Below are 69,292 nucleotides of genomic sequence, written 5' to 3'. Positions count from 1 at the left end.
GTTTGTTCTCCAAAGACAGGTGAAAGGTATGAGCCACACTGAGAGATGGGCATGGGCTTTTGAAGTCAGATTGGTTATCGTGGTGATTTAATCTGCCCTTCCCAGAAGGAATGCTGCTCTTTTCCCTCATGCTGGTAGTGCTGTGGGGCAGGGGCTGTTTTCTGCACCCCCAAGGTCCCTTTGGACCAGTGGGGCTGCTGCAAGGGCTGCCTGAAGCAGCCCAGTGAAAAACATCGCCTTTTTCTTCACTCCCTTTCGAGACAAAGCTCCCGCTGTCTAACGGCAGCCGAGCTGGGAGCCAGGCCGCATCCTTGTCCCTGAATCTTGGGCCTATGAATTACAGCTCAGTAACACCCGGGTAGACCTTTCTGCCAGCAACCCTGACCGCCGCTTCCTGCAAGTAAGAGTTTTCCCCCTTGCCTTTCCCCTTGCCCATGGTTATCCTCTCTGCGCAGAAGCCCTGCCTCTCCACTTCCAGGCTAAAATCTTGAACATCCCTCCTTCAGACCCAGCCAGGCCATTATTTTTGACACTCTACCCGACTTGTTGCACAGCTGAAAAAGAGATAGCCGGCTCCGTGCTTGCTTGGCAACGGCTCTAGCAGAGCTGGCTTCTCCCCGGCACACGCCGCTCCCTGCCAGCCGCTGGCACCCGTTCAGGTGAGCTCGGGGCGGCGCGAGCGCCGTGACAGTGCAGTGGACAAGTGCCATTGGTGGGGAAAGCAGCCTGCCATCTGGGCTTGCTACTTGAAAGACTTAGTGAGCATATTTTACTTGATCTGAATCCTGCCTTAATTGTTTCCCAGAATATTTTGCTACACGAATGTCACGCTTCTGTCTGCTTGGCTTGCCCTGCCCTGAGTTGAGCAGAGGTATTTATGAGTGGTTTTTTGCACATATTTTTCACCTTTTTGAAATGTTTGGCACTGTTCTGGATACTGGAACAAATCCTTCCTGTTTAAAATACAGAACTAAGTCTAGTCAGGGTCAGAGGAAAAAGCTGTGGTTTACCTACTCAGCTCTATCTTAGCAATGCTAAGAGCTATGTAGAGCCCTGTGCTCCCGTAGAGGTGGAGGTGGCTGGTGCAGAGGTCAGGTCTCCTTGTCCATGCCAGTGTAATTCAGGAGTAACCACACAAAGTTAGAAAAAGCCACATCCTCCCCAAAAACAGCATCAGGGAAGCCTGGCCTCCCCTGGGCCAGCTGCAGAGTCAGGTCCCAGATGCCAGGGCTAGGTGGGAGCGCTGCGCTTGGGCTGCAGCAGGGCTGCTGGGCTCTTCCCCTTCCCAGCACACGCAGGCTTCCTCTGCTTTTCCCCAAGCATGAGACTTATTGCAGCATTTTAATTCTTGTATGACAGTCTCTGAACCAGGTTCAGACACACGATCAAGTTACCGGGGCTCAGCTGCTCTGCATTAACCGGCCACGGGGGTATTCCTGGCCTATGACAAATACAAGGTAAAACCTGTTAGTTCAAACATCTTTCATGGAAGTTTAAGCAAACCGTCATTTGCCTCATGTACGCATGCATGCAATTAGCGGGGCTCGGCAGAAGCTCGGTTTGAGCCCCTAGATGGCTTAACGAACCCCCGAGCTGTGTGAGCTCTGATGCTGCTGCTCACTTTGGTTTGGTCCAGGATGCTTTCAGAGAAGCATCCCAAATTTATTTGAAGCCAAGCAGAAATGTGCTAGCCTTGAACCTGAAGAAAGAGCTTGTGTTAAGAAGTTTGCTTAGTTCAACCAAATAGACTCAAACCCTGTTGCTGGTGGGACTTCCCGGCACAGACTGATCCTGAGCCCCGGCTAAAGGAACGGAGTGATCACACAGATTCTGTACTAGCACAGCTCAGCCCGTTTGAAGGCACGCCTCAGATAAACCTGGGTAGTCCTGAGCAGAAAAATCCCTGTGTATCCTGTTTCCCAAAGTAAGCAGTGAGGGTAGGAGGGAGAGGGGTGTTAATTTTATTGGGTTTGTACACCTCATCCACACACTGGCATCCCTCTTGGGGCTGGCAGGGAGCAGCCAGGCTGGTGGCTGTAATCAGAGCCACGGTACATGGCCCAGACCAGCATGTCCATACCAGCTTGTGTCCACTGGTGGCATCCCCACACCACAGCCCTGCATTCAGCACTGCCATGTGCTCGCTCTTACTGGGCCAGGAGTAGCTGGATGAAAGTTAGCTCTGATATATCTGTGGGAGAGGGAGAGGAAAATTGAGTGCAAAGGATTGCAGATGTGGCACATGGCCAACGGCAAGGGAGCAGGCAGCGTCCCCTTGCTGCGGCGTGGATGCCTTCCATTGTGAATCTCTGCAGAGAAGCTGCTGATGAGGATTAGCCGGAGCCAGCGTTGGCGGCAGCCTTTGCTGGGGGCTGGTCAGCTGGGGCGTGCGCTGGCCCCACGATCTGCCCGGGCAGTCCAGCTCTGCCCAAGGCGGTGATGGGATGTGCTGGGGGGATAGGCTGGCGACCATCCCTTTCAACACCCTGTTACCACCGTGAAGTGAGGTTGCTGGACTGTTGTGGTGCCTTTTGGGCAAGATGCGAGACCAAGGCCATCAGTGTTCCTGATCAGGAGGGATTCCATGGCATGCGTCCCAACGGAGTGATATCAGCCCTCACAGCTTGGCCAAACTCCGGTCACAATAATACACTTGGCTTCTTTAACCCTCCCCGCCTCCCTCGGACTCCTGTGCCATTTCCACCAGCCGTGTGAGCAGCAGCAGCTCTTTGCAGTGGTATTTATTCATCTGCGTGTCGTGGCACTGGCAGGCAGTTGCAATAAATAGATGAGTGAAAGCTTTTCACGTGGGAGTGCAGCTGGGTGCTGTCGTGGATGGCCCAGCTGAACGTGTAGACATCTTACAGCCGTTCCTCCCAGGGCAGCGGATTCGCACCCCCCCCTCGGAGTGGGTTTCAGACCTGAGCAATCTCTTCTCTTGGCTCCAGCAGAAATTAGGAGGTTGATGGTGAGGATGAGGCTGTAATTCTTACTGAGAATGTGAAGGAATCTCTGAGGATCCCATGGTTCCGCCAGAGAGGTGTCCCCTCTTTTGCACCTTGAAGTGGAAGGATGCTATGTCAGAGGTGGGAACATAGCATAGGGCACTGGCTGTAGGTGCAAGCTTTAAGGCTCAAAAATGAGTCAAGAAATAGGAAAAATAGAGACCTAAGAGGTGTTTGTAACTTAACAGCTCCTCTCTGGTAGAAAGTTTCCGAGTTGCTTGTCAATCACAGCCCCAAACCGCCCATATTCCCGGTGCATCGAGGGCCTGACTCTGCCCAGGTGGTGGGACAACTGCGTTCAAGCCCTGTTCCAGCTCTTCAGCTAAACAGGAGCTTAGCTGTGTCCTACTGCGGGCCAAGAGCTTTAGATCTGGCATAGCGAAACATGATTTGAAGATGATTAAGCATCTGCCTACGCTGTCTATTATTGGAACTGCATTGTAGCTGAGGCTGGGGAACCATTTTCTGAGCAGCCTTCCCAGCTTCCTGAAATCAATGATGAAAGTAAGCAAAGCAACGTGTTTACATTCCTCTGCGCGGAAAGCTGAGCAGGTTTTCAGGTGCCACCTCGTAATTTATCTTTTTCTTTCTTTTTCCGTATCCCCCAGAGTACTGACGAAACCCCGAGGCAATCATTTTCGCTCTAATTCAGGGGTATTTCCTTAGGTTTTGCAGAATTTTGTGGCTTGTTGCAAACAAAAAAAAAACCTTTCTTGCAAAAACATGTGTAATTTTTGACAGGAATACCTGCTTATTCCCATGACTTTAGGGAGTGATGGCTTTGTTTCTTCTAGCTTGGTTAATCTACTTTTTTATGTATTGTACAGAAAGATAAATACCAATTTATAGTAAAGAGAAAATTCTGGTTTGGTGTTTGGCAATGAAGTACCCTAGCTAAAATCCTTGATTTTCTGCCTATTCAGGCACTTCAGAATTGGCAGGCTTCAGCTATGAACCTTCAAACCAGAGACTGAACTCAGACCGGGAGCTATTTTCTACTTCAGGGAAAGCAAAGTTGAATCTAAGTATGGGGATAAAACTTTGCAGGCTGGAGACTTCCAGTTGCCGGGACTTCATTGCTTAGGAACATTTCTGCAGTGGGTTCATGAGTGTTTCTTGCTCTTATTCTTTTATTGTTTGTATTTGCATCATCATAGTATTTTTTTGAGCTCTGCTGCTGTAGCTGATTTCCTCCATCCGTATGAAACCACGGCTTCATCTGATAGAATAATCTGCAGCAAAGGTCTATTTAGACCTCTTGTTTTCCAGTAATTGCCCATAATATTAGCAAATGAAGAAGTACCGTACAGCATCTTGCAGACCAACCCTTGTCTCTCGCTAGCTGGCATAAATCAGAAATGAGAAGCTCACCTAGAGTCAGAAATAAAGCCGCAACAGGACATTTTTGTATATGGAAGCAGCTGCAAGTCCCATATGGGTGTCCTGGTAGAGGTCCCCTGCCCCGGGAGGAGGTACCCCCAGTCACCCCCACGCTGGGTTTTCCCCGTGGGGATGTGAATCTGTTATTTTGATTTTTCTGAGTCATAAGAGTATAATGCTCTGCAGAGCAGCTGAGCAGGGCTGCTACATTCAGCTGATAGAAATGCTGTGGCTTCCAAAGTAAACCAGAATTTCACCTTTCATTTTAAGAGGGGAAAAACAGCTGATTTGCACAAGCAAATCTGGGGGCGCTCTCGAAGCCACCCTCTGATGCCTGCGCCCCAGCATATTTAGTGATATTCCCCAGCAAGTGATACTAGAAATACAGGTGCTGGATTTGCCTTTCATGTTTTCTTGGTAAATATCTGAATAAACATTTATCAGTAAACAGAGCAGATTTATTTCTAAAATGGAGTCGGCTGCATCTGTGCATAGTTCTTGGAGAAGGGTCTTTAGGAGCGGTGGAGAGATGCTCAGTCCCAGAGACTGGTCTCTGCAGAGAGAGGAAATGCAACAGAATTAGTTTTTCAATAGAAAACACTATTTTGATTGAACCAGGTTTTTTCCTCACAAAATGTCACTGCTGATGGTAAAAATTTGTGTAACCAAAAAAAATAGATCCACCAACCCTGAAAAAACCTCAACGGGATGGGGAGTTTCTTTGAAAAGTACCATATTTGGATGTTTTCAGACTGATAAAGCTATTTTTAATTTCATTTTTAACTCATTTAGGGGGTAATCTGTGGAGAAATAATTGAACAAGAGGCTTCCAAACTGAATGAAAGAGTTTGCCCTTACTAAAATGAAACATTTGTTGAACTTGAAAGTATTTGTGTGCTTGGAAAGCAGCTGGTTGGGGGGGGGGGCGGGGGGTGTTTTGGTTCTCCATGAAATATTTTTAAGATTTATGAGACCTGATGGTGACTTGGAAGACAGAAAGCGCCTTCTTCAAAGCAGCTGCAGCCGTTCATGTCCGTGTATTGTGTGGGCACAGAAGAGTTATTAAAACAGTAAATAAATGGCAGGTTTTGGTGGGAGGGGAGCATGTGCCGGTGCATCCTGCACCCAGTGGAAGAGGGATTAAACACAGAGCAGCGAGCAGTGGGGAAGGTGATGGGGTTAGCTCATTTCCATCATCTGCATCACACTGTTTGACGGAAGATGCTCTGACTCCTTGATCCCATTTTAACCTCCCTGAGTTGGGTATCAACCTGACCAGCGCAGAGCCTGTTTCCTGCTGGTGGGCAGCAGGACTATTCAGCCCCGGCAAGCTGGGCTGCTGCTTGTTCCCCCTGGGTTTGGAGGCTTCCCCCAGTAGCCCTTATTGTCTTAAAATATCTGCGCTCCCCTGGGAATACAGAGCAAAGGAAGAAAACTTCAGGCCCCCCCCACCCTCGCATGTGTATCACGTGCCACCTGTGTTCTTACCCTTTGGGGAAAGCTCCCCTTCCCATGGGATGCCACCAGTGCCTGTATCAGTCAAGAGATGAGTATCCCTTGTCGCCCTTCCCGGGAGCAGGTATGAGGGCTGGGAGTGCCTCTGCTGGAGTCTGGCTGGAAAGCGATACACCCGCAACTCACATTTTGAGGGAGGAGAGGGCACCAGCGAAATGCAGAGCGCGGTATTTATAGTCTGGTGCATAATACTCCATCTGAGGAATGTGGTGGGATTAAGCCTGATTTAAATATTAAAGTGAGCGATGAATCTGGAAGAGGAGGGAGCTCCCGCTTTCCTAACTTTTAGGGCCATGTTGACCCTTCTGCAGGCAGAGCTGGAGACGCGTGGCAGGTAGATGTGTGAGCGAGGAGGATAGAGGAAATAGTTGCTTTTACGGGAGCATTTACCCTGGAGCGCTTGCGTGCACGGCTGCTGTTTAAAAGACATGTATCTCTGCACAGGTTTATGTGTTCAGACCACAGGGGCTGAATGGTTAGATACTGGGAGCTGGGCACTGGCTCACGGCTGTGTGTTTAAGGCAAAGAGTTTTCCACCTCCTTAAGGAAAGTGTTGGGCTGAAAATTTTGAAGAAAGCCAATATTTCTGCTTCTTTTAGCACTTCAGGAATGACAAAGAGAAAAACATCTGGGGGAGAGGCACAGCTCTGGGCTGAGCCTTGAAATTAGCACAAGAGTAGGAGGGGGCTTGCATCCAAATGGCTTTATGTGACAGAGACATGGTCCTGTCCCTTCCCTCTCTCCCTAAGGGAGTCCCTCAGGAGCGGTGGGTCCCCAGGGTGCGTGGCAGGGCTTCGGCGGGGTGAGTGAGCACCATTGCTGCTGTCTGGTAGATCTTGAGGACCAGTGGAAAATGTGTGACCTGGGGTTCACATCACTGCTGCTGCTGATCAGAAGGAACTCATCTGACCCTGGGAGACCAGCCTTTCGCACAGCGCCTATCCAACACAAACAGAAGAATTCAAAGCTACTGGATTAGGAGCTGGTGTGGCTTCCATTAACCCAAGGGTTTTGCTGAGTTGACTCCTGGAAGAGCCGTGCATCAAACGTAATGAATCAGAAGGGAAGCCCATACATCAGACGAGCCCGATGACCTCTGGAGTTAGATAGCATTACTGACAATCAGCGTGTTGAGGAAGGGGGGAACTGCAGAGAAAACCAGGTTGGCCTCATATTTATTAATTTCTTTAACGACTTGATGCACTTTCAGGTCCAAACTTGTTAATTTTCCCTAGTTCATCTCTCCCAATGTATAAATATGGTTTTGTCAGCGGTGATGGCTGGGGGCTGAGCGTCTGCAAGTATTAAAAGAAGAAAAGCAGCCAGGGAAGAAACGCCGCCTTGAAAGCAGCGCAGATTTTACTGCATTACAACCAAAAAAAATGCTGTGCCCTTCCTGGGGATTTGGCTGCTCTTTGTTTTCTCTTTGCATGCTGCAAATACATAAAAATATTGATGCATTCCTCGAGCATCCGTCTAAGCCTGGAAATGCATTAGGGAGCCCAAAAGCAATCCACGTATGTGTGCATGTGTGTAAATAGATATTGTTACGCTGAGACCGAGAGGCAGAATCTTTCCTCAGTGGAACCAGATTCGTTTCATACACTGATTGAGTTCATTCGCCGGCCAAGCGTCATATAAACTACTGGAGGCATTTCTTTTTTTAACCTTAAAAAAAAAAAAATGGAAAATCCCTAAACTAACTCCAGCAATAGCTAGGTAAGCCCCTTGCCAGCTAGGATGTGCGTGCACATACGGACACACAATAACTTTGTCCGTTGCTGTCATAAAACTAAAGGCACTTATATGAGGGTGAGAGGTCAGGGGAGGCCTTGATTTAATAACAGGGGAAACATTATTTTTCTGTTATTAATTACGCATTATCCATAGTACATTTGCTGCACTCACTTTAGATAAGGTTACATCTATATTTTTATTAGGGAAACTTCTCAGGTCACATAGGGGAAGTTGGCTGGAAGGCAGGGAAAAGAAATCTGTTTTAAAAATCTGGGGGGGAAATGCTGTGTTACTCTACGGCCTCTCCCTTCTCGACCTGCTCTTCTGCATCTTCTCGATCCTTGCACATTCCTGGAATAGTTCACTCAGTGAATGCTGAACGAATTGAGGCTCAGAAGAAACTTGGGGCAGCACCAGGTTGGAGTTCCCAGAAAGTCCGGAGGGATGGATACATCCCTACAGATGTGCTCTTTCTCCGTAGCTTACAGCTACTGGATCAGTCAAACTCAAAATGAAAAGTTATGCTCGGTGAGAGGGAGATTTAAAAGCTCAAATTCAGGTCTGGTTGAGTGCACTCGTGCTCTCATTTCCTTGCCTTCAGCTGCTTTGGAGGAGTACTTATCCCACTCCTGCCGAGGGGGAGACTCGCAGCCTGCAGAGGTGACGGACAGTGGGTGTCATTACAGGGGGCAGCGTGAGGATCGGCCCCAACTGAGAAGCGCAGGTGTCGCTGTGCTCCCCTCCCACCACAAATCGGGAGAAAACGGCCTGGCTCTCAGGGATGAATCCGTCTCGTTTCCCATCAGAATATTTGCATAAGAGCTGGGAGAAGGGACTGGGCAGCTCATGGTGGAAGAAGGAAAAAGGAGTGAGAGAAAATAAACAACCGTCAAAGAATCCATTCCATGCAGATGGGTGGTTTGTATTACAGGGAGATGAAGAACCTTTTCCCGTGCCATTAGCGCTTGGGAAATCTTTCCTCTATAAGTAGAGTTTGGGGGAAAAAAAAGAAGAAAAAAAGAAAAAAGGTTTGCTTTTTCAGCATGGCAAGCCTCGGTGTCGGAATTTGTCCGTGCGGCACCTGAGACCTCCTTCCCTGGGCGTGTCGAAGGCTTCGGGAGATTCTCGCCTTTTCTCCAGGAGAGCAGACCATTCTCTGAGCATTTTACCGCATAGGAAAGGGCTGCCGCCACTCTGCAACCCCGTAACAGATTTGTTAAGGCTGCCAGGTCAGGCAGTGCCAGTCCCGTGGTGTCAATACAATCCTGCGTGGGCCTTCTCGTGCTTGTGATGGACAATTCAGTCTCTAATGCTGTTCCCCCACTTCTGCCCCCAGTCCTGCCTCCTTGAGTGCACAAGGGAAATGTGAGTCAGCAGCTTTTTGCTATTTCATGGCCCTCGGCCTCCTCGCTCCCTGCCAGTCTGGATGCGAAGGCTGAAATGTGGATTTCCGCTTGGTTTTTCTCTTCTTTCCAAGTGCATCTCAAATTATGATGTTTCTTTTCTGAACTTCCTTAGCACATATGGGGATGCTACTCTCGGTCTGTCTAGTGAAAAAGAAAACATGAAAGTGTGGGATGGTTTGGGCTCTATGTATATGAAATGGCTGGGGGCTGTACATTTTTAACAGTAGTTCCTTTTTTATGCTATTTTACATATTCTAGCATTGCTCACATCAGTAGTAGCTGCTGACTGATGTCAGGGAGGGATCTCTGCGGGGTTTCCCTCTTGGGGTGCAATCATGGGATGGCCCACAGGTCTCACACAAATTCAGCTATGGAGACTGCAGCTGCTCTGGCTGAGCTGGAAGTCATCTGGTCTGAAAAATCAGTTGTCGTCCATCTTTCTGTTACAATCTATTTATACCACGGCTTTCAAAAGTGGCATCAGGTCTTCACGAATTGCGTTTGTCCCCCTGGCTCGGACGTGTGAAAGCAAGCAAGTGGAATTGTCATTTTTGGGTATGAAAGCCAGAGACAGCAAAACTCTGGAGGGTTTTTTGTGCGGAAATGCTTCTGCCTTAGTGACCAACGAGTAAAACACACGTGGACCTGATGAGAGTCCGGACAAGAACTTCTGGTGTTTGATCAAATCAATTGGGTATCCTGCCTGAAGTCAGCGCAGTGACTTGCTTAACTAATTTGCTTGATTAATTTATGTGCACACAGTAACCACTCCCTACTCCGCAGTCCTTGTCCCAAAGCTGATCATCACTTGGATGTCCCTTTGGAGTGTTTGCTGCCATCTCCCACCATCACTTATGCTTTTCAGTAGTGCGGTTAATGTTACCATTTCTTTGGGGTTGTTTTATTCCTCACTGCACTGTTTCTAGTGGTAAAATCAGTCAAAACCAGAAATCAGCCATACAGCTCAAGATGATGTACTTGGGTTAGCAGTGTGACTGCTTGGTGCTCTGAAGGGTGGTGTGATCCCCAGTGCTCTGCCTAGCAAGCCCTGCTGTGTTGCATGCGTTTTGCTCTAGGATATCCAGTTCTATCATGTGAAAATCATATACACAGTTCATCACTGGCATAATCATAGCAGGGCAGTTTGTGCAGATAAAACTTTAAAATAAATTTATCTTAAAACTCTCCTGAAAGTCTGGTTGTGGAATTTCTCTACTTGAAAATACTCATGCCTTAAAAGCAGGGAATTGATTTAAGCACCGTTCTTAGGCTGACTGTCCCCCACTATAAGGATAATTCATGCAACACACATTTCAATCTCTGCAACCAGATCCTCCAAGCTTTTCTTAAGAAGTAAATAGAAAAAAATCAAAGCAATCCCTGAACTGAATCACGATGGTATCTCTCCCACGTAAAGTGGATCGATTAAAAAAAAACTATGCTTTTGTTTTAAGTGTAGAACCAGTCATAATAGGCACAACAGGGAAGTACTTAATGGGGTTTCAGCTTGCAAAACAGTAATTAGAAATGATATTCCTCTGATTGCTCAAGGCTGCATTTGTGATAGGTCATTCCTCAATCGGGGCTGAATATATGTGATGTGGAGGCCCATACTTGCAACATTACAAGGCAGGCTTGCTTTTCTTTAATCATTATTATTTCAGTTACAACCCGGATGAGTGATCCCAGCTGGTAGATAAGAATCAAACACACACAAATATGGCTCATCTTTCTTAACATATGGAAACCTGAATTGCAGAAGTAGTCTCCATCTCAAACCCTGCTCACCCCCGTCCGCCCAGACAGTGTTTCTGTCCTGTTTTAGCTGTAGTTAATTGATGAGCAACTAACTCAAGTGCAACTTCTTACTGGGTGTAGGGGCAGGGATAACTTCATTGATAAGGGCCTGGAGTCCTGCCTGACTCTTCCTTTCTACCAAGCTTGAGGTACAATCCTCTCCTGGCCAGCTCCGAAACACACTGTTTTCTGTCTGCTCCTGCTTCTTCTTGATGACAGCTTCGTGCCCCAGGTATCCAGAGAGTTTTTCTTTAAATCCAAGGGAAAGTAGGTCATGCTTTTATGAGATATTTCCTCTACAAGTTTTAGAGGGGATTTGCCTTCGTTTAAGTGGGTTACCTGCACTGACGGAGCAGCACCAGGATGGGCTCAAGGCATGCATGCATCTTCCATATGTCAAAATACTTTGCCCTTTCTATTAAGAAGTAGAGGGGGTAGAAAAATCCTTGATGAAGGGGAAGGGGTAACAATGTCTAATCACTGCAGAACCATCTTGAGCTAATTGAGTTTGTCTAAAATTCATCCAGACTTTAAGGTTTAATAGAAAATGATGGTCTTAATGCATCACATGCCTTGGAGTAAATGGATACTCTGCTTTAAAGGCCCTGTTGATGTTATGTGAAGGGGAACAACAGTTGTTATGATTCTGAAACTCAGATTGAACCCAATTAATCAATGCTGAGATGATTTGAATCATGTGGCATGCATGGTCACCTCTCTGATATTCTATCCTTATCCCTCCCTCGACTGAGACATGATTGATGTCAACTGTACACTGAATTTTCAGGGAGAAGGCTGAGCCAAGTCATTTGGACAGAGAAACAAATTAGATCAAAAGTGTGATCCAGGGGAAAGGAGATCGGTTTCAGAGAAGAAGCTTAAATTTCTTTTTATACCTTGGGTGCTCTGTCCGGGTACGCATGCCTTGGGGAGTGCACCAAGCGCTGCGGGCGTGCATGCGTGTGTGTGAGCACCGTCCCCGGGGTAGGACGTTTAGCAGGAGATGACTACACATGCCTCAGTCAAAACCCAAAGTGCAAAACTCCTCAGAAGGCACGTTTGCATCTTCGGGCAGCTCTTAATGTAAAAATAATCTCCCAGCCATCCTCTGTTCTTAGGTTACAGCCAGCCGTGGTTACCTTGTGACTTTCCTCAGAGAACACGGGTCTGGAGCAGGGAAGGGGGGGAGAGCGCCAGGGTTAGGTGCCCAGCGCCGGGGGGGCAGCGCTCCCGGCCCCCCACACTGTGCTTCACACCCGCCGGCCGCCTTTCGCTCATGGCTTTTACACCTTCCCCAGCCTGCCAAGCCTTGGCCAGGGCATTTTTTGTTGTTGTTGTTGTTGGGTTTTTTTTTCTCTCTCGCCTTTTATTTCCTTGAGCTTCCCCTCCTGGATTACAGAGAGCGGTGGGAGGACTGGGCAGCTCGATCCTGGTGTTTCTAAGGACTGCGGGGGTTGGGTTTTGTTTCTTATTTTGTGTCTTCTTTGTTTTTTTTTCTTTTTGATTCTTTTATTCCTCCTGTCTTTCTTTTTCCTCCTGTCTTTCTTTTCCCTCTTGTCTTTTTTCCCCTCCTTTCTTTTTTCCTTTCTCCTTTTCCTTTGTCTCTCTCCTTTCTCTTTTTACTTTCTTTTCTTTTGTTTCTTTTGCCTTTTTTGTGTCTGTTGGTTCTGTTTATTTGTTTGTTTCTTTTTTTTGTTTCTTTTGGGTTTATTTCTTTGTTCCCCAGAAAAGGGTTTCCACTGTTTCTCCCCTCCCCAAATCTTACCCAGCCAGTTTGCAGGTGGGCAGGCTGTCCTTACCACGCGTGTGCCAGCGTGGGCAACCAGTCGTGCCCAAAATGAGGGTCTCCGCGGCCCCTCCCGGGGGAGCGGGGGGGTCCCGGTGGCTGCGGGAGCGCTGCCCCGCCGCAGCTGGTTCCAATGCTGCGCTCAGTAGTTTTATTCCTACTCGGCGGTGTAACATAAACTCTAGTGTTACACGACGCGCGGCGCAGCCCGGGTCCGTCCCGAGCTCCCCTGGCAGCTTCACAAAAACTCGGGGTTGGAAGAAAGCTTGCCCTAAACCCGCTGCGATCCGAGCAAAGGGGGGTTGTGCTCCAGTGCCCCCTCCCCAGCCTCCCTGCTCCCCTCGGCAGGGTGCAAGCTGTTGACATGGCTCTCCGGGATGCCGCGGTACGGGCTAGTCCCTTATCTTGTCCGAGTCCCATGACAGCGGCGGTATGTCACGTTTATTTCCTACAAGGAGCTAAAGTCACTTTCTCTTCACCCCGTGTCGCCTGCGGGGAGGGGGGGACCGGGCTGGGAAGGGGGTGCCGCCACCCCGCGGGGACTGGGACCGGGCAGCGGCTCCGGGGCCGGCCAAAGGTGGAAGCGAAGAACCGCCGAGATTCCCCGCGTGGGCTTATTGACGGGGTCTTAAAGCCCTTGCGTCCGCCACGTTCTCGGTGTCTGCCTCCAGCTCCTGGCGCTGGGAAGGCTGGAGGAAAGCGGGCTGGTGATGCTGAAGTTTGCTGCTGCTAGGAACGAATTAATTTTTTTTTAAAATGGGAGCTTTCCTTAATTATTACTTTAAGCGATTCCATCTAATTTTGATTAAAGCGAACGTTGTAACAGTTCAATACAACCTCGTCTCATCTCTTTAATAGCTTTCAGAGCATCTGCGGGGGAAAGATACCTTAAGGAAGTTAAAGGATGTCAAGATTATTTTTCATTACCGCAGTTTTCCATAGTTAGAAAAGCAACAAATACTGTTAATCTGGTTCAGTGAGGGGGCAAAGCCTTTAACTACAGATTATTTTTTTTTACTCATTAAGTTCATTTGTGTAAAAACTCTTGTAATGTAACTGCGTGTTTATACTACCTTTGCTCGTTTCCCTTTTTTTTTCTTTTTTTAACCCCCCATCGAAAAAAAAAAAATTACTGCTGCTGAAAATCGCTGATTATCCTGAAATTCCCGGGCCCCCCCGTGGAAACCGTGATGAGTTGAAGCGCAGGGAATAGGAAATTCTGACGGGAGGTCTATTGCTTTTAGGAAAGATCCGAACAATAAATGTCATGTAAGGCTCTGCGCCTGTCTATGTGTTAATTAGAGGCTGTATAAATAGATGCACATAGGTATATAAGTAGTTTCCGTATGTTTTCAGAGCTGGGCTGTAGATTACATTACGAACAAAAGAAAATTCAGGGGTTTGGGGTTTTTGTTTTGTTGCTTTGGGGTTGGTTTTTGGGGGGGTTTGGTTTGGGGTTTTTTATGACAGCGCATAAAACCTCACATTTCTCAGTACCGTCCATCCAGCCCTAACCCCCGCCCCGAAAAAAACAAGGAAAAGGGAGGGGTAAGCTTTGCCTGGAAAGTTTTGGGTGGTTGTAATTCCTCCCCGCTTCCTTTACCGCCGAAATTCCCGCTCTGGTGCGAGGAGCCCTTCGCGCCCCGGTGGGGAGGAGGGATTGGGGCAAAGCCCACGCTTTTCCTTAATACCTGCGAAAGGAGGAGGGGGAGTCCTGGCCAGAAGGGGTTTGGGGTGGAAACGCTGAATTTTGCGTTGTTGGGGGTGGCACTTTTCTCCCTTTACCTACCCCGGGGGGCTGCAGCGGGGTGCGGGGGCTCTGTCCCCCCCGTCCTCAGCAGTGTCCCGCTGCCCGGAGCTCCCACCCCACCGCCCGCATCACCCCTTCGCACCAAAAAAACCGCCTACTTTCGTCTTACAAGCCAAACCGGCTGCTTAAAAAAAAAAAAAAAAAAAAAATCCTTGGGGTGAGGGAACCGTGGCAGCCCGCATTTCCCACCTCCCGCAAGCCGCCCTGGGCTAATACCGGTTTTATTCCTTGCCTACAGCCTCCTAGAAAATGGCATTTGCTGGGGTGTTTTTCCCCCACGCAGCCTGTGTATCGTCACTCAGCGGCAGAGCCCCCTCCATCCTCCCTCCTTTTGTGTCCTTCCAGCCCTCTGCCTAATTGTATTCCCAATTGCATTTGCTTTGATGGATTTACTTCCTTTTATAATTTCCCAGTTATGGACCCTGGTTTTGCCTTCCCAACACTTAATGTGGAAAAAAAATGTCCTTTCTGTGCTCAACTTGAGGGGAAATGGTTTGTTTTGAAGGTCTTTGCTAGGATGTATTTGGGGGGGGGTTCCCCCTTTTTATCAGGCCTTGATATTTTTTCCCTCTTTTTTCGACGGTTCTGTCGTGTCTCCCGTTCCCTGGCTGATGTTTTTACATAGCTATAATCCCCAAAAAAAAGACAGAGAGCAGAAGCTGTGAAAGCCTTACGGATTAAAATGAAGGGAGCGTACGGGGGAGACTGAGGCAGGGGGCGATGCGCTGCCTGCACACAGGCAGGAGTTTTCGCAGGCAGAGCAATGGCAAAACCGGGGCGCCCTGCCACTGGGGTACCCGCTGCAGGTCTCTGCGTTGCTGCCTCTGCAGCTCTATAGCGCTTAATGTATAAAACTCATTGATATGCAGACTAATGGCGGGGGGGTTGCTCACCCTGGACGCTTAGAGGGCGCGAAATACTGATTTAGATCGAACGAATTTAAGAAGCAAACAGGCAGCTGGGACTCTCTAGGCCGAGAGCCCGGGAGTTTTGGGGGCTGGCAGCGGCCGGGTTTGGGGGGAGCTCCCGGGGCCGGCGGTACCCCGGAGCGCAGCTCCCTGGGCATATCTCTGGGAAGAGCCCCGGGAGCATCCCGAGCATCCCGGGCTGATCCCGGGAGGAAACGCCGCGCCGCTCCGCAGGGGCGGTATGGAGGTGGCTGCGGCGGCGGGGAGCGGGGCGGCGGGATCATCACCCTTTAGGAGGCGAAGAATAACCGTCCCCAACGCTGGTGCTTACGAGCAGCGCGGCGAGGCGCGCAGCCTCCGCGGGGCTGGCTTAGCGGCGGGAGCCGTGAGGGGAGAAGGGACCTGCCCACGCACGGACACCCGTGCCGAGCCCTTGACCGCTGCCAAGGCAAGAGTCGGGGCCCCACGACCCCCGCTCAGCCCGGCGCGGAGGTTACGCTCCGCTCCGCGGGCGAGAGGCGCAAGGGTGAGATGTTTTCAGGCTGCTGAAAGCACTGGAGGGGGTTTGCGGGGAAACCCCCGGCCCTGCAACGAGGAACGGGAGCGCTTTGCTCTCGGGCGCCTGTCTGTGGGGCAGCCCCACCGCTGCCTGTCCGCGGGTGGGTGGGTAGGACACGCGGTATGGGGGCGGCGGGGGGGGATGTCACCCCCTTGTAAAGGAGCTGAGAGGCACCAAACCCTTATTTATAAGGAAGGGCCGTACTCGAGGAGGAGAAAATCCCCAGGGAAGGAGCCCTGGTTATAGGGGAACAAGGGGCCAGGGGAGGCAGAGCCCCCACGGGTGACACGGTGCTCAGGCGGCCCCGGGCGGGCGGAGCGCCCCTCTCGCCGCCTCGGAGGGGGCGATTTCGTTTACGTCCCGAGGAAATAAAGGCATGATGCTCCCTAACGCGGAGATAGCGGTTCTTCTGTTGATCCGTGTCCCCCCGCCCCCCCCCCCCCCCATACCGGAGAGGGAGTTGAGGAGCGGTGTAGGAGGGGACGCCCTTCGCCGTGGTGAGGGAGGGGATGCTGTGCATGTGCCCCCTCGGAGCTGCTGCTTTTGGGAAGATGCTATTTCCCCCCTCCCAGGCCCGTCGCTGTCCTGGTATTAAGTATTCGCAACATTATAGGTCCGAGACCTTTTCTCTTTGGGGGCAGACGTGAGTTAAACCGGGATTAGCGGGCGGAGGCCGGGGGTGCCCGGCGGGCAGCGCCGCCCGGCCCGGGGTACCGGCGCCCATCACCCTCCACCCGAGCCCGGCACCGAGCCCGCTGCCAGCTCCTCCCCAGCCCACGGGGGAAGCCCCCTCACCGCCCCCGCACAACTGCGGCAGCGGCCCCTGCGTGTCCCGGGGCTGGAAGCAAAGGCTCGAAGGATGCTCGGGTTGAGGTGACGGGGTCGAGGGGTGGGTGGATGGGGATCTGGCCGGGGCTGGGACTCAAAAGCGGCAGAGAACAACAACCACAACAAAAGCGGAGCTGGAGGGTAAGGAGGGGAGATGCGGCTGCTCCGCGGGTGGCTGGGGAGGGGGGACCCCCGGCCGGCCGCGCTCACGGTGAGCTCCCCGCGGGGGGAGGACCAGCCGCCTCGCCTGCCTTCAGCAGCGGGAGCAGAAAAGAGGCAGAATGGTTCTTCCTCTGTGTTTCCACCCGTGTCCTCCGACGATGACCTGGGGCTCGGAGCGGGGTGCACCCTTGGGCGGGGTCTAAGCCCTTTACCCTCTGTGTGTGTGTGTCCCCTCCCGGTTTCATTAATTCATTCACAGGCGGAGGTAGATGCCCGATGTATTGGACTTGGAAAAAACGTAAAAAGAAACCCTCTCAGCACCTTTTCCCTCCTGGGTGTGCAGTGACCAACCCAACCCCGGGGAGCTCGGAAGGGAGAAAAGGGGCCGGGCGAAGTCGGGGGGTGGGGGGGGGCCCACAAGGTTATTGAGGCAGGAAATAAATCCCAACACCCTGTTTCCCCCCATGTCCTTTCTCCCGCCCCGTGTATCAACAACAACAAAAACAGCCGAGCTGACACTCCAGCCGTTTGGGGAACAATCCTTTTAATCGGGGAATAATCCACAGGACACTTTAAAGAAAAGCTGGAGCATTAACCCTGTGCCCCAGTATAATTCTTCCAAGAAGCATCTGGTACTTATATCACAACATGGGATTAGCTTTCTCCTTGCAAGTACACAAGATCAAAGGGGTTTTACCGTGCTCGACAGGGACCTTAGCGAGGTGTCCCTGCTCCTCCTCCGTGACCGTGGCAGGCGGTGTCACCGTGGGACACGCGTGGGTTCCTGCGAGGAACAAACTTTGATGGGCCCAACCGAGCTGCCTGCGGGGGCAAAAGGGAGGTTCAGGTCTTGTCCGGGTGGGGAAGGAGTGTGGAATATTTGGGGGTTTATTCTCTCCCTCTCTGCGCCGCCAAGAGTCTTTTCTGAGCATCACGGCCCCAGGCTTAGCAGCGCGGTGGGGGTCGGGGGAGACCAGAGCAAGAGCTGCTCATCCCCTGTCCTCGCTCCTTTGCTCATCCTGCTCCAGCTCCAGTTTAGGCCTCATTGGTGTTCCTGGGCTGGGTCATAAAAAGATTTACAAGACACTGTTAAACCAGCAATAAAAACAATTAACTTTAATGGCACCTTGGTTGAGTTTTTCTCTCTCCTTTTCCCCCAGAGCCTGCCAGCAGGCCGAGGGCCGTGCAGGACCTGCCCGCTTCCCGGGGCAGCAGCGCCTGCCCGGGGATGGACCCGGGGGAGGGAGGGGGCAGCCGGCTCCCAGCACCCTGCCTTGGGTGCCTGAGGGCTCGGAGGGCCTGGGTTTTCGGGAGGTCTGGGGCGCACCCCCTTCCCGGCAGCTTCCCGCAGCAGCGACGGGACCTTCCCCCTGCGCCCCGGGGCAGCCCCGCCGGGCTCTCCCGGCCCTTCCCGGGGCAGGGATGGAGGAGGAGGAGGAGGAGGAGAGGAGGTTTCCTTGGTCCCGGGGGCTGTGCCCTGCCCCGCCCGCCCGCCGCCGCTCCTGCCCCACATCCCCGCCGGGGAGCTGCGGGGTGCGGGGGCGGCCGCCAGCCCGAAACCTGCCCTTGGGGCCGGGAAGTGTGCGGGAGAGGCTTTACCGACCCTTCTTGGTCGAGCCCTATCGAATACACCACAGTCCTGGGCTCCCTTCGTGGCCAGTCAGGGTATTTTTCTTTCTTTTAAATAAGGGAATTAATTTCTAAGAAACTGGAAATGTCAATGGCGGATATAAATCAAAAGTGGCCAGAGGATGAACATTATCCAAAGTGAAGCAATTTAGTAAAATCATCTCTTTCCCTCCATCCTCCCCCCAGTGAAAATTAAATTATTAGCCCAACAGCATAAATGATAGTGCAGCACCAGTTGGAGATGCTGTTTGGGGGTGAGTTCATTACATAGATGGCACAGAGAAAGATTTACAAAAATCCAAATAAAAAATGATGTTTACTTCTGCGCTGATCACCAAAGGGGGTTATCTGTCAATAATATGATAACAAATATATTTCTTCTAATGACAGAAGAGAGGGCCTTCTTCTCTTAAAATACTTCTATATTGGTATTTGGATATCTGGGCAGACTGTACAAAATATTCTCTGAAAACAGCATTGCTTCGTTGATTTCAGAAGTTACTAAAAGCGCTGGCAACAGAAATGAATCATAAATGCCATTTGGATTTCATATGAAATTTCCACCCTGAAATAAAACTGTAATATTTTACAGAAGATGAGAGATCCCAATCAAGTTAGGCTACATTAAAAAAAAATCCAGCATCCCAAAGGTTTCAAGGATTCCTAAATAATCTACTTCTCCAAACACTTCGTTGATGGAGAAAAATTGTTTGTAAAAATAAACCCCTCCTGGACAGAAGCCTGGCGCAAGCAGCCCTGCTGTAGCCGCCATTCCCATGCCAAAGCCCTGGTCTTACATCTAAGACCCCTGTGAACTGCACATGGAGAGGCTTCAGCCCTCAGTTCACCTGCGGGAGATGGATAAGGAAGGCCTTGACAGAGGATGGGTTAACCTGGGTTGAAACCCTTCCTTAGCAGGGACACCCATAGCCCTAGGATGAACAGGGATGACATTTGTCATCTGTTCATACTCCTGCAGCTTATTTCTCACGCTCACAAACGCAGAAGCATCTTATTAGCACACAGATGCCACCATGCAATTTGCTTTAGGTTTGTGCCCCGAGCTTTGCCGCTGTGCAAATGTCCAGAGAGAAAGAGAAGTATAATTATTCGGCTACAGCTCTGCTGACGCAGGGGCAGGGCCACGCCAACAAGCCGCAGCCTGTCAGCTGCTCGGCACTAACTGTCCATGGGGCTGCTCTTACCCCATCCCAAATGGGAAGACACCCAGAGCAGAGCCTCCTCCTTCCCTTTTCACCCCACGTAACTCTTTCTGCCTTTCTGCTTTGAATGCATCAAGGTTTGAAGCACTCTGAAAGAGGTTAAAAAGAGCTGGAGCATAGTTTTTCTCTGGAGTCGGCAAACCCTCCATCTCTGGCAGTTCCAACAACGTAAAAACTTTCCTCTGAAGTGAGCATATTGATTGTTTACTTACTTATTTCTTTTCCCTTTGGGTGTCCTTGTGCCGTGCATAAAGCAGAGAGCAGCTGCTGCAATCGGCACCGTCTCGAGGTGCTCCTCACACCCGGGGAATAAAAGCACAGACAGGTACTTGCATGCAATTAAACATCAGGAGCTGCCACTTATCAGCGGGGCTGTGTTAACCAGCTGAGTGCGTGCTCTTGGCATGCTCTTGGCCCAGTGATTTCCATCTTTGCCAGCCCTCTAACGCTTTTTCCACTGGGTGTGGATCCCTGAGTTAGTGGTTTAACCCTGGTGACAAGTGGTTTGTTTTCCAGTTACCTTTGCAAACCTCTTAGAAACCAGTTTTAGACTCTGGGGCTGGAAAGTGCTGTCCTAGCCCATTCCCAATACAAATAAAATTACTTTACCCCAAGTATCCGTAGGGAGCACGCATGCAGGCAGTTAATGCAGTTCAGCTAACGAGCAGTAACTCGTTAAGTTTCAGTGACTTTGTCTATAAGGGAGACCACACAGAAGCAGAGAGAGCAGCCGGCTCTCTGTGGTCCTGCTAGCCAGAGTCAAGGGGGAGGTGATAATTATTTGTTTGAGCTCTTCTGTTTTAGGAGAGTTACCGTTTGTTTATTTTTAAGCTGATCAGGAGTTGAGCTGTGTTTGCCTTGTGGCTTTTAAGCCGGGCTGGCGAGAGAGCAGAACCATCGCTGGCTGTGGGCGGCCTTTGAGCAGCACTTCAGGGTGAGGAGCACGGAGGATGCGCTGGCTGCGGGGATGGGACTGCTCTGGGAGTCATTTGGGAATCTCAGTTAGTGATAATTGTGTCTTGGAGGTGTCACGCAGGGCTGTCGGCAGGCTCGGGAAGACAGGCACTTCTGACAACTGTCTCTCTAGTGGGAGGGGGATTAGGGGGATGGTTTTATGGCATTTAAGCCCCCTCCTCCCCTAACTCCATGACAGATAGTTAAAGGGTAAAAGAAGTATTCTGTTTGCTCGCACTGCTGTTGCTAGAGCTCTCAGCAAAAGGGAGACAAAGCCCGAGCTTATCTCCTAAGCGTTTCCCACCGCCTTGCTTAGCTCTTTGGCTCCTCTCATTGCAGCTGTAGGCCCCCTAATTGTCCTCCGGTGTTGTAGATGGGGCTGGAGACAAGGCTGGGCACTTTGCAGGACCCACACGCCGAGAGACCCCACAGCTTGACCCATGTCCCCATCTCCCACTCTGAGGCAGGGGTGTACGGAGTTGCACACAGCGGGCCAGGAGGCAGCTGGAGCTGTGGATCAGGCACACGGCTGCTCCGCGCTAGCAGGGCATGAAAGGTTCTCTGTCACCGGCCCAGTGTTTCTGCCCGTAACTTGAGCCCGAACTTTCTTATCATCTCCCAGGGGAAGGCAATAGCAGCGTCATACATAACTCCTTGGGGCAGGAGAATAACAACATTGAATTGCTACTTTAAAAAGCCAGTCACAGATATGCTTTTCTGCTTTTCCTTTGCTGTTATACAAGCACTACTCAAGGAAAAAAAAAAAAACCACAACATTGGAGACAGACTTGAAACAACAGCACTCTGCTGGAAGAGCGTGCGTGTGAGATATGGAGTAGATTACAGCTTGACATGGCACGTAAAAACACTCTTTCCTTTTAACACCTTTATTGCAAGTTTTAAAGGGTAATCAAAATATGTTCTTAGCTGTTTGCTTCTATGCTATAAAAGGACACTCATACCTGTGAAACCCTATGACCTACAAATAGTAAAAATTGTGTAATTTTTTGCTCCAGTGATCTTTTGAGTGAGGCTACAGAAATAAAACATAAGCAAAGTGTTGGAGATGTGTTGTATAACAGGAGGATGGTGGGGACAGTGCTGGTTTCCACCAAAGTGAGTGAAAAAAAGTGTTACAAACATTTGCTTAAGGAAAATAAAACCAGTCCTGAGGTAGCATAGTTTCTCTGAAGTCAATGGAATGATGCCAGTGAGCGTTGGGCCTCAGAGAAATGCACAACCCTGCTCGGAGGAAGGCACCTGTGCACGCTCTTAGATCCTTCCCTGCCTCTCAATTCTCTGTCCTGAGGTTTTCTTTACTGCTTTTTCTCTGGGAGGTCTGGACAGATGGATTCAGATCTGACGGGCTTAGAAAGGACCAAAAGAATGCATGGAAATTTAAAGAAAAATAATTAAAACCCAGTGGCTGTTACTAAGGGTCCTGCCACCACGGCCCCTCGGCTGCAGCCGAAGGGAGGACCCATCCAGCCGTGAGTTGCAGTCACCCCCTTCACCCATTCCTGCTTCCCCCCCAGTGCCCTGCAGAGCCCCTGCTGCCCAGCTTCCCGGGGTAGGCCTGATCCTGCCCGCAAGCCTTTCCATCGCTTGCAGTGACAGCGCACAGTGACTCTGCCACCAGGTCCCCGACAGCCGTAGCTCCAGGCAGGAGGGTAGGGCAGCAAGATTTCCCTCCCCACAAACTCCGTTCCCTTTGGTATTATTTTTATTTCTGATACTCTGTGGTTTTTGTTTTGTTTTTTTTCTCTGAGTCAAACTCAATGAAAGTCTGAGAATGAAGTCGAACAAGTGAATTTTGTGGCCTTGCCTACACAAGGTCATGAGATTTTGCAAGAGACCAGGGGCTGGAATGCCTTGAGCGCTCAACGGCAACGCCGCACTTTGATTCCTCAGACACGCTGAGGCTCAGGAGGGTGGTTTTTAGTAAACAGGGCTCATACAGGTACCTGGCCCTGCTTTGACGTGGTGTTTGGAGAAAGGTGCGGGAGCGGTGGTAGCACTGGTTCAGCCGGATGGCGTCTGACTCCATCCCTCTGTCTGGAAATGAAGCAAATGCCTCTGCCCCCACTATCAGCTCTGTGCATCATATGATTCATGCTCAAGGAGTCCCAGAATTACAGCTGTAAGGCACATTGTGTTTAGGCTCACTAAAATGATTCTGTCATAAAAGGGCTGGCGTTGTGGGCGCGCTGGGGAGGAAAAAAAATAAAAGAAAGTCTCAGGAAGACGAGTTCGGCGACCAGCCATCTTGTGCAATCAATATTCCTGCAACCGTTTCCTTACTTGGAGTCCGGTTCTTTTAAAATGCCAAGCACCTTCTTGCTGAGAGCAGCTGCCGCGCTCTTCCCCAGGGGCACGGGGAGAGCATGGACCCACCATGAACACCCGTGCTGCCTTTCATGCCCATGCAGCAGCCACGTCCAGCCCTTCCCTTTAGGCTGCCCTCAGCATGCCTAAAATGTATCAATTTTCATTTGTTTCCAAATTGTCCTGAGATCGCATGACTTGATTAAAGGCTGGTTGAAACGCACAGTGCAATCTGGTTCATCTCCACCCTGCTCTTTTTTTTTTTTTTCCTGAGGATAACAAGGGGCTGGACTTGGTGTGAAGGATCTTTTCCAAGCCTGCATCTCGGAGCGGAGCTGCCGAGGTGGGGGACAGCCAGCGAGGGGAAAGCATCCCAGGTAGTTGATGTTTTCCTGTGTTTGGGAGGTGGGAAAAGGAAAAGGGCATTTCACTGTCATCTTTTCTGCACCTATTTTGGTAAAAAATGAGTTTGTTCACCTGCCCTCTGCCACATGTGGCACCTGCGGAAGCTTAGCATCTCCTCACAACGTGCAGGGGAATTGCTTTGGTGCTGTGCTGCTGCCCAGAGAACCTCCATCCTCACTCCTTGCAAAGCACCTTTCAGCTTTGGAGGGCTCCTTGCCCAAGCTGCGGGCTGGCCCTGGCCGGCTGAGCAGGCGAGGCCTTGGGGGGGCTCCGCAGGGGCAGCGGGAGCAGGTCTTGAGAGGCAGCTGTTGGCAGGACCGCTTCTTCCTCAGCCCTTTCAAACTCAGGGGACTGACTTAGAGAAGTCCAGTTTACGCTGATATCTAGCTGCTGCTCCGCTTTGTTTGCTGGTATCCCACCCTTCTGTATAATCTTCGTGGATCACCCCGGTATTTGCAAGCGTCCTCACCTAAGCTTGACTTAGCTAAATTAGTTTTCAGTTGCCGGCAAAGCACAATGCTTGCTTTCTCCCATGGATATTTCTCAGCCAGTGTGTCGCAGCCCATACGAGCTCAGGAAAGGCAGCCGGCAAAGGGAGGGAGAAAGGAGGGGGAAGGAATCACTGAAAACTTTATTGCAGTCAAAAGCAAAAAATAAGTAAAAATCCCGCTCCTCCGCTCTCCCGGTGCCAGGTATCCTTTGTCATTGCGCTCTCGAAATGTCTGCCCACGGAGGGAGTGTGGGGACGGAGAGGTGTCATTGAAACGTTTCTGTTCTTACTCTTATGGGGAATGAATGGGAATAATAACACTTTTTTTTTTTCTCCCTGAAGTAATCAAAAAAGTCTGATGGGTTGTTCTAGATCAGACTCTTACTTGCAGCACATGCAGGCAATGGGTACAGGATCGACGTTGTTAGTAAGCTTCTGTTTATTATTCTACCAGGTCTAATTGCTATTAGTCATAAAGTCATACTACAGTTAACCACTTTCCAAATTCATCCTGGGGACACCTCCCCTAAATTATTTCCATGCTGGTCATTTGCCATTTATTTCCTTCTCCTCTGTTTTCTGTCTCAACAAGTTTTTAATCTATGACAGCACTTTATCTCCCAACCCCATGATTATAAAATTTCCTTCAGAGACTTTACTGAAGGGCTTTATCAAAAGCCCTTTGAACCTCTCCATAAATTAGAATCTCTGTTCTCCTTTTCCTACTATTTTGTTAACTCTTTCAGGGGTTCATAGGGATAAGGAAGGTTTAATTCACCTTTACCAGCACCAGATTCCCCTCTCTTTTCCTTTACTCACAACAGTTAATTTGCATCGCTATTTTGACGTTATTTTCTCTTTTTATCACCCCTCTCTCTCCCTGCCCAGCACATCCAGATCACTGGCTTGGGCCCACATGTTGGTGCTCTCCTAATTGGGGTATGGCCTTGACTGAGCTCACAGCTCCCTTCTACTGTACCTGGCACTAGTGATTGATAATGTGGAGCAGATCCCGCTGGTGCTTAATGAGCAGAGCCCTGGCTGCTGGGGAACTGTGCTGATGTACTCCAGCCTGCTTATGACACCATAATTTCTTTATTGGCAACAGACACTTTATTCTCACAAGTATTTAGCATTCTCAGATGGTCTTCTCTTGGTATTTCTCCATTTGCTGCTTGTTGGCTGCTGCCTAGCTTCTCATTTTGATAGGAGGTGGCCCTTGCTCCCTGGTGTTATGAACAAATCAAAGGGGTAGGTAGGAGCAAGCTTGTCTGAAGTGCAGTGTTGGAATGGCACTCTGGAGCCTTGGATTATTTCTCCGTTTCTATTCTTGACCAGATAAGTAACCTGGGGTGAGTCAGTTCAATTCGCTTTAACCCTCCCATTTTCCCTCCCACACTCTTTCTGTCTCTGTAGCTTAGATTTTAATATATCTAATGCAGGAAATTGTCTCTCACTGTGTGTTTGCACAGTGCCTATTGCAATGAGATCCTGGAGGAAAAATCATAAGTCAACTTGGAAATCTCTTCCTTGAATATCTGAACCTCCTTTCCTTCTTTGATGGATTCTTTCCTGTAGCTTCTTCTCTGGCTGCATGTGGATAGTGCGCAATTATTCTTTTTCTTTTTTTTTTTTTCCCAACAGTTGTTAAGAAAAGGAGGTTTAATTGGCTTTGCCTTTCCCCTCCATCCCCTTCCCCCAGTACCTTTTGAATGCAAACGGTGGTTTCAGTCAAAGTTGACCAAAGGGTGACAGTTTCCTAAAGGTTTTGTGAAATAGAGGGCAGTAGGATAGAGGAGGAGACCATTAGTGATTTCCACTAAAACAGTGGGAGTTAGAGCAAGCACTCATTTCTGGGTAGAGGCCTGAGGATCCGCACTGGGGACAGCCGCTTGGTACCCAGAATGGGTGACAAAGCTGTCACTGGTGTCCATGCGTTAGTGGATGCTGGAGAAATCACTCAACAGAGTCACATCCCTTGTGCAGAACCCCCGGGGCCAGACAAGGGATGAGTTCATGCCTGAGCCTTAGTGTAACTTAGTTAAAGTGGGCAATCAGCTGCGGGTGCAGATCTGCTGGAAACCAGGCCACGTTTGTTCTGTTCTCGTGCTCGTGGCACTACGTGCTTCTTGCAACAGAGGTGTCTCCTGGCGAGCCACAGGCACTGAGCATCCTATGAAGCTGTTTGGAAATACCTCCCTTCCTCCCACCCTTTGCCCACACACTGAGCTCTCGGGCAGAAGAGGGGAAGATATTACCTGCTTTCCTATTTTTCCCTCCAGATATCTCTTCAAGTGCAGAAAGTGCAGAAAGGTTGAGATTTGGGAGTCATTAATAACACACCCTATTATCAGCTGAGTGTAACAAACCACCAGTTTTGGATGCCCTGATTTTTTCTGAGTGGGTGGTTTGGAAGATGATGGAGTTGACTTTCTGGAGCTCTGCAAAATCCTTCTGCCAAATATTTGGCTGCTCAGCAGCCCTGAATACTGAAACCTTTAGGGCATTTTTGAGTTGGGAGTGTGGAAAACGAGGAACCGTGAATGAACAGACTCGTGAAAATTAGAGGTTCCAATCTGCTGTGCCTCAGTTTACTCATAAGTAAATTGGGCGAAGTAATCCTTGGGTTCTTGCCTCAGGGCCCCCCCAGTCCGAATTCTTCATGCTTCAAAGTCCTTGAAGGCACTTGAATGAAAGGCTCTGGACCTGGTAATTACAGAGCGTTGTGCTTGCATGAGGCTATGAGATAGGGAAACCTTTGCCAGGCAAGGTTTGGAGAAGAAAATCAACATTGTACTGCCAAGCCCTCTGAGGGGAAAATGGAAGATTTACTGTTGTTGTGAGCATCAAAATCAGCTGTTGTCATTTAAGGCCACTGCAAATGGATTTGTGGCAAGACCTTATTTGCACAAACCTGGCTAGGGGGAGGAAAGAGCAGCCTTGCCAAAGCGAGACTGTTAGTGGTGGCAGTGGGATTTGCATAGGAGCAGGTCAGGAGGCAGTGCCTGCCTGGCCGAAGACAGCTCAGCCCGACCAACCCAGCCAAGCTCTGCTCATTTCCCTAAACTGAATTTTTGGCTTCTTTCCTTGAAAAACATCTCTTGGAGAGAGAGAAAGAAGGTCAGCTGTGTCAGAGGATGTTTTGCCTGTCTCCCTTAGGACTCAGTTATGGATTTAACACAAGATTTCCTTAAAGCCCTGGGAAAAAATCAGGCTTCAAATTGTAGGTCAAAGCTGTGATTCACCCCTTCATTTCTGCTTTACTTCATGAGGAAGGGGAAGTCATTTCAGTCCATTCTGGCCTGCACAGGGGCATCTCCACACCGCGCTGGCTCTGACCAGGACACGGGATGCGGGTAGGAGGTGGGAGCAGGGATCTCCTGGTGCACTGCTGCATCTCATCCCTCTTGCCCTTGCTGAAGAGGGAGACATTACCCTCAGAGGTTGGGTTTCTTCCCCTGTGCTGTGCCTGGCATTGAAGATAGGCTAGAGAGGAGAACACAGGGTGTCTGATATTGTCACTCTTTCGTGCGCAAAGGCATAAAATGTGCCTCGGGCACTCCCTTTGCTTTACTGTAGGAAAAGCTACAAGACCCCTCACGGCTCATTCTGCTGAAACCTCTTTTAGAAGTGCCACTCAGGAGCTTTCTGCATCAAGGAAGATGTCAGCGCAAGATGATAAATGATGAGGTGCCTGCATTATTGCTAAGGGCCCATTAAAATGAGACACCTTTGAATTCACGGGGTAATAACAGGCACGGGGTATGGGTTATTGGTCTCTTTTTCAACAGAGAAATGATAAATGTTCCTGCGGAAAGAAGTGCCACACCCCCTCAAACAAGACACCCTTCCCTCTCCCATCAAAATTCCTAGGTCAAAGGAAAGGATTTGATTTCACTGTTAACACTCAGCCAGGAGAAATATGTGCTAGGTGCGAAAGCCACCTGTTCTTGGTGCAAACCTGGCAGGAAAGATGTGTGCAAAGAGCGAAGGCTGCGAGGCAATTTGGCTGTCACTCATCTTCTCAGGGACTTGGGAGTGAGGGGGGTGTGTGTATGTGTGTGTGCCTTGCACACACACCTCTAGGAAAGCTATCACTTGTGGTAAAAAGTGCAAACAACTTATTTCACCATTGCCTGTCAAAAAAAAAAATCAAGAGTTGCTTCATTGCAAGAAAAGGGAACTAAAAAATCTTGGGTCAATATTTTTTGCCCATCTACTTGCAAGGGGCTGAGTGTGGCCCTTGGAAATCCCACCGCTGATGACTTTGCTCAATGCTAATCTCTAAGTCTTTTGATCTTTATACATTTAGGGCTTGACCTGAAGTCGGAAAAATTAATGGGAGCCTTTCTCTCTCTCAGTGGGTATTCGCTTAGGGACTGATTAATTGATTTTTAGGTTTGTTGACTGTGCCTATATCATGGACTCAAAGTACACCATTAAAATTTAATGAAATATTAAAATAGGGTATTTGTTGACAAGAGTGACCCTTTGTGTCATGCAAGAAAAACTGCACGTTTGGAAGTGTCTTCTGAGTGTCCTTAACTTCCTCCAAATCTGATGTTTCCCAGCCATGTGCTCCATCTTCAGGCTTCTTTGGCTGGACAAACTATCTGATCATGGCATGTCTTGTGTAGGCTTAGAAAATGTCTGAGGTTTCTGAGCACACCCTTTTCCATGCCTGGAAATTATGTCTAGGCTGAACACATCCAGACTTCCCAGACGTGGTCATTGAATATATGCAGATAGGCTTTGTCTCAGAGAGATGCAGCAAACCCAGCACTTCTGGGATGCCTTGGATGTGTTGTGTATGCTCTGCAGAAGGGGAGCGGTAGCAGGAAGGAAATCCAGCGTGTGTGGGATCTGACAGGGCAGCAGGGCAGAACATGCATGCATTCCCATCTGGGAAGTCCTTGATGGAAAAAAAGTGGATCTCCACCAGGAGGTAACCACATCCAGGCTTTGGTAAATGGAGGTGAGAAGTGGGTCATCTTGCTAAGGGCCTCTCACTGAGCAAAGCCTGCTGTCAGCACTCTCCCCTTCGCAAACTCCTCCTGGTATAAACTCCAGCACCTCCAGTGATCCCAGCACAGAGGGGAAGTGGTTTCTCTGAGAGGCGGGGTTCAGATCATTTAAAGCAATGAGGACAAGACCTTGAGCTTGACTTTGTGGTTGATCTGAGATCACTGAACACAGGTGTAATGCATCCTCTGTCTGAAATTCTGGCCAGCAATGGCTGAGTAAGCACCTCCATGGAGAGATGTACTGCGGTGTCTAACCCTGTGTGGTCATGCACCTCGACTGATGCCTCCCTTCAGATGTCACTCCATCAACCCCAGAGTGGCTGGAAAAGAGACAATTCAGAAAAGTCTTGTATTCCATGCTCTTCTTCGCCCTGCCAATTCCAAAGAGCATCTCTATCTCTTCGCTGAAAGGTGTTTACTCTTTAGAATAGTCATATGCAAATTGCTGAGCTGAAGTATTCACATTGCAGATAAGAAACCAGCCGCATTTCTGCTCTGCTGCTGCACTGCCAGCACTGTTATCTGGGCATTAACTCTTCCCTTGGTTTTGCTCATTGTGCCTAGCCTGCAAAAATGGTATCCAAAAAAATGTAATGGAAAATCAAAAATCACCCAAACCCCCCCCCCCTTTTTTAAAAAAGTTTTCAAACGATATTCTTGGCCTCATCGCTTTCTGCAATGTCTTCATTGGCAGAATCATCCCAGCAAGCCTGAGCCTCCGAAAGGGAATGCGGTAGGGAGAGGCACCCCTGCTTCCTCCAGGCTATAAACGATTTAACTCTTCTCCCTGTCCCCCGTACCCCTTCATGATATCCTTGTCCATCTTCTTCACTGGGGTGAGTTTTACCACAGCATGAGATGTTATCTCATGATTACTATGCAATAATGGTGTGTATCATAGGTGAAGTGGTGGGTTATTAATCTTAATTATCCTAGAGAAGGCGCTCTGAACTTGCACAGCCTATTTTTCTGGCCAGAGACTTGAAACTCAGCTATTAAGAGGAAGCAAGCTGTGAAATCTCTCTCCAGGCATCTGAAGAAGCCTTAAGAGATTTTCAGAAGTGCCGAACCCTTAGATGTTCCCAAAGATTTTAGAGGAATCTCGAGTGCTTGCCTCTGGCTATAACCCCAGCCCAGGGCTTAGGGCTGTCGCCATGAGCAGAGGGACCTGTTTGCAAATCCCCTGCTTGCCTCATTTGGGTCAGGTTCTCTATACTTTCCTAGCCCCAGGGAGGCAAGAGTCCTCCTGTGAGGCATTCCCAGTCTTTTCTGTTGAAACTGTTTGACTTTGTGTAATTGGGAAATCGTTGCTGGAATGAACCTTAGAATAGGCACAGGGAGATGAGAAACCTTCTCTGGGCTTTTTGTAAGAATGCGTGACTGTGGCTCTGTTGCCTATTGCAGGAGAAGGGTCGCAGCTGGAGATCCTGAGCAGAATGTGGCACCTATGAAACTTTAGGTGAAGATGTTTGGACCAACTTAGGACTCAGTGTTTCTTTTGTGCGTGCCGTCCTACATCCTGTGCATCCCATGTCTGAGCACTTTGTTGCCCAGGAGCTCTGTCCTGGGAACGGGGTCACCTAACATGGGCATGTGGGATCCGTCAGGAGACCTCAGTTACATGGTGCCGTGTCGTGTGGCTTTTGTATTTGTCTCTTTGAGTACAACTTAAGGCACCCATGCTGGAAGAGAGCATCCAAAGGTCCTGTTAAGTGATGTTTGCATGAGGTTGGGTGATGAGATGTTGAGCTGTGTTGCTTGTTTACAAGATGTTTTTGGCTAGGGGCTACCGAAACTCATTCCACCCCTCTCTAGAGGGGACAGGACCCTCAGCAACACCCCCCATGCCCTCAGCCTGAATGGCTGCAGCCAGCCCTTCGTCCGGGAGTGCTGAATGCAGGGCTGAGTGGTCCTGGCTCCACCAGACGCCACACTTAAGAGCTGGCTTTGAGGCGGGCTTTCAGCAGGCACTAGGAGGTGGCAACAGGCCCTTGGGTTGGGAGATGGGGAATGCAGCCTTTGTCCTCTCCACAGATGAAGATGGCAGCCAGGTCCAGCCAGATTCCTGAGGCATCTGGACAGCCTCTGTCATCGAGGTGGGATGGTTGGGGGGGGACAGGACATAAGGGGGGTTATCTCCCCTCTGTCTTCTTGGCTGGGAGGGGACGCTGAGAACTGAAGGTGGCCGCAGAGCTTGGGCACCCTGCAGAACCAAGGAGGAGCTGAGAAGGGGCTCCATGGGGTCAGTTGTGATATTTGTCTTCCAGGGGCAGGGGGTGGCTGAGGGGAGAGTATCAGTCAGGCGATCTGTCTGTGCTTCATGTTGTGCCATAAGAAAAGGGGGAAAGGGAGTAAGAAGGGGGGGTGGCGGGGAACAGAGAGAAATAAACAACACAAAAGCAGAGTGAACCTGCTGGCTTCCCCAGACTACATGGCACCACTGGTCATTTCTGTAGGCTATAGGGGATGTCAGAGTAAGCTGTAAGGACAGGTGTAAATCTGTCCTGTCATTCCACCCTTCCAGCATCTTCTCACCTGAAGGGCTCCCATTTATTGCAGAGAGCAAGCAAATAAACCCAGCAATCGCTTTGACTTGCAAAGGGCATGAAAAGACAACCCGTGCCGCCGGTGAACCTCAGTCCTCTGCCTTTCCCCTCCCATGTGGGGCTTTTACAGCCAGCCTGAAAGTAAACCTCCCCCCTCCCCAGCTGTTTGTTAAAGCAAAGCAAATAAGGGCTATTGCAGCTCAGACCAAAATCCACTTGTTTGCAGTCTGATTTTTAACTGTCATTCCTAGCAGAGGGAGAGCAGGGGGAGGGCTGGAGGCTGGCCCCAGCCCAGGGCAAGAGGGGCCATTTGTCTGCCAGGAGGAGAGGGGTTTCGGCAGCTTCCAGAGTGCTCTGGGGCAAGCGGGGAGGGATGCTACGGGTCTTTCTAAATCAGGGTAACATCTGCGAAACGACCCCAGAAATGTGTGTCGAGTGGGGACATGACCTCTGGATGCAGTTTTCCTGCTCGGCCAGGCAAGGCGGGTGCCTTTGCCCACCTCTTTCCTCTCCTTCTCCTCTTCCCTTTGCAAACTGCAGCGGTGATTTTTGTCCTCAAACCTGGCGCGAGGCTTTTCTCTCCCTCTTTAAGAAGCCATCCACAGCATCAGTCTCCCCATGGTTTTCATTAAGAAGGGGATGGTGTGTTTCCCATCAAGAACGACTTTAATCTTGACTGAGTTCTGAAAGCTGAAGGTTTGCAGTTTTCTTCGGCCACCTTTGATTATTACTTCTTCTTGTTTTCCAACTCAATATTATAGATCCTCCCTCCTGGCTGAAGTCTTTAATGGCCCGGTCCATCCCCACTCCCCCAAGTACCCATTCTGTGGATGTAGCAAACTCTAATTAATTATAACTTATCTCATGACTTGTCAGCATCACATGTTTGATCCTGTTTAGAAACCATATTCCCAGGGGACGGAAAGACTCGGGAGTAGGTTGATGCTACTCAACAGTGATTTAATGGACGCATTAATGCCGAGACAGATAACTGTGTAGCCATGTTAAGTAATACATCAAGAATCTTTCCAGAGAGGCAACTTTACAGGTCACTGCAGAACTGCTAACTGATATTAACCCGCTTTGCATTGTGCTCTGCATATGGGCGCTGGGAGTTCACACACTTTCTTTTGTTTTGTTTTGTTTTGTTTTTTTGTCGAGCAGCCTCTTCCCATTCCCCCCTGGAAGCGACGGAGATATTAGACGCCTAATGACAATGTTTCACACGCGGGGGTGGGGTGAGGAGGACAACAGGCTTGTTAGCCGGGTTGATTTTAAGCACACCCAATCACTGGCCCGGAGGAGACCGGGAGCAGAGGCTGCTGCCCGGCCGCGGAGATGCTCCGGGCTGGGCTGGGCTGTCGCCGGCCCCGCCGTGACCGCGGGTGGCTCCTCGCCGCCTCCCACGGGAGGTGTGGGAGATGAAGGGCAGCTCCCGGGCACGGCCGGCGATGCCGTCTTTTTGCAAAGCTTCCCTTCTGACAAACCCGGGGATTTTCGCCTTCCTCCAGCCGGGGAGGGGTTCCTCTCTGCCACCCCCCCCTTTCTGCCAAGCTCCGTCTCGGGATGGGGGGACGGCGGGGACTTGCCCCGGTGGCCCGGGAGGCCTGTGAGTTGGCAGGAGGACGGTAGCAGCGTGGGGAGCGGCTGCCCCGTCCCCGGCGGGCGGTTCGCGTCCCCGGGGCCCGTCCTTGCTCAGCCCCGGAGGAGGGGTGCGGTGTGCCCGGAGGACGGGGATCGCCCTGCGGCCCCGCCGCTAACTACAGCAACGGGGTGCAGCGGATTTTACTGGCGGGAAAGGTCCGTCTGTCCCTTCCTCGGGCTCTCACAGCCCCAGACGGGATGCTGGGGTACCCCATATGGGTCCTACGTGCCCGCCAAAGCCTCGCTCTCCGGTGCCTCCCGGCCCCCTCCCGCTGGGTTACCGGGGCCTGGGACACGGACCGACCCCCCGATAGATCTCTTCAGAGGCCCCTCACTTTGTTCCCGCCGTGCGGGGGGACAGCGGGGTCCCCTCCCCACCTGAGAGTACGCAAAGCGGCTCGGGGGGTGGGGGGGACACCCACACCCAGCTGTGAGTTCCCGTGGGCTGAGGGCTCCCCCTCTCTGCTCCCCTCGCTCCAGCCCGGCCAGGCTCCGCGGCAGCACCGGGGGACCCCGGCGTGCTGCTGCCGCTCCCGGAGCCCCGTGCTCGGGGCACCGGCACGGCGGGGAGTGACATTTGCCTTCAATGCCAGAAGTTTTCTCCCAGTAAGGACTCCCCTCCCGCGGCTGGAGGGAAGGTGCCGCCGGATCCCTCGCTCCTTCCCATCTCTTTTCCCCTCTCCCTCCTTCCTGCCAGCTGGACCCTTCAGGGCAAACGGCGGAGGGAGGGAGAGTGCCTGGGAATTCACCTTGCTGAGAGCGAAGGGAAAGTCCTTTCCTCCAGCCGGGGTGAGACCCCGGCGGGGCTCCGCCGCCTGCCCGCCGGCGGGGCGACCCGGGGAGCCCCGCTCCGGCCGCGGGGACCGGGGAGGCAGCGGGTGACAAGCCGTGACTTCCTCAAGGAAAGCAGGCCGGGAAGGAGGAGAAAGAAGCCGGCGGTGCCCGGCTTTCGGCGGGGCGGGCGGGGAGCGGCGGCCGAGGCTGCTCCGCGGGTGGGCATCGGGGACCGCCCCGTCCACCTCCGCGGGGAAAACTCCCTCCAGACACGGGCACGGCTCCTTCCCTGCCCCTTTGGGGAAAGGCAGAGCCCCAGGGAACGCGGAGACCCAGCCTTTCAACCACAAGCACGGGCGAAGCCCCACGTGTCCGGCCGGGGACCCGCCGCGCCCCGAGGGGCCGCGGGCAGCCCCGGTTCGGGGAACTCCGGGGGGGCTCCGCCACCCCCTCCCAGCTCGTAGGAGGGTTTCACCCACTCGGGAAAGGGGGTCTATTATTTTTCTCTCTCTTTCGGAGCGGCGTCTTGTGGCGGCGGGCCGTTTGCAGGGCGGAGGGGAGGGAAGGTGGTGTGATTTGCCCAGGTTGCGAGGGGAGGATTGTGTGCCACTGTTGATTAAACGCTCTCCCCGAAAGATAGTATCCGACATGAGATAATAAGGCTCTGTGACCGGCCCCAGGTTCCCTTTAAGTTTTCCCATGGACTCGAGCTGTCGCCAGTTCACAAAACGACAGTGTAAGACAGCACCACGCTACTCAGATCCAATTTACGGCGCACAAAAGCTGATCCCCAAATCCCCACTAACAAACCAGGACCCGCAGACAATTCCGATAATGTTTAGTTTTTATTCATTTCTCGTCTAATTAACTGGAATCCCACCTCCTCTCCCCCCCTCTTGACAGTCCCCAATTAATCTGCAATGTATGTCAAAGGTCTGGAACCTACTGTAAACTGGTGAACCTTTGCAAAGATTTGTGTGTCTCTATATTGATCTAATTAGGACCGGGATGCTTTTTTCCTCGCTGTTACTGCGTGCAAAATAAAAATGTCGCGCTTTTTTTTTTTTTTTCCTTCCCTGAAAGCTTTACTTTCCCCAACTCTAATAGGATTTCTCCAAGGCGCCTTCAAACCTCCCTGGGTGTTCGTGAAAAGGCTTGAGTTGGGGTTTGGTTTTGTTGTTGGTTTGGTGGTTGGGTTTTTTTTTATATGTCGGGCTCCAAAGGGAATCAAGCGAAATGAAGTTATCTGCGAGACAGGAGGGGAGCGCGCGTGTGATGGGGTGTTAGACTAAATCTGGATTCGCTGCGAAACGTCTCGTCTTGAAAAATAAACAGGGGCAGGGAGGAATAGGAGTGGGCTAAATGGATCCTTTTTTTTGGGGGGTGGGGGGTGTTAAACCTTTCTTTTGGGGAGAGGGTCGGTTGGTGCTAGCGCTGGGGAGCTGCGGAGCGATCCCTGCCGGCCGGGGCTGCCGCCCGCTCCGCCGTCGCTGGGGCTGGGGGAGCGAATATAAAAGAGGAATTTATTAGCTTTCAGGCCATCAGAGGAATAAACATTGATTTTATTGACCTAATTATGGGCCAAATGACTTCTTCCATCGATCACGTAAAATACTTCATTTGGAGAAAAACAGGCGCGGGCGCCTGGAGGCGGGGAGGAGAGCGGGTGGTTGTGCTGCAGAAGGGAAAGAAAAGCAAAAGCTAGAAAATGTATGGAGGGGTTTTAATGCAGTTAACGTGCCCGTCGCGATGGAGCTCAAGCCCTGTCTCCCAGACGTTACAGTGCGGATGTTTTGCAAACTAAAGCTTTTATGTCGAATTCCAATCCGGCCAGTCAATTTGGCTAAAATAGCATTAAACAAATGGACAGCGGTTTATTTATATTCCCCCCACTGTATTTTATAGACAGAGAGGAATTACTTGAAATGTATTTTACAAGCATAAGACAACACGTCGTTTCAGCCCGAGAGCAGCGATTTCTCGTAATTAAAGTAGGCTCGACGCTAATAAAGAAGCGAACAGGCTCTTTTCTCTGCTTAAACCCAGCTACTGGCCCCAGCGCTTCGCTGGGGGGTGGGATTGGCATTGCGTGGCGAGGAGGGGATGGAGGGCGCACCCGAAGGCACCTGCCCGGGGGAGGGGGACAGAAAGGGGCTCGGGGGCGACCGGCTCCTGTCCTGGTCTTGCCAGGGCGAGCAGGGCTCATGAAACGCGATTTGGTTTTGGGTTTTTTTCCCGTTGCTGGCGGGTGACAGCGAGACCTGGCTTTGGATTTATTTGCCCCTTTTTTTTTTTTTTTTTGACGGGGGTGGTCACTATGTTTCGGAGGAGGGGGCGGTGCGGGACGAGAGGCGCTTTTATGTCACGCGAAATATTAGGTCTCGTACACCTTCACTCAGCCTTAAATGTGAGAGGGGGGTGGTGAATATGTTTGGTCTAGCAAGACTCGATCTTTCCCTTCCCGGTTCCTAGGCTCGGCTTAGCGCTTCCCTTGCCCGGCCGTGTTATTCCTCCCCGATGGCGAGCTTTGCAGCTCAGGGGCTGCTCCCTGCGCTGCTAACTCTGACGGCCAGACCCCCACCGCCCGGATCTGAACTTCCCCGATCCCCTTCGCCCCCGCTTTCCCCGCCACCCACCCCCGGGACGGGCTATTCTGCGTGACCCGCGGTTCCCCGGCGGAGGAGGCAGAGATGCTCTCCGCCGGGGCACGCGTTGTCTCTCAACCCATAAACGCCTGGCTGTCACTTATAATAGCTCTTTGATTGCAATTCGTTAAGATGAGCGGTGCCACTGCTCCAGCTGCGGCCCCGGCCGCCCGAGCCCCCCCACCCCGGAGCAGAGCCGGGGCAGCCCCGGGCCGGGCCGGGGGAGCCGGGCCGCCCAGGTGAGCACCGCTCCGGCAGGTGAGAGCGGGCGGCCGCGGCGCCATCCCGTGGCCGGAGCCCACGGAGCGCTCCGCGGGCCGAGCCCGGCCCTCCGCGGGGACCCCGCGCCCGCTCCCCGCCCGCGGTGGGAGCGCGGAGCCCGCCGTTCACTCCCTCCCTCCTTCCCGCTCTCTCATTAAGATATGGCTTTATGCAGAACAGCTGTAAGGGAAGGCAAAATAAATGACAACACTTTTACACCACTTCCTACTTAACTTTTCTTTTTATGTGGCTGCTCTGGATTTTCCGACGCTTTGTACTGCTCGAATCTTGTTTGGATGTTTGTACATGTAATACTCTGCCCACTTCTGCTCTTGGGACGGGCTTGTCATGTATTTTCTGACCTTTTTTTTTCTTCTTCTTCTTTTTCCCCCTCTCCCACCCACGTCCCAGCGTGCAGACGGTCTTTCACAACATGCTCTGCTCACTTTACTGTCGGGGGAAGAGCAGCAGGATTTGTGCTGCCTCTGTAGCCTGTGCCAGGGAAGGGGCAAACGGCTACACAAGTGGCGGGCATTAATCACGCCTTGTCTTTGCAGAAGGTGAGCTCCATGCACCGTACACCCACTTATTCGCTCTTAAAATCCCCCCTTCTCCTTCCAGCCCGTCGCCTTCCTGTCTCCACTGAGCAGCATTTTTCCCTGACCTGGGATCCGGACAATTGTCCTAATGGTATTTAAAGAAAACACGGATTAAACATTCATTAATGCTTTTCCCCCTTATTTAGACAGTAACCTCAGAAGCCAGGGTGCCCTGTGCCTGTGTGAAGCCTCAGTCTAACGAGTAAAAAGCTGTTTGAGGGGGGGACCCTCCACGGACCCCGAGGTGATTTGGGCGCCTGAATGCACTTGATGAACCAGGAACCACTTTCCCGGCTAAATTTAAGCTCCCAAACCCCCCAGGAACTAGTACCAAAGTAGCGAGAAAGTACTTGTGCTCCCCGGGAGCACATTCCCCTTCTTATCCAGAGGATCAGCAGTGATGCCCTGGCTCCCCGGGTACTTTGTCCTACCCCATCTCCCGTCTAACTAGAATAATTTTCTCCACCGCCGCTTTTCCGACACCGCCTGTAAGCGTTTTAGCTTCTGTAAGTTCATACAATTAAAGAAGCGGCTGCAGCAACAGGTGAGCAGGGATTTTTCAGGGGTAGGAGGGGGCGGCCGGTGGTCCCGTGGGGCTGCAGGCACCGAGCAGCCCAGACGCGCATCGACCGCGGGGAAGGATGCTCCGTGCCGCGGAGCCCGGCGCCGGGCGGCCGTGCGGGGCAGAGGCGAGCCCCGCGGCTTCCCAGCAAAACCTGATGCTCGGAAAAAAAAACCCAAAAACCCAACAAAAAAAATCCCAAACCAAACCTTTCCCTCTAATTCTAGTTACAGGAGGGGGAAGGATCCGCCCCGGGAAGCGGAGCGAGAGCTGCACGAATATTGTTTACACCTGCGACGCGAAGCCGGTTGTATTCCGCTCCGCTCGGCTTTAATTGGAAATCTTTTCCGTCTGCCCCAACTCCCGGATCATCTGGGTTTAATAAATTTTCACAACACTCCTGCTGCTCTAGAGAAACGCTGTGGTAGAAGGCGGTTCTGCCCGTGTTTCTGAATCCCAGCAGAAGAGTAATTACCGTAGGAGCAAGAGTGGCCTGGGACTTGGTTTTGGTCCAGGGGAAGGGGTTGGGGGGACGGGGAGAGAGAAACCTGGCCACGAAGTGGGGGCTGTAAAGCTTACGTATGTGTTTACACACATGTATGTATAGAAAAGCAAGGAGCAAGTGCAAGATCGAAAGCAGAGCCTGTCTTTTCTACAGCCACGTGTGCCATTAAAAGCAAATAATTCAAAGTAGTCTAAAACTATAAAAATATGGTATCTTTTCCCTTCTGTTGCTTTTTTTTTTGGGGGGGGGGGGGGAATATACAGATCCCGTCTCCCCTTCTCGGATGACCTCGGAGGACCGGTTTTTTCACTTTCCCATGTGTGCGCCTTTGCGCTTTCCGGAAATCAATCTAAAGTTTGTTCAAAATAGTAAACTAAACTAAAACAGCGCTGCAAAACCTCCCACGGCCTAAAGACAGAGAGGACACCCCCCACCCCCCCCCCCCGCTTTTTTCCTCCTGCTGCTTTTTTTTTTTTTTTTTAATTTCCATCTTGTGCTCCCCACGGAAATTATCTCCGGAGGGTTTTGCTGGGTCGCGTGTGGATGTGTGAGCATGTAAAGAAAGGAGCTTTCTGGTGGAGCGCAGCGGGCTGGCGGCGGGGGCGGGGGACGGCGGGGCTGCCCGGAGCCCCGGGGGCGGGGGTGAGGGCCTGGGCTGCCGGACGCCCCCGCCAGGACGGCTCAGTCCCCGCGGGGAGTTGTCCAAGGGGGCAGGAGGGAGAGTTGCAAAGTGGTGGGGAAGGAGGAGAGGACTTTCTCCCTCCAACATCTCTTGGAGCGCCGCTCGGACGGAGCCCGCAGCCCCCTCTCCTGCACGTCGGGTGTCAGCCTGAGGCTGGCCGAAGCGGCCAAGCTCTTCAGCGAAACTCGCTGCTACCCAGAGGTTTCCCCAGGGCTGAGCTGGCACGTTTCGGGCGCTCGTGCAGCCCCCGTATGAAGGCAGGGCGGGCGAAGCCCTATCCTCGCCCTGCGCAGGCAGATGCCAGGGGTCAAACATACAGAGGGGCTGCAGGGGAAGACAAAACCCCTTCCCAGCCGCCCCCAAACCTCCTAACTGGGGCACTGGAAAAAATAAAGCTCTTCCCTCCTTCCCTAGAAAACCGGTGGGGAGATTAAAATGTCTTTCTTTGCGCTGGGGATAGTTTGGGCTCTGTTTCACGCGAGAGGGAATGAGTGAAATGAAATTACTGGGGAGGCGGTCGCGCCGTGGGTCCCCCACCGCAGCGAGCCGGAGCTCCTCCGCTGCCCAAGTGCGCCGGGAACATCCACCCACCCCTAGTAGGTTTTGTTTCATTTAAGTCCTACAGCCGACGGCCAGAGCTGCTGCCGGGGAGGGGCGGGGGGGGCGATACGAAGGTGCTGGGGTCGGGGTGAATTCGTTGGGCACGTCAAGGGCTCGGGGCTGGTTACAGACGTCGGTACGGGCAGGAGGTGTCCGCTGCCTCCTCTTCCCTTTCATGTCTGTCCTGCCTTGGGGTGTGCGTGTGGGGGATATAGTTCTTTTTAATTGAAACCTAGTAAGGAAAATAGTAATGGATACCAGGCTCCGGTGGAGAATACGTGTCCGCGGCTACATGATGAGTGTTAGTTCAGCAGACTTTAAGAAGCCAATTCTTCTTCTCTGTCATTTCTCTATTGACAGCAGCCCCTATTAGATTTACCATGTCCTTTTGCAACAGCTGGTCCTCCCCCCGCCTCCCCCGGCCGAGGTATCAATCGATGGCCGGGTGACTTGGTGGCATCTTGAAGAAAACGGGAGCAAAGTGTGTGTCAGCGTCGGTGCCAGAGGCTCCCGGATCCCCCTCCTTTGCTCTGATACAACCCGGCGTCTACCGGTGTGCCCGGTGGTGCTCAGCACCGCCCGGGCTCCCGCACCGCGCCGCAGCACCGCGGGGTGCTACCCGCCCGCGCCGCGGGGCGGGGGGCGCGGAGGAGATCCGGGGCGGGGAGGGGGCAATCGGTGGAGATGGGAAAGGCTCCGGCTCCGTGTTGTTAAAGAACACGGCTGATGGTCAAAGCAGATAAAATCAGTTTCTTTGCTGGGCGCTCTCGAGTGCCTTGCTCTACTGGGTCTGCCGGGGGTGGGGTGGGGGGGGGCGGGCAATGCCACATCTGGAGAGCTGCTGCGGGAGGAACCGTCCCTCCTCAGTACTCGTGTTGTGTTGTGTGTGTGTTTAAATAATTGAATAAACGTATCCACTCCTTCCCTCTTTCTCCCTTGCACGCAGACACACACACAAAGACAGCATTGAAAAGATAGATCTGTTTGACTATAGGAAACGACAATTAGTGCTACTTCCTGAGCAGCAAACTGTATGTATATGCCTGGCTATTTAAAAAAAATAACCCTTATCCAAATAGTGACCTCTATTTACAATTTCTGCTCAGCCAACAGTGGTGGAAGCAGAAGGATGGGTGTAGAGAGGGCGAGGGAGGAAGCAAGGCTTTCATTTTGCCTCTGCCAGCAACACACCGGTGAGAACAAGAAGACCGGGGTGGGTGGGTGGTAAGGGCCGCTGGGGCTGTGTGTGCAGTGAGTGATGCTTTTGGGGTAAGGAGAAACCGAGTGGTGCAAAAAAGGCTTGACAAGGGTAAAAGGGATGTGAGCTGGGAAGGGAAAAGGACCGGCCTCGAATTTTGCTGTGCTGCGAAGTGCCCCAGGCGGTGAGGCAGGGCCTGGGCAGGAGGCGAAGGGGAGGGCTGTGAGAAGTGGCTCTGGGTGCTCCTTTATTTTCATCAGTGGCAAAGTAGAGGTGACTGGAGAGCGTCAGAGCTGTCTGGGGACTGGGACAAGATGAACACAGGTCTTGGAGAAGGGAGGAACCGGAACAGGGCCAGTGATCTGAGCATGAGTGATGTTTATGAGGGGAGTGAAAAATCCTAATCCTGGAGCCCTGATGTTTGGGCTCCCACCAGAGCCGGCACCTGGCAGGAGCTGGGCCTGGCCAGGGGGGGCTCAGGAGGAGTGAGGAGCCGGAGGCTGCAGGCAGCAGAGGCAGGCAGGGAAGGGCAGCTAGCTGCCAGCGCTGCGGTGACCCCGGGCTGGGGGGATGGTGCTGCCTGACCCGGCAGCAGCTCTGTCACAGTCAGTGCCGTGCTGCTCCCACCGGGCTGGGCCATGCCGGGGGCACAAGCGGCCTTTCCCAGAGGGTGGCATGCCAGTGAGGTCTGGAGGTGAGAAACCTCGCCAGCTGCTGCTTTCCTCTCTTTTTTTTCCCCGGTGCTCCAACAAGGCATGTGTAACGCTGTCTCTGGGCTCCTCCTGGCCCTGCAAAGCCCTGAGCTCATCTGAGCTGTGAAGAGGACCTGACCCCTCTGCTCCCCTCCCTCTACTTCTGTTCAGAGAGATGGGAACAGCCCCTTTGATTGTGGTGGGACACGATGGGGCCCAGCCTGCTGAGAGAGAGAGGCGTGGGTTTTTTTTCCTCTCACAATTTCTAATGCCTCACCGTGCTTTTGTGGACCAGGACAGGTTATTTTGCAAAGTTTTTGGGTCAGCCTTTCTGTGAAATTCAGCTGGCAATTGGAAGGGCTCTGCCAAAGCGAAAGGCAAAGAGCTGCTGTAGTGCACTCCCTTTCCCTGTAGCAGTTTATATAGTCCCAGTATATAGACTCATACCCTAAGGGACCCACGTCATTACACTTGTGGCCTGCAGTGCCACTCTGGGATGGAGCTGTGTCAACATGGCCCCCATTTACTGACACCTTTTGCTGGGCTGGGAAAGGGCCTGCACAGGGTGGGGAAGAGTTTCCCTCAGAAGCAGCGTGTAATCACCACTTGCCAGATGCCCCCCATGCTCCAGCCAGTATTTACTCCAAACCTGCCAAAGTAAACCAGCCCGCTGCGTTTTATTTCGGATAAACACAGTGCAGCCATGGTGGGGTGTTGCCTTCCAAAGGGCTGGAGACGGAGCTGAGGCTGTGGCGCCTGGAGGGGGGAGAAAGGGAGGGAGGAGAGGGATGAATCCTGCAGGGTGCGGGGCGGCTGGCAGGCAGGATGGGTCTGGGCCCTGGGGATGCTTGGGACCAACAGCGCGATAAGGAAATGCATAGATAGGATGCAAAACCCCACTTACTCTGTGCATGTTGGCCCTGCTCACCCTGCACCCGGGCTTGGCCTCTCCTGCAGAGCAGCCAGCACACGCAGAGGGTGCAAGGGACACCTCAGGTTTTGCTGTTAGGAGCAGGGATTTGCGGTGTACCCCAGGGCACGAATCCCTCCGGGTGGCACACACCCACACAACATCTCCACGTACACACACAGAGGCTGTGTAGCACACACACACAGCCCCTCCACGCACGCACACATGCCTCGGAGCTGCTCCTGCAGGCCTGGGAGAAGACGTGTGGGCCTGAAAACCCGGCTGCTTGTATTTTCCTCTTGCCTTCTTCCTCCAGCTGGCTCTTCAGGCCACCGGGAGAGAGCCAGAGCCTCTCTCCTCCCACACCTCCAACACACACGCACGGGGCAGGCTCACTACATGCCCCGAACTCTCGTGTAAACGCTAAAAATTGCTTAGGAGGGTGAAATCTGAGCAAGCAGGACTCTCCCAGCCGCTCAACCACCAAAGGCCCAGGGTCTGGCTAGCTCTGCTTTCCCTCTGGCCTGGATTGAACCAAGGAAAACCCAGCGAGGTGCTGGCGATGGCAGTATCAGGGAGCAGAGGAGAGCTGGGGAAGGTGGGAGCCGCTCCCCCCGCCCCGGCCTTTAGCTCTTTGCGCTCAGAGATTAGAGAGACCCGGCCCGGCTGCTCTCTGGGGAGACAGCGGAGACCTTTCATGCCTCTTTGAAGAGCCAAGATAGTGTCGGCCTTGGTGCAGCCCAGCCTGCAGACGGGCCGGGAGGCGCGGGGGCAGCCGGCTATCTCAGCGTGCCATCACCCTGCCTCCCCCCGCGACCAGCCCCATTCCCACCTCCGCCCCGCTCCCGGCCCTTCGCCATCGGCCGCTCTGATCTCCTCTTCTTTTTTTTTTTTTCTTACCCCCCCTTCCACCCCTTCGCTTTGCCATTCATTTCTGCGGGCCTCCTTATTTATTTATTTCTGCGCCTCGCTTATTTATTTATATCTGGCAAAGAGGCGGCTAACAAGTAGCTGGAAGCACTGGCCAATATTTAACTAAGATGGCTGGCCATCAGGTCCCTTTTGTTTGCTTGCAAATTAATCATCCAGCGCGCAGTCGGCGCCAGGGTAGATTTATCACACACAGAAGGGGGAATGAGGCGGCCGAAGGGAGACAAAGACTGTTCGCACCTTCCCGCTTTTGATCTTAGATTAGTGCAGCCTCCCTTCATAATACGAGTCTCCAGGGGGCTTCGTCGGGGAGGTCACTCGGAACTGGCGGAAGTTTGCACGCCATTAGCCAGACGCTGAAATTGGAAATCATAAGCGGCAAACATTTTATTTTCCCTCCGCGGGCCGCTGCGCGGGTGGGTGCCGAGCGCGGTGCAAGGTGCGGGGCCGGCGCGGAGGGCGGCAGCGACTCCGGCCTCCGCCGCGGCGCCGAGGGTGCGCTCCGGAGGGGCGGGCGCGAGGGCCGGGGCGCGGCGGGGCTGGGGGCGGCTGCGCTTGTCTTGCGGGAGCCCGCGGGCACCTCCAGGTCCTCGGGAGAGAGCGGCGGCCCCGTTGGGGCAAATTGCGGCAAACTTCTTGAAGCCGCCGGGCGTTTGTTGTGGGCTCTGTTAAAGGGAAGGCATGGGGTTTGGGGGTTCCTACCGCGGCAGCGGCTGGAGGCAGGAGCCCGAGAACCGGTTCCAAGCAGAGCCTGAAAAAACTCGCTCCTTTCGTTGATAACTAGCTGCACAGCCCAGCCGAGCGCTGCGCGGGTAGCCAAGCTCCTGGCTTCGTGAAACACATCAGACTTTCTCCCCCCCCCCCGGCCCCAAGTCTTCCTCCCCCGCCCCCATCCTCTTTGAACGCATTACTCCCGCTTCCTTTCCTCCCTCCTCCTCCTCCTTTCTCCATTCCCTCCCCCGACCAAAGGGGAGATATTTTGGTGAATGCAAAGCGATCCTAGACGCTGGTTACTACAGGGACTTCACCAAGCTGGCGCCAAGCGCTCTTAACCATGTGCGTCAAAAATGCAATGTTAGAAGAGCTAATCACTTTAGAGGTTCCGCTCCCATCTGCGCGCAGCCAGCGCCGAGCCCCCGCACTCCGCCGCTCCGCTCCCGCAGGATTATCTTCCCCTCCTTAAAGCAAGATGGGGGGGGGGTGTGGGGTGTGCCGGGAGATCCCCCAGGGAGGGATCGGGGAGGGGGGCTGGGTGGTGATTCGGCATCTCCCAGCGCTGGCATATCCCGGCCGACACCCGCGTGGGCGCGCCGTGCCCTGCATGCCCGCGGCTCCCACGACACGCACACGCGCGACGCCCCGTCTTGCTGCCCTGCCCTGGCGTTCCCCGAGGAACATGTCTCCCCAGAAACTTCCCAAGCGGATCCTGCCCTGCTCTTCCCGCTCCGTGAGGCCGGCGCAGGCCCACGCGTGATGCCTTCCCCGCGCGGGAGGGGAGGTGGCTCCATGCAGCCCGGGCACGGGGGCAGCCGGGGATGGCCCCCCCCGCCCGGCGCTGCCGCGGCCCGGGCGCAGGGAAAGCCGCACTTCCCGTCTCCTCCCCGCGCACCTCATGGAAGAGGAGGGGTGTGGGAGCGTAACCCTCTCGGCGCCGGTGCCAGCCGAGTGGCCTTCATCCTCAGCGCCAAAGAAAGAAAATAAAAAGAATAATGAAATTTTTTAAATCCCGTTTTCCAGCCGCGCCCCCCCGCCCCTTCGCCGGCGAGATTAGCAGCCGTCCGGCCCGGGGCTGAGCGAGCGGCGGCCCCTGCCCGACTCCCCGCAGCCTGCAGCCGCCCACGACAACAATAATAACGGCGGCCGCGGCCGGAGCCGAGCCCCGAGCCAGGGGGAGACCCGCAGGGCCAACCCCTGGGCCGGCTCCCACCCCCGGGGCTCGCCCCCAGATTTGTGGGGGGGATGGGGGTGGGGGGGAAAGCGCCCGGCCCCTGGCCTGGAGGTCCTGTCTCGTTTAAAGAAATTAACTTTCTCGGAGGTGGGGGGAGGAGAACGGGGTGGGGTGGGGGTGCAGCGGCAGAGGGGGTGACACTAACCCCGGTGGCTGTGGGGACCGGCGGCAACCGCGCCGCGGCGGGGATGAGCGTGCGGCGCGGCGGGCCCCGCGGCCGCCCGAGGTGGGTCCGGAGCCGTGGGGTGGGGGGGGAGTGTGTGTGGGGGCGCCTGGGGTCACCCCCGCCGCTGCGGGCCGAGAGGCGGCTGCCGGGGCAAAGCTCGTAGTGCCAGGCCCACCTGGGGTGCGGTGCGATGCGGGGGGGGCCACCCGGAGCCGGACCCCCCCACCACGCGTGGAGCCCCCCCTCCTTCTCCCCGCACTCCCGGCGCTCCCACGCCGCCTCCCGAGCGCTGCCGCTGCCTCGGAAGCTCCTACCAGGGCAGGCAGCCGGAGGAGAGCGCACTGGAAATGCCCAGCCTGCCATCTCGCCGGGGCCGCGGGGGGCCAGGGCCGGGGCTGGGGGGGGGCGAGGCGGCCCCGAGCACCCCCCCTAGAGGCGGGTGCTCCCGGCCGCCCTCCCCGGCGCTGCCTGCTCCCTCCCCTCCGATCATGTTGACATATTCACACGGCCCGGAGTACTAGTGATGCTTTGCTGCAGCGTTACAGTTTCCGACACCTTCTTTTTATAACTCGGCTCTGTCCCCCTTCCACTCGACCTGTCAAAACCACGCCTATGGAGCCACACAATTGGTCCGAAAGCGTCAAAGAGCCAATCAAGGAGGCTCCAGCTCCCTTGTAACCCACAACACATCCATACAATCTGGTGCACGCAGAGCACAGACTCACAGGGAATTCTCAGAGCTGAGAGGCTCCTTCTCCCTCTCTCTCTTTCTCTTTTCCTCTCTTTCTCCCCCCCTTTTCTCTTCCTTTCTCTTTCCCTCTCTCTTTCTCCCTCTCTCCTTTGCTGGAGCGCTGCTGGAGAGAAGGCAAGCGTGTAATTCTTCCAGATTTCTTTTTTTTTTTTTTTTTTTTTTTTAAAGCAGAGCGAAAGAGAAAGAGAGGGGAGGAAAAAAAAAAAAGGAGGAGGGTGAAAGAAAGAAGAGATCCTGATGGAAATCAGGGCACCCTGACCAGCTCCTGCTTGGAGAGGGGGGAAGGAGAGGCGGAAACGAGATTTCCCTACAAGTTTTTGCTGCTGAAGGTTGCTCAGGAGCCTTCCTCGGTCGGCGAGGGGGGGTGGGTTTGTTTGCTTCTTTCTGCTTTCCCTCCCTTCCCAGCCTCTGCTCTGCAGCCTGACCGTACGGAGGAAAGGTGGAGGGGTGGGGGGGAGGGGGGGGGGAGAGCCAGCCACCCAAAAAGAAAACCCAGCTTCGAGCCGTCACCCTCCGCCACGAAAGAAGAGAAGGGGGATCGAGACTAAGAGAAAAAAGAAAAAGAAGAAAAAAAAGGATCTCGGCTTGTCCAGCCTTTCTGCGGCAACAGGAGCAGACAGCGAACCCGGTGGATTTTTTTTTTTCCCCCCTTCTTCGGCGTTTCTATTCCAGCGCAAGGACTTCCACTCAGGGAAAAAAAAAAAACCAAAACAATCAAACAAAACAAACCTGCAGAGACCGAACACACAAAAAAGCAAGACTAATAATGAACAATCTTGTTAATCCGCTGTCCCGAGGGCTGGGGATGTGCTCCGGCTCGGGAAGTTGTAGGCTGTAGAAGTTCTGCCTCTCCCCCATGTACTGTGCTGTCTAGAGCTTGTTTCCCCCCACCCTATTTTTTTGGTGCTTTATTGCTGTTATTGTTATTATCTTAATTTTTCTTCTTCATGATGTGCTGTTAGAAACCACTCCGGGACTACTCCAGCAGTAGGAAGACCGAGGAGTGGAGTGGATGAATATACCGATGAGAGATCCAGTAATCCCTGGGACAAGCATGGCTTATCATCCTTTTTTACCTCACCGGGCACCGGACTTTGCCATGAGCGCTGTGTTGGGACATCAGCCTCCCTTCTTCCCGGCTCTGGCTTTGCCTCCCAACGGGGCGGCCGCCCTCTCCCTTCCCGGGGCTCTGGCTAAACCCATCATGGATCAGTTAGTGGGGGCTGCAGAGACTGGTATACCCTTTTCTTCCCTGGGTCACCAGGCAGCAGCCCATCTGAGGCCTTTAAAAACTCTGGAGCCAGAAGAAGAGGTGGAAGATGACCCAAAAGTGCATCTGGAAGCCAAAGAGCTTTGGGAACAATTCCATAAAAGAGGCACGGAGATGGTGATTACCAAATCGGGAAGGTAGGTCTGGGTCGGGGGTTCGTGCCTTTTATTTCTTCCCCCTTCTCTCCCACCCTTCAGTCTCTGCACCCCACCTGGCTGCTCCAGAGCAAGGCTTTTTCGCTGACAAATTGCTCCATAAAGCTTCTTTCACCTGGAATTATGGAAAGTTTTAGGCAGCTGAGGATCCAAGCCCATCTCGGGCACCACGCTGCAGGGAAAGGCTCGACCACTGAACCGGCCCTGCTCTGCGTGTGCGGGGGGCGAGGGGGTCCCTTCATGGTTCAGTAGCTTAATACTTTCCGGAGAAGACTGGTAGCAGAAAGAAAATAATTTGGGGTTGGAAAAGGAGCTGGCCTGATTTCAGCCTTGCCATATGTAATTTGTCTTCCTTAAGAAAGAGAAGGCGGAATACAGGAAAAATTATTTGGAGCGGTGTATCGCTGCTGCTGAGGCAGGAGCTGCAGGAGGGCAGAGGGGCTCAGTTTATCAGTCGCTGCTCTTGTGCCTGTCTCTCTGCTGGGATCTAGGCGTGCATTTGTGCTGACTAATTGTATCTGGAAAGGCACAAAAAGCTGACAAAAATACTCAGCGGTCCTGCAGCCGCTGCTTTGGTGGCTGGGGAGGTTTTGCAGCTCCGCGCTGCCTGTCCCTGTATTTATGTAACCTTCACGTGGGAATGAATGAACATACACGACGCGTCCACGCTCGGCATTTCTCCTTTTTATAGGCTTGCCCATCCGAAATCCCTCGCTGTATTCGCTACTCGTTGACATCTATGCTCTTTTCCAACCCTGCCTATCGCTGTGATGACACGTAGGGAGAAAACCTCCTTTGCACCCGGGTGTTTTTCTAAGGGACTCGCTTAGAAACCTCCCAAACAATTCCCGTGTAATTTGCCAGTAGAATTACTCGAGGAAGCCACTCCTGAAAAGTCTTCTTAGATGGCCTTCAGCTGCCTTGCTGGAGCTCACCTACTTGCAGAGCACCAGTTGCAGGCTACAGACTCAGGGAAAAAAAAAAAGAGCAGCAAAGAGGAAAGGAAAAAAAAAATCCCCTCACCCATTTTACTGCTTTCCCAAAGTTTTTTCTGTTAACTGTGGTGAAAAGGGGTTTTTTGGGGTTTGTTGTGTTTGGTTGTGTGTTTTGTTTTGTTGTTTTTTTTTTCGCGAAAGCCTCGGCGAGTATTAAGCGCTTTTACATGTTGCAAAGTCATGTGTTTCCTTTTAAGTTGAGATTGCTGAATGCCAACCGCTCGATATAATAAACAGCAAATTTGTGGTATCCTGTTGCAGTTTCGAGCTGGACTTGGGAGCGGAGGGGAGCGGGCTTTGCAGAGAGCCCTCTGCACAAATGGGTTATCACCGGGAGGCTGTAGCGCTGGGAAGCCGCGGCAGCCACCCTGCCCTCGCTGGAGGTTTTTTTTTTCCCTCCCCCTCTGCAAAGTGAAAAACTTCCCTCTCCGCTCTTCATGGCTGGATTATACTAATGCGGGGTGTTTATTGTATCGGGGTGCGATCTGTTCCCCTTTCTTTGTTTAGCAGGCGAAAAAGGAAATAATGAGAGATCTGAGAGCCCCAGATGAGGCTTGGCTGTTTAGGAATGGCAGAGGGTAGGCGCCTGCTGATTTCTAGGGAATACGTACCTCTCCCCTCCGCCGCCCATCCCAGGGACCATTTTCTCCTGAAACTTTTAAGCATTTGAGAACCCTTTCGCTGGGGGTGGGGGGAAGCCCTTTTGCTTGGAGGGGGGGCACACAGGACTTTCCTGCTTCTGAGAGCCGAGGTGATTGCTTGGTGGACGCGCTATCGAGATTCAGGAGCTTATTTAAACGCTGTAATTAATTTTATTTTATTTTCGTCTTGTCTCTTCTTTACACACCCCCCCCCCTTCTGCCCATAGGAGAATGTTTCCTCCATTTAAAGTGAGATGCACTGGACTGGATAAAAAGGCCAAGTACATTTTATTGATGGATATTGTGGCGGCTGATGATTGTAGGTACAAATTCCATAATTCCCGGTGGATGGTAGCCGGCAAAGCTGACCCTGAAATGCCAAAGAGAATGTACATCCACCCGGACAGCCCGGCCACCGGCGAACAATGGATGTCCAAAGTCGTCACCTTTCACAAGCTGAAACTCACTAACAACATCTCTGACAAGCACGGATTTGTGAGTGCCTTTTACACCTTCCTTTGCCCCCCCCTTCCCCCTCCCTCGCTGCCTGTCCGGAGCGGGGGGTGCCGGCGGGGGGATCCACCGGGAGCGCGGCGGCTGCTCGGCCGCAGCCGTGTCCGCAGCCCCGGCTCCCGCGGGTGGGAGAAATGCGGGGAGAAGGGGGAATAAATACCTCCCTCCCTCCCTGCACAAGGGGGATGCGCATCTGTCCAGTTTCTGATACTAGTTGAATTTTTTTTTCTATGGCTGAGGTCAGGATTAAGCACTCGAGTTTATTCTGTAACCTTTCCAAAGCCCCATCGTGCCATTCAGCGTTAACTTTAGAGTTGGATTTCCAGCATAGCTCAACTCAATATTTCTCAGAGCTGTGTTGACTTTATATATCTATATAATTTTTTTCTAATAAAGTCGATCACACTTTTTTTTTTAAGCGTAGGAAAATGATATGCATATGTGTATAAAGAGCTTAAAGGCCTAAGTACGCAAACATTTAAATATATATTAATCTGGATAATGTAAAGCAAGCAGGAGTGAAAATAAACAGGGACGAAAATCAGAGGTCAAGTTGCCCATTCATGTCTATCCACTCCTTTACATTTACTGGGTGTGCAGAGATAAAAACTTACCCCTAAGAGTGAAATCAAACAAACCTGCTGATAAGTGCTCTAACGATCCTTGCCATTTCTTTCTATTCCTGGGAAAGCCTCAGCCTCGGAGCCGGGGGTTGCTGGTGGTGGCCGCGGTCGGGGGATCTCTAATGTGCCGAAGATTGCATTTTCTGGCTGTGATTTGATTAGACGATACATTTTTGCCTTTCGCAGAAGGCCTTAAGTGGATTGGGGCGAGCAATTAGACCTAGCCAAGGCTCTCGTGGTGGTGTTGCTATTGTAGCTGCTGCTGCTTCTTGACTTGATTTTGATTTTTTTTTTTTCCACGTTGAAATCAAAAGACATTGTGGCCGGAGCCCAGACAGCTTCTCCCACTCTCCTAGGAGAGCTCTGCTGGGATTTTACACACACACACACACACAAACACACACACACACACACAGACAGAGGTCCAGCGGAGAGCCTAACCCCGGCAAGCTGGAGCTGTCAGTGTTTTTTGTTGGATGCTGCAAGGAGTGTGCGTGTGTTTGGAGTGTGCTCGGCGGGGAGGAGGAGTGAGGGGAGGAAGGAGAGGGAAGGCAAATTAGGAGGAGAAAGTGCCGATGGCTGGGGGAAGTGCGAGGCGGGGGTGCTGCTCCAGCTGACCGTCTTCTTTCCCCCCCTCCGCCCTCTCTGCTGCCGGCCGCTGCCCCCCCCAGACCATTTTAAACTCCATGCACAAGTACCAGCCCCGGTTCCACATCGTCCGAGCAAACGATATTCTCAAGCTTCCCTATAGCACGTTCAGGACCTACGTTTTCCCGGAGACTGAATTCATCGCAGTGACCGCATACCAGAATGATAAGGTAAGGAGATTAAGAAAGGATTTGTTTTACGTGTTTTGGCTTTTAAGAGAGCTTTTACTCTGCATTGTTCCCTTAAAAATCACGAAGCCCATCCCGCTCCTCTCTCTCTCCCCCTCCCCCCGTCTTTCCCCCCAAACCTTCTTGATCCAACTTCGGGAAGGCGCCGGGGGAGGGGGCCGGGCACTCTCCTAATAGCAACCTCGGGGAAGGCAATTAAAGGGGGGGGGGGGGGCTGTTTAGGGGTTTGGGTTTTCTTTTTTGCTCCCCGGTATGGGGAAAGCGGTAGGATGGGGTGGGGATCGCTGCTTTCAGTGTGGATTTAATCTAAGAGGCATCAGGGAGGGAAAAAAAAAAAAAGAATCGGCTCCGTGTGTCGAAAGACAGAGGGGGAGAGCAGCGGGGCTGGAGATTTTGTAATTCTTCCTGGCCTTTGTGCTGTTTTAGCTCCTTTAACAGCAATTGGCAATAAGGCTGGAGCGCACGTCTGGTTCCTATTATTATTATATTATGATTCTTTTTTTTGCATCCTGCAGTGTTTTATTATTTTTTGTGGTGCAGAAATATGCTCTGATCAGAGAGGGGTATCTCGCTTGAATTTAGCTGGAAGGTCTGAAAGAGCCAGTGTGAGAAAGTTTTGCAGCGCTGCAGACGCTGCTTTTGGATTTCTGCTGGTTTATTGTCGCTTGCGACGAAGGTGGTATATTTGGGCGAGTGGCAAATGGCGAATTTACGATAATTAAGTCAAGTGGAAGGAAGCGAAGGAGCCAAAAAAGGGGCTTTGGTTTTTTTTTTTCTGTCTATAACTTACAACTTTGCGTGCGTGTGCATTAAGCGCAGAGGGTCCGGATGTGCAGCGCCCGCTCTCTGCAGCTTCCCCGTGCCTCTCTCTGCCCCCTCACTCCTTTCACTGTTAAAAATAAAGGGGTGAAGATGGGAGGGTCTGCACCCTTCTGCCCTCTGTTTCTGGAAAGCCACTTCTCCCTCGGGGCTCGGGCTGTTTTCCTCTCTTTCTGCGGCCGGGCGCTTGCAAGGAAACGGAAAGCAAATGTGCGTACAGAGAGTAGACTTTGCTTTGGGACTTATCAGCAGGGCTGTTCGCCCCGGTCTATCAGCCGAGGCCGGCTTGGTTGAAGGACAGAAATAAGCATATTTGTCTGATTGCCATGAAATCGCCTGGAAAGCGGCGTGCGGGAGCGGCGGGGAGCCCTCGGCTCCGGCGCTGTGGGAGCCGCCTCGCCAGCAGGTCAGAAGGCACGGCCAGAATCACCAGGATTAAAAGTCCTGCTGGTTTTTAGCAGTGGGTTTTCCTGCTCTTTCCTGATCCCGCGTGTGCTGCGGGGGAGAGGGAGGGGGGAGCTCGGGAGCCGGGGCCGGTCCTGCCCCGCACTCAGCTGCAGGCAGGGGTTTGCTCTCCGGTGTCCTGCCCTCCTGCCACCGGGTTGTGGCACTCCCAGCCCGGTCCGGGAACTGGAGCAGGAGCGGGGCGGCGGGCAGGCGGCATCCCCGTCCCCACCGCCCGCGTCCCGTTAGAGCGAGGGAAGCCCCCGGCTGGGCTTTGAATCCGCCTCCACGCATAGTGCGTGCAGGCACGGGGAGTCGCGGGGTGCCCTGCACCCATCCCGCCAAACGCTGGAAGGATCAGCCATTCCCAGCGATAACCTGAATCCCGAGGAAACCCCCAAGCATTCACCAAAAAAGTTACCCGCCCCCCGAAAAAACACCAGAAAACCTGCCTCAATCCCAGCTCGCTCCGGCACCGCCAGTACCGCAACACACACGCACCCGCGGAGCATAATGCGATTATATAGAGTATTTTATTATAGCAAGGGGGTGGGTATGATTCCTTTGCGGTTTAATTATGGCATTTAAAGAGTTCTAAGCGCAGGCATAACTTGCACGGATCGCATTGCACGGCTAAATTAATTCCGATGCGGTGGCAGCAGCACGGGGTTCTTTCATTGCCACCACAGCCCGGGTCACCGGCCAGCCCGGCCAGGGGATCGGGTGCGAGCTGCCTCCAAAACAGCTCGGGAAACCATAGGGATTCACCCCAAAACCAGGGACCTTTGCTCCTGCCTTGTCCTCGTCCTGCCGGCACTGGGTGAACTGAGAAGAGTGGGGTTTTGCTGTTGTTTTTAATCTAAAATCTTCTTTCTGCCCCAACCCCCTGCCTATTTTTTTTTCTCTCCTTTCTATAGATCACTCAGTTAAAAATTGACAACAATCCCTTTGCCAAAGGTTTTCGGGACACCGGGAATGGAAGGAGGGAAAAAAGGTGAGTCTGGATAGATTATATATAGGTGCCTCGCTTGGTTTTCATGTGTAAAGCTCAGAACATAAGCAGAGGTCAAAATCACCTCACCTTGCCTCCAAACGACACCTCCCCCCTGCCAAAATTCATAAGGATTTTGTCGTTAATAACGCCAAACTGATTGCATAGGAATTCTTTCCTGCTTTCCACATTTATTTTTCACATCGCAGGGAATGGCTGGCCAAAGCGATGTTGGTGCATTAAGCAATTATCACTGGAGAAGGAAGTTTCTCTTAAAATTTGGAGAGGAATATTACATTATAGTTTGTATTTGGACTGTGAAGGAGGGAGAAGCAAGGGCAGAGCTGATCACTGGTTGAATCTCCTCTGGCTTTTTCCCGGGGACTGTATGGAAAAGACTAAAGTGTGGAGGAGAAACATAAATAAACTGTTTTGACAGAGGTGTCTCGTGAATATGGAAGTAATCAATGATAGAAGATTCTTTATTTTTTTCCAAGAGCAGCAGGACACAGTTTGTTCCCCAGGTAGACAGACAGAACTCATTTTAATTGGACTCAAGTTTTTTGTTTTTAATCTTGGAGAAAATAGAGAAAATGATATTTTTTTTCCTTCGATGGAGGATATGTCTCTGTTTTGTTACAGCAGACAGGATATTTTAGCCATTTGCACTCGGGTTTAGATAATGAATATATGTCTGTTCCTTTTTTTATTTTTTTTACCAAAAAAAAAAAAAAGGGGGTGGTAGGGAAGAATATGATGTAAAACAAGAGGCCTTTCTCCCTGCCCAGCAGTGAGCCCAGCACACATGCACGCGCACACACACACACACGCCAGCTCCTCTTGCCCGACAGTGTGAAAATAAAGTCAATGCTGGAGCCACAGGACGGAAATGATTTCTAATTTCTCTCTAAATATAAATAGATTTTTACTCCGGGTTAATTGTTGGTGAAAAGATTACATAAAGTGCCTAACAAAATAACCACTTCCTAGCAATCTTAGCAACCATTAAGATGGTTCATATCTCTGGAACATCCTCGCCTTTTAAAAGCTAATCTCCAGGGAACGCTTCCCTCTCCCCTCCACCCCTTGTCTTTAATATCTGCCCTTGCCGAGGAGCCGCTCAGCGCTTCCAAGAAAGCTCCTCTCATTGCCAGCCAAGTCCTGCCTGCGTGTTCCCCCTCCAGGGAACCTTGGACCTTAATTCCTCTGCCCCAGTGACCCCCAAATAGGAACTCAAAAAGGGGCTGGGGAAGGGATGGGGGGTCCCGGGGTGGTGCCGGGGTCCGCTCGCCCAGCGGGTGCGTGTCCCCATAGGAAGCAGCTGACCCTGCAGTCCATGCGGGTGTACGACGAGAGGCAGAAGAAGGAAAACCCCACCTCAGACGAGTCCTCCAACGAGCAGACGGCCTTCAAGTGCTTTGCCCAGTCCTCCTGCCCCACCGTGCCTGCCGTCGGCACCTCCAGCCTCAAAGGTGAGAGCTGCGGCCCCTGGACCCCCCCGGGGAGAGTCTGGGTGCCTGCTCTGCGAGGGGACGGATCCCAGCCTGTACCGCTGCCCTCTGGCACTGGCGCGTCTTCCTTCTTTCTTTCCTTTATCCTTCTTTTCTCTTTTTGCTCTCTTCCTTCTCACTTCTATCTCTTCTTTACCTCTTCCCTCCTCTCTGTCCTTCGTGCTCTTTTTATCCTTTTCTTTGTCTCTCTTTCCTCCTTCTTTCCTTCTTTCCTTCTTTCCTTCTTTCCTTCTTTCCTTCTTTCCTTCTTTCCTTCTTTCCTTCTTTCCTTCTTTCCTTCTTTCCTTCTTTCCTTCTTTCCTTCTTTCCTTCTTTCCTTCTTTCCTTCTCTCTCCTTGCTTTTTTTTTCTTTTTATTTCTTTTTCTTCCCCCCTCCCCCCTTTTCTCTCTCTTTATCCCTCTCTGCCCTTCTCACCGTCTCCCTCTCACTTTCTTTCTCTCCTTCTCCCTCTCCCCCCGGCCTCCCTCTCCTCCCACTGCACGTTCATTCCTCCCCTCCTTGGTTCAGAAAGGAGCCAGCTCCAAGTCAAGGGAGCAAAGACAGACCACGGGGCAAAAGTTCAAAACTGGAGTCACTCCATTAATATTCCTCTCTGAATCTGTTATTAGAGGAAGGATCTTTCCCCTGGATACAGTCCCGAACTTTGTTATAGAAAAGTCACCCTCGATTTCTCTCCGTGCAGGGTTGGGAGCTGTCTGCAGCTCTCTCACATGTATTAATCCATCCAGGGGCGGGGGGTGCAGGGGGAGGAAGAAACAACCTCTTTTTTGTTGTTGCTTTACTCGTTTGTTTAAAGTCCTGCCGAGCTGAGGGGAGGGGAGCTGGGAGGGGACCCGAAAAGCAAACCAGAGCTTCGCACCTGGGGCGCTGAAATTCGGAGATGAAGTGCAGAGGAATCCAGCGAAGCCGTGCATGCGTTTGGGGAGGAGGAGGAGGGGGGTCCAGGAGATGATGGAGGCGGGAGTGGGGGGTGTTCAAATTTTGCCCATTGAAAAGGGCTGAAAACTTTAGAGAAGTTCTTAAGAGGCACATCCCCAAGGCCCTCCGACCCCACCGGGAGGACGCTGTCGTCTCTGCCGTGGCCGGGGGTGCTCCCGGGGGGTCCCGGGGGGCTCCCCGCCGCCCCGGCGGAGCGCAGCCGCTGGCCCCGGGCCCGCCCGGCTGGGGGGTCGCTCCTCCGGGCCGCCGCTTTGTTTCGCAGCCAGTTTTGCTGCTCGGTGTAAAACTCGGCTTTGGCTTGGATGGGGTGGGTGGTGGGAGCCGGGGGGCGTATTTATTTATATCATAATAAAAAAAGGAAGTGTTTACATTTAAACCTCTGGCCGACCAGGAAGCCTCTCTGCCCCCTCTCCCAGCCCGACGGGGCTTTAGGGACGTGCAGCGCCGGATCCCAGCCCCGGGCTCCCTTTGTCTTGCAGATCTCTGCCCCAGCGAGGGAGATAGCGATGCAGACAGCAAAGACGATCCCTTGCTAGAAACCAACGAGTCGGGTAAAATCAGCACGACCACCGCCGCCACCCCAGCGCCGGCCAGCTCCGCCGCGGCCGGGGGAGACGACCCCCGGGAGAAGGGGGGCAGCCCCTCCAAGAGCCACTTCTTTCCCGGTGACTCGGCGGGGAGCCGGAACCGAGAGAGAACGGAGAAAGCCCCTCCGGACTCCCGGCACAGCCCGGCTACTATCTCCTCCAGCACCCGGGGGGGAAGCCTGAGCGGCGAGGAACTGAAAAGCCCCCTCAGGGATGGCCCCAAAGTAGATGAGAACCGGCTGCTGGGTAAAGAGCCCTTTGTCCCCCTCACGGTCCAGACCGACAGCACGGCCCACCTGAGCCAGGGACACTTGCAAAACCTCGGTTTCCCCCCGGCCCTGGCCGGCCAGCAGTTCTTCAACCCGCTGGGGAACGGGCACCCGCTGCTGCTTCACCCCGGGCAGTTCGCCATGGGGGGGGCCTTCTCCGGCATGGCCGCAGGCATGGGTCCCCTCCTCGCCACCGTCTCCGGGGCATCTGCCGGGGTCTCGGGACTGGACAACACGGTCATGGCCACGGCGGCTGCCCAGGGACTCTCGGGAGCATCGGCGGCTGCTTTGCCCTTCCATCTGCAGCAGCACGTCCTGGCTTCTCAGGTACCGCATCCCTCCCCCCTCCTCTGCGCTGCTCCAGGGGCTCCGTCCCGGGGGAAGGGGGGTAGCAGCCAGGCACCCCTTTAGCTTCCCCGCCGCGTGTCCCCCGCCCCAGCTCTCTCTGCAGGGACAGGCGCTGGATTTGGGGGAAAGTCGGAGGTGGAAAGCCCCAGGGACGGGGGGGACACGTGTGTGGGGGAGGTGTGTGACCCAGCTTGAACTCCCGCAGCTCTTCCACCCGCCCCGCCGTCCTCTAGCTCCTGTGCTCCCTGGGACAGTGTGCCGGTGCCAGGCCTTTGCCCCCCCCCCGCCCCCGGGGGCTTGACGGCCCCCCCGGCGCAGTCCCGGCGCGGTGCTGGGCGCGCCGCAGCTTGCGGAGCGGAGCCGCCGGCGGGGGAGGGGAGGGAATGCCCGGGGCTGCCCTGTGGGGCAGAGCGTTTGCCCCAGCGAAAGAAAAATCCCCGCGCGGGGGGGGGGGGGGGGGGGAAGGCACCACGGCCCTTATCTCATTTCGCCTCCGTTGCGCCGCGACCACCCCCACCAGTGGAAGTGGGGTCGATGGGGTGGGGGTCGTGCAGGGCAGAGCACCGGCAGGGGCGGGGGGAGGGGTGTCCGCGTGGTTTTGGCCTCGGCATTAGCAGGACGGATCTTCACCCCCTCCCGTAGGCAGCAGCAGCTTGGCCGCTGTCAGCTCTCCCACGGGCGTGTGCGTGGGGGTGGTGGTGGTGTGTGTGCTAGAGCGGGGTGCCGCGGAGCATCCCCCGGGGTGGGGGATGTTCAGGCCGGTAACCCTTTCCTTTCTCTCTCCTCCCTTCCCGCAGGGCCTGGCCATGTCTCCCTTCGGAAGCCTCTTCCCCTACCCCTACACCTACATGGCGGCGGCGGCCGCCGCCTCCAGCGCCGCCTCCAGCTCGGTGCACCGGCACCCCTTCCTCAATGCCGTGCGGCCGCGGCTCCGCTACAGCCCCTACCCGCTGCCCGTCCCCCTGCCCGACGGCAGCAGCCTCCTCACCACCGCCCTGCCCGGCCTGGCCGCCGGCTCCGGCGAGGGCAAAGCCGGGGGGCTGACCACTAGCCCCGGTTCCGTGCCCCTGGACTCCGCCTCGGACCTCACCAGCCGCTCGTCCACCCTCTCCTCCGGTTCCGTCTCCCTCTCCCCCAAACTGGTCGCAGAGAAGGAGGCGGCCACCAGCGAACTGCAAAACATCCAGCGCCTGGTCAGTGGGCTCGACCCCAAGCAGGACAGATCCCGCAGCGGCTCCCCGTAACGCCCCGGCCTCCAGGAGCTCATTTCAAATCAGTCTCGCAGTGCACTTTGTTTGAAAGAAACCACATCCTCCACCCGCGAGTTGTTTTTTTTTTTTTTCTTTTTTACCCCCCTCTTTTGTTTTTTCTTGCCCTATTTTTTTTTTTAATATAAAAATCCCCCAGCGTTGTGTGTGCGCTTATCACAAAAAAGGTATCTGGTGAAGCAGGGGGGTGAGGGTAGGGAGGGGGTCGGGGATGGGGGAGCAGAGCCGAGTTGGGAGAGCTGGGTCAGAGAACTGCTCACAGGGAGCAGGCTGGCCTGGCCAGGTCACCGGCAGGGTTGTGGCATCCTCCTTTCCTTTTTTTTTTTTTTAAACTGTGTAAAAAAAAAAAAAAAGAACAACAACAACAAAAAAAAACCAGAAAAAAAAGGAAAAATCACCTAAAAGCAAAAATAAAACAAAAAAATCAAACAAACGTATGAATAAAAATTAAGTAAGAGAAGTGATTGTTTTCTTTCCGAAAGAAAAGTGTGTAACTCGCATATCGGTTCTTCAACAGTTGTTTCTTGGGCGGGTTGTTAACGACAACCCACTTAGTCAATATTAAGGGAAGCTGTGTGTTTATTATTGTGATGTCTGAGAGCCAGCCGGTGGCTTTTTTTGCATGTTCCATAGTAGTCTGCTTTTTTTGGGGGGGTTATTTTTTATTTCGGTGGGGTTTTGTTGTTTATTTTTAATGCTCGTTTCAAATCCCAGGGAAAAAAATTATTAATAATAAAAACAAAAATAAGACCCTCGTCCCTCTACCTTAAACATCCTCCCTGTAGCAACAACAATAAGAAGTGTAGTTGGAAAGAAAAAAAGTGAATTTATTTTATATAAAAACCTCTGTAGCTTGACTGTAGGTTTATCACAGCTTTCCCTCTGTAATTGTATATGCAATAACAAGGTTTAAACATACTGAGAAGAAGAAAAGAGCGGACACTATTATTAAAACAAAGTATTTATGTAATTATTTGATAACTCTTGTAAATACGTGGAATATGAATACTCGAAATTAAACTTTAATTTATTGACATTGTACATATCTCTGTAAATACGACTGCAGCTGTCTTTTTTCTTCCTTCTGTTTTTATTTTTAGTCGTTTTCATTTCAAGTTCGTAATTCCTTTAAACATACACCCCGACCCAGAGGAGAAATACCCCCGTTTCTGAGGGCTCGCTTTTTAAATCGGAGTTCACCCCAGAAAACCTGACCTCGTCCTTTTGTAAAGGAGCCGAACGCAAAAGGCAAAGCAGAAACAAACACAATTAATCAAAGACCTTTAAAAAAATAAAAGAAAAAGCAATGTGCCATGGTAGCTTTTAATCCTCGATTTCTCCAGTGTTCAAAGTGCTACTTTCCGTATAAAATGTCAGCAAGAACGAAATGATTTACGTTAATACACGACAACAGGCTTCTCCAGTGGCTTGAGAGAAAAAAAAAAAAAAAGATTATGATTCTAGGATTTTCTTTACTTTGTATTATTTTTTTTCCCCATTTCCTTGGTGTGTCAAAAACCCCCCAGCCCCACGACGGAGTTTTACTACTGTGCTTATTGTTGTCTTTGTTTGAGTGAGTGCATATTTTCTTGGCTTGAAAGTCAGGTGTTCAGAGCTGGTTCAAAGAAAAAAAAATGAAGGTATATTTTGTGTTATATAAATGTTGAGAAGTTCTTGATTTTTTTTCTGTATTTTTTTTCCCTTTTAAAAGTCACTGAAGTTTCAATAAATTTTTATTGAAATGTCTTGGGCGTACTGTGAAATGCCTTCACCCCAACCCTCCCCAAAGTGCCTGGGAGGATGGAGGGGTTGAAAGATATATATCCCTCCCCTGCCTTTCTCCTCCACCCCCCATCCCCTTCCCGATATTAAGATATTTCTCCTGGAAGGAGCTGGTACGAACCAGTCGGGATGGTGTGGTTTGAATTGTTGGTGGGGAAGTACGAGTTTTAAGCAAGCTGTTTAATGTACCTTTTCCGTCTTCATCCCTCTCGCTTTTAAAGTCGATCCAGAGGCTACTAAGTCACCTCTTTTAATGGAGGAATATTAAGTGGCGTTTGAAAAGTTAATGAGAAAGGCTCAGCTATGCTTTTATCTGTCATAAATTAATAACGCAAAAGTGAAGAATTAGAGAATAGATTGCTTAAATTTTAATGCACAGCCCTCCTCCAAAGTTTCCAGGTAAAGTGCTCAGGCGTTGATGGTGTTGCTGGGCTCGTTTTCCCTCCCGTCCGGGCAGAGGAATTGGCTTTTCCAGTTAGTTATCACCTGGAAAGACATGGGTTTGGTGTTTGGGTTTTTTTTTTCCTTCCCCCACCCCCCGAATCGCCCCTTCTCACCCTTGGGCTGATGACATGTTGAGATTAAGCTAGAAAATGGCTGAAACGGGGACAGGCATCCAGGCTGCTGGGAGGACCAGTGGCCTGGGAGGTCACCGAGAAGAGAATTAAGGAGAACTGGCAGCCCCTGCCTGTACCTTTGCCAGTCCATGAGCACATCCTTTAGCAGAACATATATATTTCTCTCCTTGTTAAAGAGATTTTTTTCCCCCTCCCTTCAACAGTTAGTGGCCTGTATATTGGAAAGTGATTCATCCTCCGCCAGTAATAAATATTGTAAGAATGTACTTCCAGCCTGTATCCTGTTTTATACTCTGCCTGCCCCTCAGCCCGTGGCCCCGGCTCCTGCGCCGGCAAGATAAAGGGGGCCAGTGGATGAAAGTGGCCATAAACCCTTTTTTCCACCCGTTTTTTAACAAGTCCCCAGCGGGACCCCCCTCCATGCCCATCAAACCCTGCTCAGGGGGCCAGGACCCTTCTCATTTCGGCTTGTGTGTGTACGTGTGCTCATTTTAAAGCCATGGTGCTTGCAGCAGGGGAAAGGTTTGGGCTGAGCAGGGCTTTTTTTCCTCTCCCTCTTCCCCCACCCTCGAATGGCCCAAGGTGATGGCTGCTGGAAATGTCACTTTAGCTGGTGCTCCTCTGAGCTGGGCTGGGCGAGCTGGGGCTTTTAGGGGTAGGCTTGGCTTTTTTTCAGGGATAAGGGTGGATTTTAGGGGTACGGATGGCGTCGGGGCTGGCAAAAGAAATTAAAACCACCCCACCCCAAGAACCAGGCAGGGTCTGCAGGCAGCCAGCCTTCGGGCTGCAGCCCCGCAAGCCGGTTTCCACCCAGATCCTCCGCACGGGTGAGAGCCGGGGCTGCTCCTGCGGGGTTTACCCTGCCCCAGAGGGGAGCAGAGCGGCGGGGCCGGCCCCTGTCAGCCCCTCTGGGCTGTAAAACCATTCTTCGCTCTTCAACCTTCTCCCCTGCCCTGAGCTCTGGCCTTAGGGGCAGCGCAGAGGCACCCTCCCATGTATTCCAGATCCCCCCCGCTCTTATTAATTTGGCTTCAGGAATGATGGGGGAACCACTGGTTTTTTCCTCTTCCCCAGCTGCTGGCCCCCCAAATCTCTGTTACAGAGGGAGAGCAGTAATTGTCTGTAGGGGAGGGAGATTTTTCGTAGTTGGCGAGGAAATTCGCTGCTGATGTTTAGAGGAAAGCAGATCCCCCCCACCCCTCCCGCCTCGTTTTCCTGCCGGCCCAGGAGTCCGGTAGCCGCTCCGCAGCCCAGGCGGGCACCGGCAGCCCCGGGGCGCCGCAAACCCAGAGGTCACCATTTATTTATTTTTATTTTTTTTTTTAAGGCTGAGGATGCAGCCTGAGTGATTTACCACCCCCTACACTCCCCTTCCACGGGCCTAATGCTGACCTCTCCCTCTCCATGCCCTTGCAAGAAATCCGTGTACCGCAGGTGTAACTCTGACTTGCAAATGGCTTTATCTCTTGTGTATCTTATTTGTATATAGTAACGTTAATGAGTAACTCTTGTGGCGCTTGTGGATGGAGGTAAACAGCGAGCAATCTCTCTGGATTATCCTGTCTATTACTCACCTGGCGCCTGTCTTGATATCCTCAATGGTTTTATGGCTGATGCAGGCGACCCGGCGCTGGGTGGGGGGGGTGTCCGGCGGCGGGGGGTCCGGCGGGGTGCCGGCGCCACCTCTCGGGCAGCCCAAGCAGTGCGGAGCGACCCCCGAGGGGATCCACGGCCCGTGGGAGGGGGCACGGCACCCACGGAAAGGGTGGCTCCGGGAGGGGTGGGTGGTGGGGAAGCGAGCCGGCATCCCCCCACCTCGCTGGGACCCCGGAGCTCGCCGCTCGCTTTGTTGGGAGCGGAGCTGGGGTTTACCCGCAGGAGTTTCAGTCCCAAGTCTAAATCTGTAGGAAAGTGGGGCTGGGGACGCACCGCCGGCCCCGGGGGGTGGGTTGGGGTGGGGGGCGCACCGGAGCAGCAGCAGCCCGGGAGGACACCCACACCCCCGCCGTCCTGCCGGCCCGCTCGGCCCACGCTCCGCTATTAGTTAATTATTGATTGATTACAAGTGAAAATTTATGACCCTTTCCCCCTCCCCCCCGCAGCCTCCCGGCCCCCTCGCACGCACACACGCTCCTGCCCTCTGCAAACACTCCGAGGGAGGGAGGCGGGAGGCGTGTTGTTGTTTTTGGCCTTGACAGCTTCCAGGAATATGAAATATTTAAGCCCTTCGGTCGATCTTCCGTAACCTGGCCGCCCTTTCCCCCCCCCCCCTTTTTTTTTTTTTTTTTTTTCCCCAAATTCCCCCCCTCTCCTTTCATGTCTCGGCTCGGGGAGGGGGGGGGGGTGCTCCCGCGGCGGCCGGGCCCCCTCCCCGCACATAGCCGGCGTGCGGGCTCGGAGCATGCCAGGCCTCGCAGATCAAAGGGACCTCTCCGGCCTCCGCGCAAGGGAAAAGAAAGAGAGAGAGAAAAAAAAGTTTGATTTCTTTAACGATTGTTCGTAAAAGTCTTGGAAGCAGGGGCCATCCCGCCTCCTCCCTCGCCCCGGGCTGCAGGATTGCACAGGGAAATGATTTTTTGGGAAGGCAGAGAGAGGGCTAGGGAGAAGGGAAGGGGGGGGACGACGGGGGGGAAGAGGAGTTGCTTGAAATTTAGCAGCCTTGTGTCTGCAGGAGTGCAAATCCCCGTCCCGGGTGGGAGCCCGAGCCGCGGGGTCTGCGCGCCCCGGGTGGGCAGCGGGGCCCGGGCCGCGCTCGGAGCTGCGCTCCCAAAAATGCCCCGCAAGAGCGGAGCCGAGGCAAACCCCAAGAGCCTTAGTAAGCCCGTTGGTGTGCGGGGGGCGTACCAGGGCGCCCCCCCCCCAACACCTTCCCGCCCCGTTTCTGCAGCCCCTGCTGCCGGGCAGCTCGGGGCGAAGGGCGCTGCAAACCGGGTACCGGAGCGCGCTGCCCCTCGCACGGACACGCACTGCCCTGGCCAGGGCTGAGACACGGACGGACGACGGACGGACGGATGGATCGGTTGTTTGTTGTCTTGGGAGGGTAAACGGTGTGATGTGGCGATTGCCTTGGGGCGCTGGGGTTTGACGCGGCCGAGGCGAGCCACCGGGGCACCCCGCGGGGTCCGCCCCGCTCCCCCCGGCCCGCCGACCCCTCTCACCCCGGCCCCGGGGCGACACCGGGCGCAGCCGGCCGGGCGGCCCCGTTCTGGCGACGGCGGGTTGGGACGAGCTCGGGGAGGGGGAAACGGAGCGGGAAAACCCTCCCTCCTTCGGCACCTACAGCCGCGCCTTGCAAAGCAACCCCCGTCCCCAGGAGCACGGTGGCACCGCCGAGCCCTCGGCCCTTTCCACACCGCACACACACGCACCGGGAGAACGAACGGCCCCGCACAGGGACGTTCCAGACCGTGGAGCTGGGGGCTCGCATCACCTTACCGCCCTGACCCGCCGACCTCTCCGGCACCGGCCTCTCCGCGCATCCAGCGCCCGAGCCGTGCAAGGGCGGCCCTTTGCACCTGAAGCCTTTTGACTGCGGGCGGAGAGAAAAAGCCAGCGGCTCCCGGGGACCCCGCTCTGCGGGGTGATGCATGGGGGTGGCGTGGGGTTTTTGTTATTTTTTTTTTTTCAGCCAGCCCCGAACTTCCCACGTGCTTCTCCCCAAACCCCACATTATTAGTGAACAATTAAGGCGTGTAAAAACACGGCGAGGCGAAGCCCTTAGCTTGAAGTGGCCGTTTCAAGGCGCTGTTGTAACTCCTGGTTCCAGCAGCTCGCCCGGGTGCGGAGGGCTGCAGCGGGTCCCCGCGGCCGCTGCGGGCAGGGTCAGCTGCGGGGCTCGGCAGCTGCGCCCTCCTCTTCCTCCTTGGGAGCTCAGACCGCAGCCACCACCGTCGGGTTTTCCCTTTTCTAAACCCCCTCTTCTATTTTTAAAATTATTTTTTTAATGATTTGATTATTCTGGAGAAAGTGCTTTATTTTTATTTTTTAAAGCGCTCTCAACAGAATCAGAGTTCGACCTTTAGCGCAGGTAACCGCGGCCGTAATTCTAGTTGAATCTGACGTTGGTCACACTAAGCTTACCTTCCCCTCACTTCCCCAAATAAAGCTCTTTCTAGAGAAGGTCTCTTTCCAACATGGCATTGAAAATAACATTTAAGAAACCCAACCCTGATGGCAAGCGGGCCGGGCTGCGGGGAGCCCGAGCCGACCCCACGGACACTCCGACCCCCTCCCCGCCCGGGGCAGCCCCCCCTCTGCCTCTGGCTTCTCTCCTTTCCTAAATCCTTTCAAGCTTTATTTCCTTTCAAGCCGCCAAAGTGTCACTGACAAAAATAAAGTTAACAAGGAAATTAGCCCGATAGAAAAATCCAGCGGTGCCTTTGCCCCCGGACCTGCTCCTTCCAGGGAAGCTACGAGCGGAGCGGCTCCAGGGAAGGTGGGGGGGGTCGGCCGTGGAGAGGGGAGCCTGTTGGGCTATCCCACCGACTGGACAGAAGGCTCTGTGAAATAGCCTTTCTTGGGACAGGAGGAGGCGGCGGGAGGGAGCTGGAAGGGTTTGCTCCAAGCTTTTGTGCAAAACGCGGAGTCACGTTGCCGGTCCGTCGGCAGGGAAGGGGGTCCCCGCGCCGCAGCCCCCCGCCATCGCGCCGCCCGATCGCGCTCCTCGGGAAATTTGTCACCGCGATCTTCGGGCAGGATTATTTCCTTTCTGCCGTGAAACTTTTCCTAGGCGCTCTCGCATTTATTTTTCACAAGTTTCTTGAAATTATTTTTTTTTTTTTCAGCTTTCCGTTGCTGTCCGGTCGTGGCCTTCCTCCGTGGATTTTTGAGGGGCGCTTTTTAATTCCTCCGCTTTCCTGAGTCCTATCGCAGCCGCTTTCCATTTCTCCCGACTCCGACCTAAAAAACAAACAGCAACACCCCCCACCCCCCCTAAACCTCAAATACAAATACAAGCCAGGTCAGGAGGCTCCCCCGCTCCGCTTGCTGGAGCGGGTGGGGGTAGGGGCTACCCCTAGGAAAAGTGAAAAGCTTGTTTTAATGGGCGGTCATTGCTAAATCTCACCTTAGGGCCAAAACGACTCGCGACCCATTGCCCTCCTTACGATGTATTTATTTGTCTCAGTGGCACCAGCCGTCAGTCATTAGTGGGGGGGTTAACCCGAGAGCCGCACCACGGTGCTGCCTGTGGTCTTGTGGCTCTTTGGTTTGTTTTAAATATGATTTCTCAACAGGAACCTGGCCACAAGCGGAGGAATAACGCGTCCCGGGAGGGCTCCCTGGTGAAACGCGGCGGGAAACACTCGTGGGAGCGCAACGAGCGACGACCCCTCCGAAAACGCGGCTGTTTCGGTCTGAGAAAGTGGGGCTTTGGTTTGCACCCCGAAGGGTTTGCTCCCGGGAGAAGCGGCGGCTCGGGCCACCAGAGACTATTTAATGAACCTGGCCGTGTTTTCCAATATTCTTAACGATTACGGAGGAGGGAAAAAAACCCAAAACAAAAAAGGAAAACAGAGAAGCCGAAGAGCAGTCGCCCGAGCCCGCGGCAGCCGGGTGAGCTGCCGCTGTCCCCGGCCCGGCCCGAGGGCTCCCCCCGGGCAGCAGCTTCCGGCACCCGCACCCCGACGGCGGCGTTACATGCACGCATTTCTGCGGTTACAGACAGACAGTGGGCTCCTGAGCCTCTCCTTAGCTGTACATTACTTTTTTAGACATAGTTCTCTCCGTACGTAACATGCATAAAGCGCTAAGTAGCTTCATATATTTCAAATATTTATATAGTTCAAATACATCTATATGTATGTGTCGTCATACGAAGATAATGCGAAGAGATGAGGCTGTGCGCGGATTCATTTCGCTTTGCCCAGTCGTGTGCGGTGGGGACACCGCACCCGGTGTCCCCCGTGCCCCCTCCCGGCTTTCCCAGGCTCTGTCCCGCCTGGCCGGGCACGGCAAAACAACCCTCAGGCTGGGGCCGGGAGGCTCTAACTGGTGCGTTTGGTAGCTTGTGCCTCTGTCGGCTTTGCGTTATCTTCGCTATCGTGTGTCCTGGGTGAATTCAGCTCTGCATCACCCGCTCGCCGAGCAGCCCCGGGCTCTCCCGCCGCCTCCGGGCAGCTTTGAGGGGTCCCTGCCCGTCGCCCCTCGAGGAGCGGGGAGCATGCGGGAGCCTCCCCGTGCAGCTGTCGGCCGGGAGCCCCGGGGCTTGTGTTCACACCCCTTTGACAACCGGCTTGCTGGTTTGTTCCCTTTGCCAAATATTTAACCGGGGCCGGGGTGGGGAAGAGAGATAAAACATACATTTAATCCTCTTCTTCTTATTATTTCTTTTTTATCGCCCCCTAACCCGGCATCCCGCGGCTCCAAATTTCTGCTGCCAGGAGGATGGGCCGGTGGTGCGAGGTGCTTCCCTTGAGCCCGGCTTGTCCCCAGCGCAGCCCCGGCTGACTCCGGGCAGCGGGGAGAGCAACGCCGGGAGGGAGCCCCAGCCTCGACCCGCGTCTCACGCAGCCCTGACATCGCGAAATAATGAAATTAGGGAGTCGTGAAATCACGGCAGCAGGCAGGACCTGGATGCCCCATGCCAGCAGCCCGCCTGGTGAGGAGGAGGAAGAGGAGGAGAGGAGGGTGCCTCGCTGCTGGGGGTGTCCCGGTGGCCGGGGCCGGGGCCGCTCCCGGGGCCGGGTCGCGCCGTTAAGCCGCTCCTGGAGTGCCACCTGGTGGGAAGAGCCCGGCAGCACGGGCAGGGATCGGCTCCAGGGTCCCCCCGCAGCCTCCTGGCCCCCCACCCGGCAAGGGTCTCCCCAGAGCTGGCAGGGGGAGCGGCGCGGGGCGTGTAGGGTATCCCCAACTGCCCGGGCATGAGAAACGCTGAGGATGGAAGTAGCATCATTAAAAAGGAAAAGATTATGAATTAAAAGTGTTTTTCCTTCAGAGTCTGAGAAAGAAGAGCCTCTTCTGGAAATCCTACCCATCCACCCTCCTTCTGTTCACTTATAATCATGGCGGGACTAGAGGCATGCGTGCAAGAATGCCATCAGCACCGGCACAATGGCTCCTGGGGATTTCAGTGAACTCCAAATGAGAACCTCGGTGCTGGGCTTTCATGGGGAAGTGGCATTAGGCCTGGCATTTCTGTAGGAAACCTCCCAGAGTTTTACCCGTGTGTGTGTAGCTGCGCTCTGTGAGCAGGCGGCCTCTTAAATGAACCGTTGCCCCCCTCTGGCTGCACCCACGGGCTGGTTTGCATGGCACAGGGCCTCTCTTGCTTTGTCTCCTTCGGTTTCTGTTGTCCTCCCCCACGCAGCCACATGTGTGCGTGTACTGAGCTGTTCTGCTTCTGTGTTTTCATCGTTTCTCATATGCTAGCTTCTCTACTTTCTCACTCATATACTTTTATAAATGCATGCAAGCACCAAACTAATCTTTCAACATTTTGTTTCATAGTTTTATTCATACTCTTCCAACTTGTCGTGCATTTTTTGCTCTCTTATTTGCACACAGAGCTATTCTTCGTAAGCAGTTTGTCTTCTTATATCCTTATTTCTGTTTTCTGCCTCCTCTCTCACTACAAAACTATTCTGCACCACAAACTGCCATTTCGCATGAAACACTTCACGCCGGGCCAGCAATCAAGTTGCTTTGGTGGAACTGGGGGGCACTAAAATGTGAGAACAAGGATGTAAAAGCAGGAAGATATGCATCAAACTTCAGGGTAAACAATGGGAATGATATTGATTGCCTTTTAATGTGCAGTGGTCACACAATGGGGAAGAAAGCCTTCCCAGGGAAGAAAAAGACACTTCCCACTTAAGAAACTAGTAACAGACACATATATTTCAGCGAAAATTCTGGAGCAGTGCTGAAAAGACCTTATTCCGGGGCTCCTGTAGGGAAGTGGCTTTCCAGGTCTAGCAAAGCTTCCCAATAAAGTGCTGTCCTACTTTCCAACTGTCTCTGATGAGTGATGAGAAATGCCTATTGTCCCTGCCCAGGCTGGTGCGCGCTCTCATTAAGGCCCCTGAATTGTGTGTGTGCATGTCGGCGTCAGAGCTGTTTGGCAGGGAGGAACAGGCAGGGTTTCTGTGGAAGGTAATTCCTGGGTTCTGAAGGAGTTAAACCCTTGGAGTCTCCATGCTTCCCGGAGTGGCGGGTAGGGAAGACAGGATGATGGTCATGCAACTGCATTGCAAACATTCAGTGAAGCTGTGTCAGCAGAGCTCTGGGGGAATGCTCAGCTTCGCCGGGAGTAGACAGATTAATTTGAGATGTATCAAAGTAACCCCACTTCACTCCTTGGTCATCAGGTTCTGATCCACATTGACAGGGGTTAGGTTATCTGAAAAACAGCCATCCCTGCCTTTCCT

At 53.1% G+C, this 69,292-nt stretch overlaps 1 protein-coding gene and 1 long non-coding RNA gene across 5 annotated transcripts; one reads left to right on the top strand and one right to left on the bottom strand.

Moving 5' to 3' along the window:
* Positions 1-43,853: 43,853 nt before the first annotated feature.
* LOC135315874 (uncharacterized) lies at positions 43,854-46,150 on the bottom strand. 2 transcript variants are annotated; one of them, XR_010375355.1, is made up of 2 exons: positions 45,920-46,150; positions 43,854-45,168 (listed from the first exon to the last, which is right to left on the bottom strand). It is a non-coding gene; the product is annotated as an uncharacterized LOC135315874 (long non-coding RNA). The 2 variants fall into 2 exon arrangements; XR_010375356.1 differs by lacking the exon at positions 45,920-46,150 and adding an exon at positions 45,781-45,913.
* Positions 45,598-60,312, top strand: TBX3 (T-box transcription factor 3). Of its 3 annotated transcripts, none has more exons than XM_064466724.1 (8): positions 45,598-45,665; positions 47,319-47,763; positions 49,645-49,912; positions 51,225-51,371; positions 53,570-53,646; positions 54,958-55,115; positions 56,574-57,277; positions 58,096-60,312. In XM_064466724.1, the coding sequence occupies exons 2-8, from the start codon at positions 47,369-47,371 to the stop codon at positions 58,540-58,542; spliced, it is 2,196 nt and encodes a 731-aa protein (XP_064322794.1). In that variant the 5' UTR covers positions 45,598-45,665; positions 47,319-47,368; the 3' UTR covers positions 58,543-60,312. The 3 variants fall into 3 exon arrangements, with proteins under 3 accessions (XP_064322794.1, XP_064322793.1, XP_064322795.1); XM_064466723.1 differs by lacking the exon at positions 45,598-45,665 and adding an exon at positions 46,187-46,720; XM_064466725.1 differs by lacking the exons at positions 45,598-45,665; positions 47,319-47,763 and adding an exon at positions 49,050-49,354.
* The last annotated feature ends 8,980 nt before the right edge of the window (positions 60,313-69,292 follow it).

This window comes from Phalacrocorax carbo, chromosome 15 (assembly GCF_963921805.1).
Source record: "Phalacrocorax carbo chromosome 15, bPhaCar2.1, whole genome shotgun sequence".
Classification (NCBI taxonomy): Eukaryota; Metazoa; Chordata; class Aves; order Suliformes; family Phalacrocoracidae; genus Phalacrocorax; species Phalacrocorax carbo.
Note: the sequence above shows the minus strand (reverse complement) of the source record. Positions and strands in the feature narration are given on the sequence as shown.

Coding starts and splice junctions, on each gene's coding strand:
- TBX3 (XM_064466724.1), top strand. CDS start 47,369: ATGAATATACCGATGAGAGATCCAGTAATCCCTGGGACAAGCATGGCT. Junction 47,764..49,644: donor GTGATTACCAAATCGGGAAG/GTAGGTCTGGGT, acceptor TTCTGCCCATAG/GAGAATGTTTCCTCCATTTA. Junction 55,116..56,573: donor CGGCACCTCCAGCCTCAAAG/GTGAGAGCTGCG, acceptor TTTGTCTTGCAG/ATCTCTGCCCCAGCGAGGGA.